Below are 57039 nucleotides of genomic sequence, written 5' to 3' on the forward strand. Positions count from 1 at the left end.
AAACTTTCGTTTTATGATCTTATTGTTTACCATATGTACGTACTAACATTGATATAAAATGTTGTTGAAAAAATTATCCAATGAAACTTTAAATTTATAATAAAAAAATGTGACGTCACTTATGATGGACGAAAGGTGTAAATATTGGCTAGTGTACCAAATCGTAATAAGCAATAAAGTAGTAAGTTTATTGTCTCCACAGACATTGTCGTTCAACTCGTAATTATCAAAACTTATTAGAAAGAGAATAGAAAAGAGATATACAATAGGCTTGCATGGCTTAATTACCTTGCCGAATGCGAGATTAGGTTTTGTGTTATTTAGATGTGTAACATCGATTAGAAAATCCTTGAATCCCCCTTCCATCTTTCTTGGTAAAACAACAATTATGTCCTGTCTATTTTGATTTAAGAAAATAGTGTTTAAAACTTCATGATATATCTCTGAAAATATGTTACCGACAATTCAATCAGTTAAAAAATGTAGGGGTCCCTTAAGATGAGTTAAAAACCCCTAGATTCATGCTTAAACCTTAATTAAGAAAATAAGCAATTTTACTACTGCAAGGGTCGGAAAGAACCTTTGGTTGTCAGGCCTTCTATTCCCCTAGAGATGATTTTACAAGATTACCGATATAGATTCTCACTTGAAAAGGCATTATAGAACAGGCATGTAGAAAATAAAATCTGCCAATCGAAACATAAACTGAACGAGAAACTTTATTCATTGAATTCAACAAATAAGAAAGGGTTCATATTGGAACCCTAATCAAAGACGTTATTTACACATGGTAACGTACATCATTACAAAACAATAGAAAAACATACATTAGAGAAAATAAGAAGAGGATGGCGATCCTCTACCTTGAAGCTATGATGCTTGACCCTTGCCTTGAACCGCTAGCTTTCTCAATGAATAAAAGTGTGTGCAAGAGTCTCTATTTATGGTGCATCATTACTTAGGGTTTAAAAAAAGAAAACTAGGCCTTTTCCACCAATCCAACTTGGAAAACAAGCAAACTGCCTTTTCTACCCGCAGCCAGGCGCATGGCAAATGAGAGCATGTGTAGTGGCACATGAGGCAGTAGAAAATGATGCCTCATGTGGAGGGGAGCTTTCGCTAGGCACATGGGCGTTTCTGGTAGCCCCTCCTGTGCGAGTTCTTGCTTCTTTTTATCCCGTTTATGAAGAACTACCTCAAAAATACCTTAGAACTTTTGAAATGAATTTTCTTTATCTTGCACTGCCTTCAAAAACCTTTTAAAAATCATTGGTGTTCAAACTTCATATCCTTATCCCTCACATGATGTTTTGATTTGCCAATTTACATGAGTCCTCACTACAAAACACCTTTAGAGTTGCATAATTTAGGTCAAAAGTGAATCACATCGACTCGGATGAAAATAATACAATATTTTTCTCAAACCATTGACAACTCCTCTAAATTACTTCTTATTTGTCTTCGAATACAAAAAAACTACTAAGAAGAAAGCCTAAACTATCATATGATGCTCCGTCATCAACTTCCTCGACGCATTAATTTTAAATCTTATTTTTTTCATCATCCATAACTAGTGTTTTTGTTTAAAGAGGTTTCCAATATATATTATTAAAAATATATAATTAAGTTAAATAAAAACATAATGACCTTAGATGATCACCAAAAATTTTAATTGAGACATTAACAAAGGATACACTAGACACATTGATTAGACACATTTTAAATGAAATATAATTTTATAAATGACTTCTTGCAACTCTTAAGTGATAAACACTATTGAAGTTAAAAAAATATGAACTATTTTCTTATAAAGTGCTTGAAAAATTATATTTGTTACATGTAAAAGATGAAAAATATGGTCCACATTCTAGTATTTATTTATTCTTGGGTCATATTTATGTATCTATTTCTCGTCGTAACAAGCAAAAGTATGCCATTTTTCGCAAAATTTTAAATTTCTATTTTTTCTTGTACATAATATTTTATCACCGAGTAACATTACTTTTTTCTTATTTGACAAAGCAGCTCCCTTTATATGCGTTTCTGACAAAGAATGTCCAACAGCATCATATCCTTTAGTTTGCAAGTGCATTGATAATTTCTGTCATGTTTTGATAGCGGAATAATGAATTCTTAAATACATAATTATTTTTGGAATAGTGTTAGCTACACTCTCTTTTAAACACTCTTTAATACTCACTTTGTAATTGGTCTAAATCGATATGGATCCTACGTTTTGAAAATGAAACCTACATAAAACAGTGTGACATACATTGATTTCACCCAATAAGAGAAGAGTGTTTAAGACATTGTTGAAAAAAGAGTGTTGTTAGTATTCATCTTATTTTTATAATTAATACTGTTTGTACTTTAAGAATTTACTTCAAGTTTTTATTTATGTTTCTTTTCTCTTTCAATTTATATAACAAGTTCATAATTGTACATTTTAATATGCAAATATTCTTATCTTGATTGGACATTGAATATATCACAAGCAATAATGTCAGTATATACTTATAATAAGATACAATAATAATAAATAATGTATTAAGTGGTTATGTAAATCAATTATTAGTTATTTATCTACATTTAATATGTTATTAACAAATCATTTAAATGAGCTAAAATTTGAAATTCATGTTTAAAGTTCATACAAATAATTTATTATACTCACAATACACGTATGGTGCATGTAATTTACATCCTTAAAATATTTATTTGTTAAGCAATATATAGTGAATGAAACAAGATAGTTATGACCTCATAACTAACTACCAATACAAAAAGCAAAACAATCATAGAAAATTTGGCATGATGCTCTCTGAACACCCCCCACAAGAATCATGACATGGAAAACCATGAGAAGAACAATATGCGTTGCATTTTATCCAAGGGAAAAAGGCATAAGCCACGTCACTTGTTTGATTATAGGAGCATTAAGAGGATAAGTCTTCACAGAAAAAGCTTTTAAGAATTGCAAAATCAGCCATGCTAAGTGAGGCAACAATATTGGAGAGATTACCACTCAAAATAACATCAGAAATCATATCGTTGTGTTTATGGAAGCCCTCCAAGGGATAATCCTACCTTAAAACCTATCCAAATATTGGAGGCATAAGGACAATCTCCGAAAAGATGGAAGAGGTTTCAAAATGAGACTCACAAAGGTTACATTGAGAAACAATGTGCAACCTCTTTACATCATGATCTCATATGTGGAAAGCTTGTTATGAATAGGTCTCGAGATAATTAAAGACTTGTGACATGTTTTCTTAGCACAAGAGACCGCTTGACTAATATGACAATATTAACAAATTGTTTTAATGTTAAGATACTATTTTAACTAGCAAAGTGCACAATCAATGACTATTTTAAAATTTTGATACATTGAGGACCATTACGGTTACTCCTTACACATTTAGGGATCAAAATATTCATTACCCCTTATAAATAAAACACAATATGTTAAGAATAAGACCAACAAGTCACCAACCTTGTGGAAACAAATAAGTACAACACATTTGCTATGTTTATAAGCTTTTGAATTTGGCTTTACTTTTATCGGTAGTAAGTGCAAGTGTTAGCAACTTAGCCAGATTTTAACCCACATGCACTAAATGTCTGGATCTGCCCCTGTGTTAAGCTCTGTTTATATCGAGTATAATGAGGTTTTGGTCACATGGGAGTGTTGGTTTGTACGACTATATGTGTGGATCTAGAAGAAGAGTTGAATATTGGAGTAAGCCCTAATAGTCGATCTAAATTGATTAGATTTTGCTTTGTATTATGATATTTATATTTGGCATTAATTTGTTGATTTTGTTATGTTGCAAAATAATAAACTCCCTAAAATAACTAGTCCATTTAATATAACATTAAATGTATCTGCATTCATAGTTGCAGGGATTTCTTTCGAAACTGTCATAGCCATGGTTGTCCCATGGCAGTTGCACATTGGCATCCATTGTAGAGGAATATACCTATGTAGATTGTGCTTGTCAGTATTGTGCGTTACTTTGTGTAGATGATGAAGAAGTACCACTATTGTTGGGACGAGCCATTTCTCTCAAGGTTTTACTACTTCTTACATGCATGCACAAACAAATATTTTTTCACAAAAAGGTTACCAAAGACAGTTAAAAATTTCCAGAAATATTTTTCACAAGAACACATCGAAAAAATTTGAAAGTTATGGAAATTTCTTCCAAAAATTGCACAAACGGGTCCCACTGTGCGTGCCAATTTGTTTACCGCTGTTTTTTGTAAACAATAAGACTAGTTTTAAATAATTGCTTGCAGGATGAAACTAGAAATCCTATAACATGTTGTGCAATGTTTTTTCAGAAAATGTTTGAATGTTCGAGATGAATAAAATTGTGTATTTTATGAAGATAATTGTCTTTCGACAGAAATCAGTGTGGAAATGCAAGTAACACATAAAAAATACAGAAAGTGAAAAAACTTAAAGAAAAGTGAATTGCATTGCAATGAAGTAAAAGATGGTTCACCAAATCAAGTTACATACATTCTATTACTTTTTTCTCTGGACGCTGGTACTTTGAGTGTTTGAATTCTGTAACTGAGATTTGTGATCCATTTTTCATATGAAAAACTACAATATATACACAAAGAAAAGTAACTGCAAATACCAACTGCTAGAAACCACATCCTCTTCGACAACTTCAGTATGTTTTCCACGTATTTGAACCTCCAAAACCTCTCCTTTTAGAAATAATATAAACTTGATTGAAAACCAAACATTATGTCGAACCAAGTGATCTAATCGAAAATCAAAGCTCTCGTCGAAACAATCAGCTTTAAAGAGTAGGAAAAATCTTGCATCCTTTAACCTTTAAAACATCTGTCGAAATGCATAAAACAAAATACAAGGTAACACATACGCAGACTGAACAGATGTTGCTTCAAGAGAAATTTGTTTTTTAATCTCTTCGTCATGTATAGAGTCTCTAGCTTAGAACACATACCGACATTGCTATCCTCTTCAGCAACCTTAGTGATGATATGATCTTCCAAAGCAAGGAGCAGCGCAGAATGTGTCTTCTCCACCAGAGTGGCGATATCAGCAAGTAGAGGGTTTGGGGTTTGGTGCAGACTTTAACAAAGGTCTCCATAGATCCTGATTCCTCCCGGTAAACTTGTCGATTCCCGCCTGAACAAACCCGAACCAGATTGTTATTCTAGGACGCGAGAATAATGACAATAATAGTAAAAGACATAATGAAAACGACACAACATTAAACGTGGTATCCAGCAATGTGTTGACTAATCCACGAGCAGAGCCACTTAAAAGAATTCCACTATAATTACATATGCTAAATAGGTAATGCCAACTATAGCTAAATTCAGGGGCGTTTTCACCCCCAGCCACCCCGGGCACCCGCCCGGGCTCAATCGGTACTTGCTTTATAGTTGATCCAACCCAATAGCCCATTAAGCCACCTAAAAAAAACAAAAAATTGGGCAAACTCATATTATTCACACACGCGCAAAGCAGAAAACAGAAACAACGCTCTCTGCCTCTCTCGTTTCAGTTTCAGCGCTCTCAAGTCTCATCTGTCTCTACGTTTCAGCTCTCTTGTTTCAGCTCTCTCACTCACTTTAAAGGTAAATTGATTCTCCAATTTCTCCTTCCTTGTTTGTTTTAGCCTTTTAGGGTTTTAGAATTAAATTTAAATTGGGTTTTAGTCTTTTAGAATTAAGGTTGTTGATTGTTCTTATGTTCTACAAAATAAAAATAGAAACATAATTGAATTAAGGGTTTTGCAGATTGGATGTAAATTGTAATTCTGATTTGTATATGAAACGGTTGCTAGGTTTAGGTTATTTCTTTCTTCACGTTTCCAAAGAATTATGAAAGAATGAAATAATTCTTAATTTCTTATCACTGTTTCTATATAGCACATAATTCTTTCATTCCTGTGTTTTTAGAGCTTATTTATTTGATTAGTTAAGATGAATAGATGATTATTTATTTGATTAGTTAAGATGAATAGATGAATTGAATATTAACTTTGGACCATTAAATTTCAGAGATGAGGAGGTTTTTGGTTGATAGAACAAGTATTGAGAATGCGAATGTTGTGCAACCGGAAGCCGAAGTAGAAGAACCACCGCCTAATGTGGCCAATGAGTTTAATCCAAATGAGATTGTGCATGATCCAGGTCTTAGGAAACAAATTCATTTGTATGCTCCGGATATTCAAGACGATGTGAGGAGGGCATATATATTGAAGGGTCCAATGCAACCAAGTTTTCCTCGTACTCAATTTGGGAGTGCTACAAGAGCTTTTTCTAAATCATGGTATAACAAGTATACATGGATTGAATACAGTGAGTTTAAGGATGCAGCTTATTGTTTCTATTGCTTTCTCTTTAAGCAACCCGGGAGGGCCGAGCACTTTGGTTTTGAAGTCTTCACCAAAGACGGATTTAAAGATTAGAAGCATGCATCTCAAAGCTTTAAAGATCATATTGGTAGTCATGATAGTATGCACAACAGATATATCAAGAATTATGATGATTATAATAATCAAATACAAAGTGTGACAAATAAGTTGGCTAGAGCAACTAGGGAATCAGAAGAATTGTATAAGATCCGTTTGACTTGTTCCCTAGATTGTACTAGATATCTCATAGCACAAGGCATTTCTTTTCGTGGCCATGACGAAACCTCTAATTCTCAAAACAAGGGAAATTTTAGAGAGATGATAGATTGGATAAAATCAAATAATGAACAAGGGAGAGATGCTTTTGACCGTGGTGGAAAAATTTGCAAAATGACTTCCAGTGACATTCAAAAGGAGCTTGCAACGTGTTGTGCACATGAAGTTATGAAGGTGAATATGGAAGAGCTTGGTGATAAACAATTCTCTGTGCTTATTGATGAGTCACGTGATATATCCATCAAAGAGCAAATGGCAGTGATGTTGAGGTTAGTAGTTGTATTTTCCAATTTCTGTTTTCCTTGTAAATCTTGATAGAGATTTTCAATTTGGTGTCAATTTGGTTCATCAAATATTTTCTAGGTTCTTGAACGACAAAGGGGAAGTTGTGGAATGATTTCTTGCTCTACATCATGTCAAAGATACTACTTTCGAGGCACTAAAGAATGCTATTTATGATATTCTTGATCGTTACAAGTTATCTATTTTGAGGATACGAGGGCAAGGGTGTAACAGCCCGATTTTTAGCTAGATTTATTTTAATTACTTTTATTATGTGTTTGTGTGTGATTATTTGTGCTTGTGTGTATTTAATTGTCATCGGGTGCAATTACGTGGATTACCGTATTAGAAGGGTATTTTAGTCATTTGGCGGGTAAGGGTAAAATGGTAATTTTGGTGAGAATTATTTTAATAATTAGTGAGAACCCTTATTTTACTAAGTTACTAGTGTAGTGATTAGTTTTTACCGTTAGTGACCGTTGGTTACATTTTACCGTTATTAATTAAAATATCGTTTGGAGTGTAGTAATATTTTTGGTTTGAATAGAAATGGGTTAAGCCCACTAGAAACTAAGTTAAGCCCATTAGTGGAGATAACACTAGGGTTGTCATAGAATTATCATTCATTCACTTCACAAAACATTTTCCTAGAGAGAGGGGGAGGTAGAGAGAGAAAGAGGTGAAGAGAAGAACAAGAGTGTTGAAGGCAAAGCTTGAGGAATCAAGTGGGGTGACCTAGGAGCTGAATTGAAGCAAGGATTAGGGTTAATCTTCTTCAAAGGTAAGGGGGTTAGTTTTTATCATAATCATTTAGTTAATTCTTTTTCTCTTGTTCTATGCATAATTGATTATGAGAATAAGTGATTATCATGAACCCAATCTTTGAAATTCGTGCTTATGTTGTAGATATATGTTTGAATATGTTAATTTGATGTTAAATGAATTGTTGATGATGAAATTGCAAGTTCATGATGTATGAAAATGGGTAGTTTGTAAATTATGCTCAATTGGTGAATTATGCATGGTTGTTGATGAATTGTGATATGTTTCATGATCAATGGTTGTTGTTGTTTGTTTAGTCATATTGTTGATGATGATATATGGCTTGGGTTTGCATGATTCATGATTTGTTGTTGAGAAATGGATTGTTGTTGGTGTCTTGGTGAAAATGGGTTGATTATGATTTTGGATGTGAACTTGATGATTTGAAGTGGTATAAGTGTTATTTACGAGTGCTATGATTATGGGTAATGTTTGATTTAATTTGGGAGTCTTGTATTTGAATCTAGTGATTTAAGAGTGATTTTTGAGTGAAAAACGCATTGTTAAGCTGATTTTTGAACTATTGTGAAGCCCAAAATCGGCCTCCGATTTCTGAGCTTATTTTCCAGTTTTGGTTCGACGAAAATCGGCCCCCGATTTGTCAAAATCGGCCTCCGATTTTCTGTCAAGCAAATCCGAAGAACATTCACATTTTTCACCTGTTTCCGTGTTGAATTGGTTTTTCGTGTAAACATGAAAGTTTTAGGTAATTAAGTTAGCTTTCTAATGGCTTTGGTTTGACGTCAAAATGATTTTTAAAATTTGAGTTATGATCAAATTACTACACATGGGTCATGTGGATTTTTGTGAAAACTTATCATAACTTTTTCTATAAGTCGTGAAACTTTTCCAAACTTAGTAATGGGTTAATGAGGTACTTAGAGTGAATAATTGAATATGCATGTATATGATTGAACTATGATGATTATCGTGAGAAACGTATGCTAATTGCTTGGAATATGAGAATTCTTGAATTGGTAAAATCATACGTGATAAGTGATGTTTGTTGATTAATGAAAATCATGTAATTGATGTTGGATGACATTGTTGATTATTGATAAATATGTTGATGTGTGATGATGAATACTATGATTTATTTGTGTGGGCATGTTTTCTTGATAATGCAATGTTGTGGAGATAATCAATATAATTGGGTGTTGTCCTATATATTGAGTTGAGATTGTGAATTGTTGTCGCATTATCGAGTCCTTACACATGTCCATGCATCATAGTCGTTGTTGCTGTAAAAGGGATGACTCTTTTACTTCGAGATTATTGTAAGGCAGGTGTGAGCCCTTACATTCGATGTGCAAGTGGCATCGAAAGGTGACGACCTTGTTGAGATTTGGTACCACATGCATTTATGTGTCAATAAGTGCATATCATATCATGAGTCCTATGTGAAATAAGTGATTGGTGATGAAATGAGATGAATGAATGTTGATAATGATGGTGATTGATGTTTGTGAATGAATACCTATGAGTGGATAATTGTTCAATGATTGATGTTTGTGAATGAATATTTATGATTGGATAATTACTCATGTGATTGATGTATGTTGACACGAGCTATCAAGTTGTGATATAAGTATTTTTGCATGATTATTATTATTCAAGTACATGATATTATTTGATTTAATTGTTATCTGAATTATGATAATGTAATGCTTACCCCCAATGGTTTTAACCGCCTACTTGCCTGTATGGGTGAGTAGACGTTGTGCAGGAGTAGTCTCGGTGAGTCTTTGCTTGGGATATCGGGAGCTTCCTCCGATATCGGTGTCGTGTTGGCTCTGATCTAGGCTTGTCGTGTCGGTCTAGATTAGGTTGTTTATATTTTTCTTTTGGATTATTATTTTGTTGATGACTACCCGTATGTTTGGGTTTTGAGATTTATCTTTGAGACATGATTTATTTGCCCATGGCATGTATATTTGATCACTCTGATTTATATTCCGCTGTAACCGTTGAGGTTTACATACATGCCTATCGGTTTTTGAATTTTGAATAAGACGTAATCTCTATTTCTTGAATAAATGTATTATTCGCATGTTTAATTGCTTTAATAGAAATAGGAGCGTTACAAGTTGGTATCAGAGCCATGGTCAGTCGTGTTTGGATTAATGTTGTTATTTTTCCCTGTTGTGTGCGAATGGTAGCTTAGTACCTTCGACATTTGTTTTGTGGTGTTGTTTATTATCGGTTAGATGGTTGTGTAGTGCTGAGATGGCAGGAGGTCGTGATGATGCGGCGATTGCACAAGCTTTGGCAGCTATGGCTCAGGTGTTGGCTCAATCGAATGAGCAAGCGGCGATTGGTCGACGGAATGAGGGAGAAGCTGAGGAGCGGAGGCTTGATCGTTTCTTGCGAAACAATCCACCTACGTTCAAGGGAAGGTTCGACCCGGATGGAGCTCAGACATGGTTGCAAGGCATGGAGAGGATCTTTCGTGCTATGGTGACTAGTGATGATCAGAAGGTGAGGTTGGCTACTCACATGCTTGCTGAGGAGGCTGAGTATTGGTGGACCAATGCTAAGGGAAGACTTGAGATTGGTGGGGAGGTTGTGACTTGGACAAGGTTCAAGGCTGAGTTTTTGAGGAAGTACTTTCCAGAGGATTTGAGGACTAGGAAGGAAGTGGAGTTCCTGAATTTGAAGCAAGGGAGTATGTCCGTGGCCGAGTATGCGGCGAAGTTTGAGGAGCTTGCAAGGTTTTGCCTGTACATCAATGCGGAGGATGCTATGGTTTCCAAGTGTGTGAAGTTTGAAAGTGGGCTTAGGCCGGATATCTATCAGTACATGTGTGTTCAGGAGATCCGAGACTTTGATACTTTGGTGCATAAGTGTCGTATGTTTGATGATGCTGGGAAGGTTAAGTCTAATTACTACAAGGCTCAGAATGAGAAGAAAGGGAAGGGCTATGGAGTTGGGAAACCTTACAGCAAGGATAAAGGAAAGAAGAGAGAATCTGGTGGGGGCTCTAAGCCAAGTTTGGCGGATGTCAAGTGCTTTAAGTGTGGAGCTATGGGTCATTATGCTAGTGATTGCAAGAACGATTTTACTTGTCACAAGTGTGGGAAAGCGGGTCACAAGGCGGCCGATTGCAGAGGTGTTGCAAGAGAGATTACTTGTTACAATTGTGGAGAGAAGGGTCATATTAGTACCAAGTGTACCAAGCCGAAGAAGGCGGCGGGAAAGGTATTTGCTTTGAACGCGGAGGAGGTGGAGCAGCCGGATAATCTTATCCGAGGTATGTGTTTTATCAATAGTACTCCTTTGATTGCAATTATTGATACTGGTGCTACTCATTCTTTTATCTCGGCTAGTTGTGTTGAACGTTTGGATTTGGTTGTAACTCCTTTGTTGCGTGGAATGGTTATTAACACCCCGGCTAGCGGTTCGGTGACTACTTCTTTTATGTGTGCTAAGTGTCCTGTTAATTTTGGTGATGTTGATTTTGAGTTGGATCTTGTTTGTCTTCCGTTGAAGCATATGGATGTGATTTTTGGTATGGATTGGTTGTTAGCTTTTGGGGTTAGCATTAATTGTTTGACTAGGAGTGTGACTTTTTCTAAACCGGTAGAAGAGTTAGATCGGAAGTTTTTGACCACGGGGCAAGTGAAGAAGTCTTTAGAAGGTGAGGCTTGTGTGTTTATGATGTTTGCATCCTTGAAGGTTAGTGTTGAGAAAGGAGTTAGTGATTTGCCGGTAGTGCAAGAGTTTCCTGAGGTTTTTCCAGAGGATATTACCGAGTTACCGCCGGAGAGGGAAGTTGAGTTTGCAATTGATTTGGTACTAGGCACGAGTCCTATTTCGATTGCGCCGTATCGGATGTCTGCATCAGAGTTGGGTGAATTGAAGAATCAGTTGGAAGAGTTGCTTGAGAAGCAGTTTATTAGACCGAGTGTATCACCCTGGGGTGCTCCAGTGTTGTTGGTTAAGAAGAAAGATGGAAACATGAGGTTGTGTGTGGATTATTGGCAGTTGAACAAGGTGACGATTAAGAATCGGTATCCACTTCTAAGGATTGATGATTTGATGGATCAGCTAGTGGGTGCAGAGGTGTTTAGCAAGATTGATTTGAGATCAGGATATCATCAGATTAGAGTAAAGGCGGAAGATATATCCAAAACTGCGTTCCGAACGAGGTATGGACACTATGAGTATTCTGTGATGCCATTTGGAGTATCTAATGCGCCAGATGTCTTTATGGAATACATGAATAGAATATTTCATCCTTATCTGGACCGTTTTGTGGTGGTGTTCATAGATGATATTTTGGTGTATTCAAAGTCCGAGGAAGAGCATGTTGAGCATTTGAGGATTGTGTTGCAAGTCTTGAAAGAGAACCAGTTGTGCGCCAAGTTGTCTAAGTGTGAGTTTTGGTTGAAGGAAGTGAGTTTTCTTGGTCATGTGATTTCTAAGGGTGGTATTTCTGTAGATCCTTCCAAGGTTGATGCAGTGTTGCAGTGGGAGTCTCCTAAGTCTGTTTTTGAGATTAGAAGCTTTCTTGGTTTGGCCGGTTACTATCGGAGGTTCATTGAGGGATTCTCTAAGTTGGCGTTGCCATTGACGCAGTTGACTCGAAAAGGACAAGCTTATGTTTGGGATGCCAAGTGTGAGAAGAGTTTCCAAGAGTTGAAGAAGAGGTTGACTTCAGCTCCAGTGTTGATTTTGCCAAATCCGAAGGAATCGTTTGTTGTGTATTGTGATGCTTCTAAGATGGGTCTTGGTGGTGTGCTTATGCAGAATCGTCAGGTTGTAGCTTATGCTTCGAGGCAGTTGAAAGTGCATGAGAAGAATTATCCGACTCATGATTTGGAATTGGCGGCCGTTGTGTATGCATTGAAGATTTGGAGACATTATCTGTATGGTTCTAAGTTTGAGGTGTTCAGTGACCACAAGAGTTTGAAGTATTTGTTTGATCAGAAAGAGTTGAATATGAGGCAGAGGAAATGGTTGGAATATCTTAAGGATTTTGATTTTCAGTTGAGTTATCATCCCGGAAAGGCTAATGTTGTTGCGGATGCTTTGAGTAGAAAGACTTTGCATATCTCTGCTTTGATGGTTAAAGAGTTGGAATTGATTGAGCAGTTTCGAGACTTGAGTTTGGTTAGTGAGTTGACACCTGATGGGGTGAGGTTGGGTATGTTGAAGTTGACAAGCAATATTCTAGAAGAGATTAAGAAAGGTCAGAAGGAAGATTTGGAACTCGTGGACCGAGTGACGTTGGTTAATCAAGGTAAAGGTGGAGACTTTAGATTGGATGAGAATGATGTTTTGATGTTTCGAGATCGAGTTTGTGTGCCGGATGTGTTTGAGCTTAAGAGGCAAATTTTGGACGAAGGTCATAGAAGTAGTTTGAGTATTCATCCAAGAGCAACTAAGATGTATCAAGATTTGAAAAGGTTGTTTTGGTGGTCTGGAATGAAGAAGGAGATCGCTGAGTTTGTTTATGCTTGTTTGGTCTGTCAGAAATCGAAGATTGAACATCAGAGACCGTCGGGTTTGATGCAACCGTTGTTTGTGCCAGAGTGGAAGTGGGATAGCATTTCTATGGATTTTGTTGGAGCGTTTCCTAAGACTAGTAATGGTTTTGATTCGATTTGGGTGATTGTGGATCGGTTGATGAAGTCAGCGCATTTTGTTCCTATCAAGACTGGTATGTCTGCAGCAAAGTTGGCTGAGATCTACATTGAGCAAATTGTTAGATTGCATGGTATTCCTTCTAGTATTGTGTCGGATCGGGATCTGAGGTTTACCTCTAAGTTTTGGGAGAGTTTGCAAGCTGCTTTGGGAACTAAGTTGAGATTGAGTTCTGCTTACCATCCTCAGACCGATGGGCAGACGGAGAGGACTATTCAGAGTTTGGAGGATTTGTTGAGAGCTTGTGTGTTAGAGCAAGGTGTCAGTTGGGACGAATGTTTACCGTTGATTGAGTTTACTTAGAACAACAGTTTTCATGCTAGTATCGGAATGGCACCGTTTGAGGCTTTGTATGGTTGGAGGTGTAGGACACCGTTGTGTTGGTTTGAGTCCGGAGAGAGTGCTTTGTTAGGACCGGAAGTTGTGCAAGAAACTACGGAAAAGGTTAAGATGATTCAGGAGAAGATGAAGGCGTCTCAGAGTAGACAGAAGAGTTATCATGATAAGAGGAGGAAGGATATTGAGTTTCAAGTTGGTGATCATGTATTTTTGAGGGTGAATCCTGTGACCGGAGTTGGTCGTGCTTTGAAGTGTAGGAAGTTGACTCCTCGTTTTGTTGGGCCATTTGATGTCATTGAGAAGGTTGGGGTTGTAGCGTATCGGATTGCGTTACCACCGTCTTTGTCGAATCTTCATAATGTGTTTCATGTGTCTTAGTTGAGGAATTATGTGCATGATGCGTCTCATGTGATCCAAGTGGATGAATTGGAAGTAAGAGATAATTTGACGGTTGAGACTTGGCCGGTTAGGATTGAGGATCGAGAGTTGAAGCGTTTGCGTGGCAAGGAGATTATTCTGGTCAAAGTGATTTGGGTTGGACCAACTGGTGAGAGTGCCACTTGGGAGCCGGAGAGTAGGATGAGGGTTTCGTATCCGGAGTTGTTTCCTTCAGGTAAATTTTCAAGGGCGAAAATTCTTTTAGGGGGGGAGAGTTGTAACAGCCCGATTTTTAGCTAGATTTATTTTAATTACTTTTATTATGTGTTTGTGTGTGATTATTTGTGCTTGTGTGTATTTAATTGTCATCGGGTGCAATTACGTGGATTACCGTATTAGAAGGGTATTTTAGTCATTTGGCGGGTAAGGGTAAAATGGTAATTTTGGTGAGAATTATTTTAATAATTAGTGAGAACCCTTATTTTACTAAGTTACTAGTGTAGTGATTAGTTTTTACCGTTAGTGACCGTTGGTTACATTTTACTGTTATTAATTAAAATATCGTTTGGAGTGTAGTAATATTTTTGGTTTGAATAGAAATGGGTTAAGCCCACTAGAAACTAAGTTAAGCCCATTAGTGGAGATAACACTAGGGTTGTCATAGAATTTTCATTCATTCACTTCACAAAACATTTTCCTAGAGAGAGGGGGAGGTAGAGAGAGAAAGAGGTGAAGAGAAGAACAAGAGTATTGAAGGCAAAGCTTGAGGAATCAAGTGGGGTGACCTAGGAGCTGAATTGAAGCAAGGATTAGGGTTAATCTTCTTCAAAGGTAAGGGGGTTAGTTTTTATCATAATCATTTAGTTAATTCTTTTTCTCTTGTTCTATGCATAATTGATTATGAGAATAAGTGATTATCATGAACCCAATCTTTGAAATTCGTGCTTATGTTGTAGATATATGTTTGAATATGTTAATTTGATGTTAAATGAATTGTTGATGATGAAATTGCAAGTTCATGATGTATAAAAATGGGTAGTTTGTAAATTATGCTCAATTGGTGAATTATGCATGGTTGTTGATGAATTGTGATATGTTTCATGATCAATGGTTGTTGTTGTTTGTTTAGTCATATTGTTGATGATGATATATGGCTTGGGTTTGCATGATTCATGATTTGTTGTTGAGAAATGGATTGTTGTTGGTGTCTTGGTGAAAATGGGTTGATTATGATTTTGGATGTGAACTTGATGATTTGAAGTGGTATAAGTGTTATTTACGAGTGCTATGATTATGGGTAATGTTTGATTTAATTTGGGAGTCTTGTATTTGAATCTAGTGATTTAAGAGTGATTTTTGAGTGAAAAACGCATTGTTAAGCTGATTTTTGAACTATTGTGAAGCCCAAAATCGGCCATCGATTTGCCAAAATCGGCCTCCGATTTCGATTTTCTGTCAAGCAAATCTGGAAAACATTCACATTTTTCACCTGTTTCCGTGTTGAATTGGTTTTTCGTGTAAACATGAAAGTTTTAGGTAATTAAGTTAGCTTTCTAATGGCTTTGGTTTGACGTCCAAATGATTTTTAGAATTTGAGTTATGATCAAATTACTACACATGGGTCATGTGGATTTTTGTGAAAACTTATCATAACTTTTTCTATAAGTCGTGAAACTTTTCCAAACTTAGTAATGGGTTAATGAGGTACTTAGAGTGAATAATTGAATATGCATGTATGTGGTTGAACTATGATGATTATCGTGAGAAACGTATGCTAATTGCTTGGAATATGAGAATTCTTGAATTGGTAAAATCATACGTGATAAGTGATGTTTGTTGATTAATGAAAATCATGTAATTGATGTTGGATGACATTGTTGATTATTGATAAATATGTTGATGTGTGATGATGAATACTATGATTTATTTGTGTGGGCATGTTTTCTTGATAATGCAATGTTGTGGAGATAATCAATATAATTGGGTGTTGTCCTATATATTGAGTTGAGATTGTGAATTGTTGTCGCATTATCGAGTCCTTACACATGTCCATGCATCATAGTCGTTGTTGCTGTAAAAGGGATGACTCTTTTACTTCGAGATTATTGTAAGGCAGGTGTGAGCCCTTACATTCGATGTGCAAGTGGCATCGAAAGGTGACGACCTTGTTGAGATTTGGTACCACATGCATTTATGTGTCAATAAGTGCATATCATATCATGAGTCCTATGTGAAATAAGTGATTGGTGATGAAATGAGATGAATGAATGTTGATAATGATGGTGATTGATGTTTGTGAATGAACACCTATGAGTGGATAATTGTTCAATGATTGATGTTTGTGAATGAATATTTATGATTGGATAATTACTCATGTGATTGATGTATGTTGACACGAGCTATCAAGTTGTGATATAAGTATTTATGCATGATTATTATTATTCAAGTACATGATATTATTTGATTTAATTGTTATCTGAATTATGATAATTTAATGCTTACCCCCGGTGGTTTTAACCGCCTACTTGCCTGTATGGGTGAGTAGACGTTGTGCAGGAGTAGTCTCGGTGAGTCTTTGCTTGGGATATCGGGAGCTTCCTCCGATATCGGTGTCGTGTTGGCTCTGATCTAGGCTTGTCGTGTTGGTCTAGATTAGGTTGTTTATATTTTTCTTTTGGATTATTATTTTGTTGATGACTACCCGTATGTTTGGGTTTTGAGATTTATCTTTGAGACATGATTTATTTGCCCATGGTGTAACACCCCGTTTTCCCAACATAAAAATTTCATAAATTAATCAGAGTAAAACACCTTAAACGGAATGTTACACTTCTTTTCTTAAAAATCACAAATGGAATAATTAGATAATTATCCTTCAAATTTCAACAACGTAATAATTAAAACTTTGCAGCGGAATAAATTTAACGACAATAAAAGCTTCAACAACATGTTCCAAAATTGATACATAAAGGAATGATAAACTTAGCAACAATTTCCCATCCCGTTACGTATCAGAGCCCTAAGACACTTGAGCCACCACTCCTACTAAACTTTAATACCTGCAAGTTACCCATACGAAGGACAACATTTTCAAGCAGAAGGGGTGAGATTCACAATCAATAATAATAATATATAATTCATCAAATGCACCTAACAACTTAAACTCCATCGGTTAGTAATAACAATTCCTTTAACGACTCCTAAACCATATCATGTACTCATCATATCAACAGTCATAACTCGATATCATAAACAACATCATAACAGCATCATTTAACATCATAATCAACATCTTAATTATAATCATATAACATCATACTCATAATTCGTATACAACATGACAACTTTATAATCAATGACATAAACAACGTAAAAACATCATATTCATAGTTCATATACACATAACAACATCATTAATTCGTATTAACATTCTCCACTAAGCACCTTATTAACAACTCATGAATAGAGGACAACTTAGCAACTATACGTAACATCATCATTTCATAATAATAATTATTCATCAAACATTCCATTAGCAATTCATGAATAAAAGACAACTTATCAACTTAACATAACCATCATCAAGTACATTTAACAACTCATAGATAACATCACATAATCGTCATCACAACATTCATAATCATCATCATGTAACATCCTAACAACCTCATATTCAACACCATAAACAGTCATCATAATATTATAATCAATATCATAATAATATAAACAACAACATATATTCAACAATAATGTTCTTACTTCTTTAACTTTAGTAACACTTGCTAATTCAACCAACAACGACGACAACAACAAGATTCAACAACGACGACAACAACTTAATCAACAACAACAACAACAACTCTCTCAAGAACAACGACAACTACAATTATCCAATATATGTATATATTTCATAATCAACAATATCATCAATAATAGATATCTAATTCATCAATTAAATCTAACACCCTGTCTTAATAATAACTCATCAATATATAAGTATATCATCATTAACAACATCAACAACAAATGGTAATTAAAACCAACACCAACGACTCATGCAACAACTCGACACCACCGCTAAGACTCATGCAAGACATGACAACTCCACTAAGACTCCTCAACAAATGCAACTATGCATGTGGTACCATATCAGAGCCGAAGCCCTCATCGTTATAGAATGGTTAAAGCATTCTTTTATCAGGACATGAGTCCTCATCGTTAACATCGTTTTGAACAACATAGTGCTCCATCGTTTTGAACGACAAGGCATTCCAGGACCGAAGTCCTCATCATAACATCATTTTTATGCTTATGCAACTGACTCCACTTGTGTATATCTGCATACAACTCAACGAAAAATGCATATGTACTTATATGACTTATGACTCCACTTATGTATATCTACATACAACTCAACAACAGCAACGACAACAACAAATGTACATAATTAATTATGACATACTCCACCTCTTAGTCAACTGTGACACAACGACTCTTAATAGCAAGATCCATCAACACATTCACAACAACATATATATTCACCCATCATATCATAATACATCAATTCAGTAAGCAATCATGTTCTTGGTAAACAATGCAGTCACATATAATCAATAATAAACGGCAACATGGCAGCACTCAAACATTCTTAAGATATAACAATATCAAATGGTAATCAACATCAACTTAAACATCTTATATAATCCACATAACGAATATATTTCACATTAACCAACATTACCCAACATTAACCAACATTACCCAACATTAGGTTAAATACTCTTAAACACCTTAATTGAACTCATATTACTTCTAGTTTCGAGGTTTTGGAATTATTCCCTAAGTTTTGGATTAACTTAGAAACGGTTATACTGAATTTTCATAAGATTTCACTAAGACCTACTTGGAGTATTTCCATCATAACTCAAAAACTAAAAGTCATTTTCAAGTCAAACCAAAGCCATTAGAAAGCTAACAAAATTATCTAAAACTTTCATGTTTACACCAAAGTCCAATTCAAAACAGAAACGTGTGAAAAAGACACAAGAACGCGAAATAAGAAATGCTGTCAAAAGGCACTTCGCTTAAGCGAACGAGGCTTCGCTTAAGCGAACTACTTACAGTAGCTGTTCGCTTACGGCTCGCTTCTGGCTCGCTTAAGCGAACAGTCATCGTTTCTGCATAATTTTTCACGGGTTTAAACCATTTTTCACCCCAAAACTCCCAATTTTGATCTCCCAATGCCCAAACATGTTTCCAAAGATTGTTTATAGGTTCAATATACAATTAGGCATCTAAAGGAACACAAAACATGCATCAACAACAACAAATACAGATCGCTCCACCATCATACAAATCTTCATCAATTCATCCAATCAATCATAATTTCAATCAATTTATGATCACAACAACAGTATAGATTAAGTTTTCATTCTGAACATTATATTACAAGAGAATTAACATGATCATTACCCATTTCCCTTCAGAATCATCATCAAACCCTAACCCTCAATTTATCTTCCAAAACTATGCAATTAGGTCAATTTTCAGAAATTATAGATTATGATTATTGAGAGATAGTCTCACCCTTACCTTAATTTAGAAGAAAACGCACGAACAATCTACAGCAAAAACGATCCTCTCTTGCTCTAGCTCTCCCTTGTTCTTGGTTTCTCTGGTTTTTCTCCCAAACTTGTTTCACGTAAAACTGCTTCTGACCTTTTCTTTTCCTAACTCCCAAAACTATAACTTTCCCTTTTTCATTAAACTCCCTTAATTTTTATTAAATCCTAATTAACTCCCACACTCCAAAATAATTCTATTTCTCCACTTATTCTATTAAATAATGAAAATAACCATTTAATAAAATACACCACACCACAAAATCAACATAAATCATTTAAAATCATATAAAAGACTTTAAATCAACTAAAAATAATTAAATAACAATTAGGGCGTTACACATGGCATGTATATTTGATCACTCTGATTTATATTCCGCTGTAACCGTTGAGGTTTACATACATGTCTATCGGTTTTTGAATTTTGAATAAGACGTAATCTCTATTTCTTGAATAAATGTATTATTCGCATGTTTAATTGCTTTAATAGAAATAGGAGCGTTACAAAGGGTATGATGGGGCTTCAAATATGAGAGGTGAATTTAATGGTTTGCAAAGAAAGATCCTAGATGAAAACCCTTATGCTTTCTATGTCCATTGTTATGCTCATCGCTTGCAATTGGTGATTGTGTCCGTTGCTAGTAGTTGCTCATCTATTAATGATTTCTTTGAGTACATCTCCTTGATTGTAACAACATCAAGTGCATCTTGCAAGAGAAGGGATGCTTTGACGGAGGCACAACACCAAGATATTTTGAGTAGACTTGCGACTGGTGAGATATCTATAGGAAGAGCCTTGCACCAATCATCTAGTCTCGCTAAACCCGGGGATACTAGATGGGGTTCACATCATACTACCTTGCTTCGTTTGGATCAGATGTGGTCCTCCGTGTTAGTGGTGCTTAGTAGGGTTGATCAAGATGGACGTGCTTTAAAATTTTTTTCATTTTGAAGATAATGTTAAAGTTGTTTGGTATCACAAACGAGCTTTCAAAAATCTTACAAAGAAAAGATCTTAATATTGTGCTTGCCATGGATTTAATTAATGTTGTCAAAGTTCGGTTGGCCACATTGAGAGATAGTGGTTGGGATAATTTATTTTTGGATGTACAAGAATTTTGTGTTGCTAAAGGTATTCCGGTGCCAAATATGGATGATGAAATACTGGTTCGGGGTCGCTCAAGACTAGAAGTGAGGACTGTCACTAATCTTCACCATTACCGTGCGGAGATTTTTTATGTTGCTATCGACAAAATATGTGTGGAGATGGATCATCGCTTTAGTGAAGGAGCAACATTGTCCTTGATTGTTTCTCATGTCTTGAACCCAAGAACTCTTTCTCCAAGTTTGATGTTGATAAGCTTGCTCGTCTTGCTGATATTTATCATTCTGACTTTTCTGATGATGACCGTGGAACAATAAGGGAGCAACTTAACACTTATGTACTTCAAGTGAAAAGACATGCTTCTTTTTCTTCTTGTGAAGATGTTCAAAGTTTGGCTATGAAGATGGTTCAAACTGAGAAACATCTGGCATTTTTATTGGTCTACAAATTAATTGAGTTGGCTTTGATATTGCCGGTGTCGACTGCATCCGTTGAAAGAGTTTTTTCAGCAATGAAGATTATCAAGACTAAATTGCGCAACAAGATCAACAATGAGTGGTTCAATGACTTGATGATATGTTACATCGAGCGGGATATATTCAAGTCACTTGATGACATTGATATTATTCGAACATTCACCGCAAAGAGGTCTCGGAAATGGCATTTACCACCTAATTTTATTTAGCACGCTATTGACAGATTATATTTCATCTCTCTTAATTCAAATTGTAATTTTGTTGAAAAAAAGACAAACCTCTTTTTTAAAAAAAATTGCGATAAATTTTATGCCAGGCTCTATGAAATTCCTGGCTTCGCCACTGGCTAAATTCAGTAACTATTGGTGCAAGAAATACTAACACACAAGGATTTTATTTATTTGACTAAGTCTTTGCATATTTCTTCATAGGGTCATGTTAACTTGTGCCCTTAGGGTCCATGTTAAGCATTAATGTCATTCCATTAATGGTAAGAATTTATTGAAAAAAATTAACATTAAACATTTTGAACAATAAATTAACACAAATTTCAATACATAATTTCTATTAGTGGTATTCTTAATATGTGCCCTTAGGGCACAAGTTATCATTTCCCTTCTTCGTATTACCCTATGTAGGACATTTTCCCAACACTAATTCAAAACATATTTCAACAAATATGTGTGTTTCTCTTCTTCCTTCTCCGGTTATCTTTTGCATCCTCTAACTGATTTTTAACTCAGAAAAAATTTCAACAGAAAGGTGGATAATTGATTTGGAGTGATTGATCGAATCAAGCATTTATCATAGTGGTAGTTTAATTGTTGGGAGGAGTTGAATAATTTTTTTTTCATCCAAATTAGTGGTTGAGTACACTTGCTTGTATTCAAAATGTTTAAACTTTACCATTGTAATGGGTCTTCATTACCCTTGCGCCCTTTCAGTACTTTTTTTCATAAAAAAAGTAACTAAAAATGTTTCATCATAAATGAAGTCAAAATAAAAAAAGAGAACTAAGCAATTGTATATAATGAATGATTAACTAGATATTATGAATGATTAACTAGAACACCGACCCGTGCGTCACACGAGTCTTTTAGAATTAAAAATCGTAGTATATTTTAAAAAATTGATATTTAGTTTTTTTTTTAAGGAGAATGGATTTTTTTTAATGATGAAGGAATATAGTTTGTAATTAACATACGAAACTATATTAATTTTTTGTATCAACCCTCTCGTTCAGAGAGAAAAGAGGATCCAGTAATCTAGAATGCAGTCGGAAAGGAAATAAAGTTTGATCAAGAATTGTCCTCCTAGAATTGAACTAAAGTTCTCTTAAACAACTCATTATTTCTGGAACTCATTAACCATTTGAACTCAATTGTTTGATTTATGAAACACTATCACATAGAGGTGGAAGACAATAAATACATTAGAACATCATCTTTAAAAAAAAATTGATGGAAAATATCAAAACTCATTCACTATGCTCGTTTACAACACAATCTTAGACATCTTTGTGTTCCACCATCATCAATTCGTGTGATTTATGTACCCTTTTCTCTTATCTTTCCACTTGACTTGGTTGATGGAGTATTCACATCTTTCAAACAATCCTATAAGACCTTTATAAAAAAAAAACAATGGTTCTAGTTCATATAATGGTTAATAAATAATTGGTTTACCTTTCAATACTACAAAAACTGAATTAAAATGCATTTGCTTACTCATATGAAAGGTACTAATAATTCTGATATCATCTCTAATACACTGATACTGATAGCATTCAAGAACCACATAGAACTAAAAGGATAATAATCAAGCCAGTATGGACCAAGAATTATGTTCTCAAGTAGTATTGGGCCTTATGTCAGTTTATTTGTCTTTGTAGGGGACATCTCTTTGAGACCCAGGCCCATAACTTGTAATAGGTCTAAACACTTTGACCTAGCTATTTAAGAGCTAGTGTGCCTCCTGGAAGGCTATGAATAATTCCAAGTTTTATTTTTTATCTTCTTTACGTTTTGTTTTCTTTCTTTGTTCTTTGGCATAGTTTAGAATTTTGTTGCTACCTTAACCAAATCCATCATTGGTGCTTTCATTGAGAGTTGGACCACGGAAAGGGCTACCTATAGGCTGGATTAAGGTGTTCCACCGAATACTGATAGGTGAGTGAAGCCGCCAAAAAGGAAAGGGCTACCATCAGGTCAGTGTCGATAGAGTGAAAGCTGCCGTGAACGCCGGCTCTTAAAGAGCGTGGCAATGTTAGGAGTCCCACATCGAGTATATCAAAGTGCTTGATGTGGTACTTAAGCCTTGAGGTTCTCCCACCTATTGGACTAGTTTTTTGGGTTGGGCTCTCCTCATGGGCTTAAGTCCTAACAATTGGTGCTTTCATTGCCTACACTCAATGCCTCCTAAACCTACAAACCCTTCCACAAAAGACCTTGATGAGGCTATCCAAGCCACCCAACAACGTTTGGAAGAAACTCACCAATCCACCCACCTCCACTTCACTGAGCAAATCGGCATCCTCAACACCAAACTGGACAACCAACAACAGCTGCTCGATTCACGGGACGAGAATTTGTTCAACATCCTCAATGCCAGACATGACTCCCTCACCACTCTCATCACCACCGCACTACAGCAATGACCTCCGCCGTCTGACCCTCCTCCGTTAACCTCAGGTAATGAATCTTCTACCTCCCACACAAACGCCATGATACCCTCTCCGGCCTCCCCTTCACAACCACAAAACAACCATATTGCTACTGTTTTCAATACACCCACAACCGGCACCACTAACACACTCTATGGTTCCACCGCCCACGCCACCATAAACCCCTTGTTTACTTCCCCTATCGCCTCTTTACCAGCACCTCTACCTATCAACTACCAACACACCCCTTCCCCACAACCGACCGTATATACACCCCTATACCCACAAACGCCTCAGTTTAACCACAATCCTTCTTTTGGCCCTTTGCCCTTCCATCAATCACCCTACCAAACCCCTGCACCCCCCAATTTTCTCTCACCAACACCTCAACACCAAGGCCACATTCCTGTCCGTACACCCAAGATTGAACTCATTCCCTTCGACGGAACCAATCCATTAGAATGGCTATTCCAAGCCGAACAATTTTTCGCCTTTTACAATATCCCCAACGAAAGTCGCTTATCTCTAGCTTCTTTTTATATGAAGGGTGATGCCCTTAGTTGGTACAAATGGATGTATCAAAATCACCAATTGTTTGATTGGGTCTCTTTCTCTAAAACACTAGAACTCCGTTTTGGTCCCTCCACCTATGAAAACCACCAAGCCCAATTGTTCAAGTTGCGTCAATATGGCTCGGTTTCCGAATACCAAACACAATTTGAGAAATTAGGAAACCGCGTTCTTGGGTTACCCCCCGACGCTTTACTAAATTGTTTCATATCGGGCCTCATCCCGGAAATCCGCCATGAGCTTGCTGTCCAACGACCCTACACCATCACACAAGCTATAGGTCTTGCCAAGCTTATTGAGGCAAAGATCAAAGACTCCAAGTCCCGACCCACAAAGCCCTATTTCTAACCCACCAATACCCCTTCTAACCACCCACCAGTTTTTTCATCGGGCCCAAAACAAACAGCAGCTACTAACCCTTTACCTACAAAACCACAAGTTCCTAACCCCACCACCCCTCCTTCCAAATTACCCATCCGCCGCCTATCCCCAACCCAAATGCAAGAACGGCGTGCCCAAGGCTTATGCTATAACTGTGATGAGAAGTATATCATGGGCCACCGATGTGCCACCGGCCGTTACCTCTTACTCATTTTGGAACCAGAATCCGAAGAGGAAACCGAAAACATTGTTGCCGAAACTGAACCCATTGAAGAACCAGAATCCTCATATTTCCATCTATCACCGCAAGCTCTAACTGGCCAAAACTCTCCCAACACCCTTAAATTCCGAGGTATTCTTTACGGTCTGCCCGTATCTGTGTTGGTTGACACCGGTAGTACCCATAATATATTACAACCACGTATCGCCAACCATCTTGACATACCCCATTCTCCAATTCATCCATTTTCAGTCATGGTGGGCAACGGTTCCCGTATTCAATGTGATAGTTTCTGCTCTAACGTCCCTATAACTCTTCAAACTCACCTCTTTCACATCCCCTTTTACCTACTACCCATCGAAGGAGCCGATGTTGTCCTCGGTATGGAATGGTTAAAATCACTTGGCCCAATTGGAGCAGATTTTTCCGTCCCTTCTATCTCCTTCTCACATCACAACACAACCATCACCCTTACCGGAGAACAACTTTCTCATCCCACCCAATCCACTTATCATCACATCCGCCACCTTATACATACCGACTCTATCGCTTCACTCCATCTGCTGACTTGTTCATCCATCACCGAGCCACCACAACCACATTCCCCAAATTACAGAAACAATACCAACAGATCTACCCCAAGACATACAATCACTCCTCCAAAAATATCAACCTATCTTTCAAACTCCCCATGGCCTTCCCCCCACTCGCCCACATGATCATCTTATTCCACTCCTCCCCAACACCGCCCCCATAAACGTTAAACCTTACCGTTACCCACACTCCCAAAAAGAAGCCATGACCACCATAATCCAGGATATGTTGAAAAATGGAATCATCATACCAAGCAATAGCCCATACTCCTCACCGGTCCTCTTGGTTCGCAAAAAAGATGGAACTTGGAGGTTTTGTGTTGACTATCGAGCCCTCAATGCCGTTACGGTCAAGGACCGATTCCCAATACCAACCGTAGACGAACTTCTGGATGAATTGGGCACAGCAACTGTTTTCACTAAGTTGGATTTGCGTTCGGGTTACCATCAAATTCGTGTTATGCCAAAGGACACACACAAAACAGCTTTTCGCACTTTTGACGGACACTATGAATTCCTAGTTATGCCATTCGGTTTGAGCAATGCTCCTTCTACTTTTCAATCTGCTATGAATGATTTATTCCGTCCCTTTTTGCGTAAATTTGTTTTAGTTTTCTTTGATGATATCCTGATTTTTAGCACTTCTTTGACTGACCATTTACATCATTTACAACTAGTTATGGAATTGCTTTATCAAAATCAGTTTTTTGTCAAATTATTTAAGTGTGTATTTGCAGTGCCAAAAGTTGATTACCTAGGACATGTCATTTCTGCTGAAGGCGTCTCGCCTGACCCAGAAAAGATTGCGGGTATTCTAGATTGGCCGACTCCGCTCTCCCTCACTGCACTACGGGGATTTCTGGGTCTTACCGGATTCTATTGCCGTTTTGTTCGTAATTATGCCACTATTGAAGCACCACTTACAGACTTGTTGAAAGCTACAAAATTTACATGGAATACATCAGCAGAGGAAGCTTTTACAAATTTAAAAGTCACTATGACCACTACACCGGTCCTTATGCTCCCAGATTTCACCAAAACTTTCACACTGGACACAGATGCTTCTGCAGTAGCCATTGGTGCAGTTCTTTCACAAGATGGTCACCCACTTGCCTTCTTTAGCCGCAAAATGTGTCCTCGAATGCAACGGTCTTCAGTTTACGTCCGGGAACTCTTCGCGATTACCGAAGCCATCAAAAAGTGGCGGCAGTACCTAATTGGCAGACATTTCCACATATTCACAGATCAAAAGAGCCTCAAAGAGTTATTAACACAAACTATCCAAACCCCGGAACAACAAAAATGGGCTGCAAAACTCCAGGGGTTCAGTTTTGAGATTCACTACAAACCGGGCAAAACTAACCTTGTGGCTGATGCATCTAAACTTATGGGGAATCAAGTTCCTTTTTCCCACCTACCTTCTGAAACCGATGGGGTTTCCCACACCACTTTAACCCCACAGCCCCATCCTACACCACAAGATCATTGTCCCATTAACCAAGGCTCATCTCCTCCATCGGATTCTCTGCCACTAGTTGAAAATAACTCCTTGGAACTATCACCCACTTGTCCCAATGTTACCATTTCCCACAACTTTTCTCCACCCTTCATTCCACCTAACCCCACACACAACCGTTCAGATCAGTTCTCAACTACCTCCAATGAACCGCTCAACCCAAACCTTGAGGTCAAGGTTTCCCCTGGACCGGATAGTATTGATAGCATTCAAGAACCACATAGAACTAAAAGGATAATAATCAAGCCAGCATGGACCACGAATTATGTTCTCAAGTAGTATTGGGCCTTATGTTAGTTTATTTGTCTTTGTAGGGGACATCTCTTTGAGACCCAGGCCCATAACTTGTAATAGGTCTAAACACTTTGACCTAGCTATTTAAGAGCTAGTGTGCCTCCTGGAAGGCTATGAATAATTCCAAGTTTTATTTTTTATCTTCTTTACGTTTTGTTTTCTTTCTTTGTTCTTTGGCATAGTTTAGAATTTTGTTGCTACCTTAACCAAATCCATCAGATACCAACTGATAAACTGTCAATCAATTGTAGGATAACGACGAATTTCTATTGCAATTGCAAACCTTAATAGCTTTTGAATAGAAAATTGAAATAAAAAACTTATCAAATAAAAAATAACCAAATGGTGTCTTCGGTTAGATGGTAAACTTACAATGATAGGAACAAAAAAGTAGATGATAGATACTTGGTGCCAAACCTCAATCTGGTGCGGCCGAAAAATATTAATAGTTTTAGATGAACCAACTGATTTTGCAGAATTACAATTTGATATGATACAATTGTTTTCTTCTTTTCGCTAAGATAATTTGTGAAACTTGGTTTTGACTTTTGTAATAAAGCTGAATCGGTCCTTCAATAAGTTTTGCAAAACTTTAATATGATGACATGCATTCAATCACAACCATAAGAGAACCCTAGAAATTTGTTTTAACCAAATCTTACTAAAAACCCAAAAATAAAAAATGAGAAGCATCTGAAATCTTACTGTAAACAACACATATCGTGATGGGTTGAAAGGTCCCTCCTTGTGTAAACAGCAGAACACCAGTCACCGTAAAAAGTCTCCTTTGACGCTCCATCGAAACAAAACAGAGTCGGCAGAACTTGGATTCGGAATGATCCAAACAGAAGAAAGCTTCGTATATAAACCCAGCCAAGATGGTGATAGTAGGGTTTGGCTCCATTCACAAAATTGAAATCAGAATCAAAAGGTTGAAAGGATTTAGTGAGGGATTGTGATGATAATACCCATGAAATCAGTTCTAAATATTGTTATATTGGTTGAGGAAAACAAATGAGAAATGGGTGCAAGAATTTTGTGATATGTCAAATTGTTACCTTATGGGATCTAGTGCGGGAGGGAACATCGCGTATCAAGCAGGTTTACGTTGTGCTGCAACCGTTGATGAGTTTGATTTTGACGAACTAAAGATCAAAGGGTTGATATTGCACCAACCATTTTTTGGTGGGTCCCAAAGGACAAATTTGGAATTGAGACTCGAAAATGATCGTGCATTGCCTCTTAAGGCGAATGATCTAATGTGGGAGTTTGCATTGCCTGAGGGTGTAGGTAGGGACCATAAGTTTTGTAATCCGATGGTTATGGATGAAGGAGATGATGAGTGTTTTAATGAAATCAAACGGTTGAGATGGAAAATTCTTTTGACAGGTTGTTATGGAGATCCCTTGATTGATCGTCGGGCTGAGTTTGTGATGATGTTGAGAAGCAAAGGGGTTGATGTTGTGGAATACTTTGGGGAAGGTTTTCATGGGATGGAACTATTGGAGCCAAGCAAAGATGGACCACTATTTGAACAAATAGGATATTTCATCAATCAATGTTGAAACAACATTCAAAGCTAAAGTTCGTAATATATGTTACTTTGTTGGTGAGGCCTAGCCTACCTTTACAAACACATGGGCAATTTACCCCATGTAACTTAACAATAATAAAAAGCAGCCACGTATACTCATTGTATTTGAAATACGGTTTTTTTTTAGATTACCTTTGAAGAATGGTGGGTAATTTACCCACCAACCAATGAAAATGAGCAATTTGTTGGTGGGGTCAAGATAGTTCATGGATACCACTTAAAAATGTGTTTATGTGGCTAATGTGTATTGGTTGGGGTAAATTACCCACCATTCTTCCATGGGTACCCTAGTTGTCACCTTGAAATACTTATTATTTAGTTTTATAAATTGTAACCATATACTTTTGTTATTTTTCAGATTTATCCAAGCATTAATTAAGCTTTATCTTCTCAAAAAAATTGTCCAGACTACATTCTGCTTCTGCGTTTTCATCTTTCAATTTTTCAACCTAACCATTACTTCCTTCAATCCATTCGTAATTTGGGAAAAAATTGATTCATCAACATCAAATTCATCCATTGTATTTACTCTCCACTCATACCATTTCTTCTCTATCATCTTTGGGGAAAATGTTGTAAGAAACTCATCTCTGTCACGAAACCCTCGCGGATTTGCAAGTAAGTAAGCCTTTCATCCCTCTCATTCAACTTATTCCTCGCGGATTTGCAAGTAAGTAAGTTTTCTTGTTTTAATTGCTATTTAAATGGTTCAAATTATTTTGTTTGATTTGGGGGTTTAGGGTTCTCCATGTTTTAATGAATATTGAATTATTCACTGGCTGTGATTATTTGATTTGGGGTTTATGAATCATGCTAGGTCTGATACAAATATGTTCTAAGCCTTCTGCATTTTTTTTATTCACTCCTCATGCTTTGTGCTACTTTGTTTTGTGTTATAAATAGAGAAGTTGCTTGAAATCTGCCCCATTAGTTGTTTTATTAAGTAATTTTTTTAGTTGGAGTTCTAGCAGAACATGTAACACCCCGTTTTCCCAATATACAAATTTCTTAAACATTTATCAGAGTAAAAACCATAAACGGGATATCACATAGAAACGTAATCCAAAAACAGTTAAATAATAATTTAACTTCCACATAATATCTTAACATAGCAGCGGAATATTAGTTCATAAACCAGAAGTCAGTTTGGCACGCAGGCCCCAATAAAGTGTCTCAAAAGAGTTAATCAAAATAGAAATTATCATAGCAGTTCACGTAAAAAAATGAAGCATGTTATAGCATATAACCCCATCCCGTTACGTATCAGAGCGACCTAGATGACACAGAGAAGGCAGGGCCACTCACGACGACAACTGCACACTAAGCACGATCACCTGCAAGTTACCCATACGAAGGGCAACATTTTCAAGCAGAAGGGGTGATATTTCATAATCAAATAACATTAATCAATGTAATTGCGAATCATAAATTAACATCATAATCATTCCTTAAATAACATTGCATAATTGCTAAACAGTTATAACATAATCATATATCCAATTATCATGAACAACATAACATATTCGATAAACACTTATCACATAATCACGTAATCAATCATTATCAACAAGGCATCTTAATCATGACAATGCGACAATGCTCTTAGACTCTTATATGCATGTGGTACCAATCGTCATCATAAGTATTAATATACTTTAATCGTGCGGAGGACAAAGCTCCTATAAAACGTGCGGAGGACAAAGCTCCTAATAAACGTGGTGAGGACTAAGCTCAATGATATGCTATGCATGGACTCTTAACAACAAAACACGTAATCATCGTAATCAACATGCATCCAATAATTTGGAGCTAAATGTCATCTTATTCATTACATACAATCATGCACTTAGTTAAATAACAGCAGCAGCAGCATAATCAAGTTACATAACAGAATGATATCATTATATCAATAGCAAATCATTTGCATCATAATTAAACTTCATATCTTACACAATTGCACAATACAATAATCATGTTCAATTAATGACAACATGTCTTAAAGGCTTTACAAATTGCATTAGACTTCATCATTAGGTTTCGTTACCAATTAGGGGTTCACTCTTGATCAAAACGTGCGACACAGATCGCACTACACTCAACAAACTACATTCTGGGCTAGCTCGCGAGGCGAGAGTTCTCACTCGCCATGGCGAGTACCACTCAACTCCCAAAATAAACTTGTTCTGGGTTCCCTCTGATCCTACATTCATTCCTAATCAATACTAGGCATGTTCAGGCACTCAAAGGCACTCAAGGTCCAACTAAAAAGGTCGAAACACAAAATATGACATGCTCTCTGCCTAAGCTCGCGAGGCGAGGAAGGGTTGCTCGCCATGGTGAGTTGCACCAAACAACTCGCGAACCGAAGGGAAAGGGCTCGCGTGGCGAGCGATGAAGGTCATCCCTCGCGAGGCGAGGATCATCACTCGCCGTGGCGAGCGATGAACATAAGCACGGGCAGACTACGAGTTTTCTCGAAAATCCATCAAACAACATGGTTCAAAGCCTAATCTTGATTCCATAATCCATCCTAAACATGTTCTAAGGTTAAAGGACGGTTTCTACATCAATCTAAACAAGTTTTACCGTTTGATCATCAATTTTTAGGGTTTTGACCTAATTCCAAAACTTTTCTAAATCAATCCTAACTTTGTCAATTAATCATCAGAATTACAGCAATCAACGTTATTGAATTATTAGTCTCACCCTTACCTTGTTTGAAGAGAATCGCAGCACTTTTCCTTGGTTTCTCTAGACTTGGCTTTTTCTCCCTTTTTCTCCAAAACAGTCGTACGTACAATGTTTTTCTAAAACTAGGTCTAACCTTTATATACCTCTTCTTAATTACTTATCTTATCTCACTTTCTCCCCCAAAACTATCTAAAATATCAAAACAGCCCTCAACTAAATATTTTATATTATTTTCAAATCTTTATTTTATTTAACAATAAAATAATTCCCATATCCTTATCAAATCTTCCAAAACTCATAACTTATCACGTCAACGATCAAATCATCATAAATCATCAAAACATACCAAAATCATGCATATATTATATAATTATAATATAATCACCTAAACTCGATTAAATAAACGATTAAACGAAAGTGGGCGTTACAACTCTCCCCCACTTAAAAGATTTTCGTCCTCGAAAATTTACCTCAAGCAAACAACTCTGGATAAGACTCCAGCATCTTACTCTCAAGCTCCCACGTCAAGCTTTCACCAGTCGCTCCCGTCCAAACGACTCTCACGAGAGGTATCTCCTTGCCTCTCAACGTCTTCACTTTACGATCATCAATCCTCACCGGTAAAGTCTCTACCGTAAGGTTGTCTCTAACTTGCACATCGTCACTTTGGATTACATCAGATGGATCCGGAACATACTTTCGAAGTTGCGACACATGGAAAACGTTGTGCAAATTCGAAAGATGCGGCGGTAAACCCACTCGGTAAGCAACCGTTCCAACTCTTTCCAATATCTGATACGGACCAATGAACTTCGGGGTCAACTTCTTTGACTTCAAAGCACGTCCTACACCAGTCATAGGAGTGACTCTCAAAAACACGTGGTCTCCTTCTTGAAACTCAAGATCTTTTCTACGCTTATCATGATAACTCTTTTGTCGATTCTGCGACGCCTTCATTTTCGCTTGGATCATCCGAACTTTCTCAGTAGTTTGCTGAACAATCTCTGGTCCTAAGACCACTCTTTCACCTGACTCAAACCAGCACAACAGAGTTCTGCATCTCCGACCATATAAAGCCTCGAAAGGTGCCATTCCAATACTTGAATGATAACTATTATTGTATGTGAACTCGATCAACGGAAGATGACTATCCCAAGTTCCTCCTTGCTCAAGAACACAAATTCTCAACAAATCCTCTAGCGACTGAATTGTCCTCTCCGACTGACCATCTGTCTGCGGATGATATGCCGAACTCAACCTCAACTTCGAACCCAATGCCTCTTGTAAACTTTTCCAAAATCTAGAAGTAAATCTTGGATCTCTATCTGACACAATGCTCGAAGGAACACCATGCAACCTCACGATCTCCTTGATATAAATCTCCGCCAACTAGGCAACAGGGAAACTAATATTAATTGGTAGAAAATGAGTCGACTTCGTCAATCTATCAACAATAACCCAAATTGCGTCGTTCCCTCTAGGAGTATTTGGCAAACTCGTCACAAAATCCATGGATATACTATCCCATTTCCATTCTGGCACATCTAAAGGTACCATCATTCCAGCAGGTTTCTGATGCTCAACTTTCGATTTCTGACAAGCTAAACAGGAATACACAAACTGTGCCACATCTCGTTTTAAACCAGACCACCAGAAAATCTTCTTTAAATCATGATACATCTTCGTAGCTCCCGGGTGAATACTCAAGCTACTTCTATGACTCTCTTCAAGAATCATCTTCTTAATCTCTTCATTGTCTGGGATACAAATTCTTCCTCAGAATCTCAACACACCTTGATCATCGATTTTAAAATCACTGTCTTCAGTCTGATCTCTACCAACCAACAAGTCTACAAACTTGACATCAACCCTCTGCGCTTCCTTGATACTTTTCAGGAATTCACTATCAATCTTCAGCATACCCAGTTTCACACTCTGAGGTGACCATTCGCAAACCAAACTCATATCTCTAAACTGTTCAAGCAATTCGAACTCTCTGATCATCATAGCGGACATATGCAATGTCTTCCTACTCAAGGCATCTGCAACAACATTAGCTTTACCTGGATGATAATTCAAACCAAAGTCATAATCTTTCAACAATTCAAGCCATCTTCGCTGTCTCATATTCAATTCCTTCTGAACGAACAAATAATTCAAACTCTTGTGATCACTAAACACCTCAAATCTCGAACCATACAAGTAATGTCTCCATATCTTCAATACAAAGACTACAACCGCCAACTCGAGATCATGCGTAGGATAATTCTTCTCATGAATTCTCAATTGTCTTGAAGCATAAGCTACCACTTTACCTTCTTGCATAAGTACACCTCCTAAACCCAACTTGGACGCATCACAATACACCACAAAAGGTTCATCTGACTTCGGCAAAATCAAAACTGGAGCAGTCGTCAAACGCTTCTTCAATTCACTGAAACTGTTCTCATAATGGACGTCCCACACAAAAGTTTTACCTTTACAAGTCAACTGCGTTAGCGGAAGAGCTAAATTAGAAAACCCTTCAATAAACCTTCTATAGTAACCAGCTAACCCAAGAAACTTCTAATCTCAGTAACTGACTTAGGAGTCTCCCACTGTGATACCGCTTCAACTTTAGACGGATCCACTGCAATACCATCACCAGAAATAACATGGCCTAGAAAACTCACTTCTTTCAACCAGAATTCACACTTAGACAATTTAGCATAAAGCTTCTTCTCTTTCAACACTTGCAAAACAATCTTCAGATGCTCAGCATGTTCTTCTTCAGTCTTGGAGTAGATCAAAATATCGTCGATAAACACAACCACAAACCGATCGAAAAATGCATGGAAGATGCGATTCATATACTCCATAAACACTCCAGGTGCATTGGTAACACCAAAAGGCATAACTTTATATTTATAGTGACCATAACGCGTTCTGAAAGCTGTCTTCTGCATATCTTCATCCTTTACTTTAATCTGGTGATAACCTGACCTCAAATCAATCTTGCTAAAAACACGTGCACCCACTAACTGGTCCATCAAATCATCAATTCTCGGAAGTGGATACCTATTCTTGATAGTTACCTTGTTCAACTGCCGATAATCAATACATAATCGCATACTACCATCTTTCTTCTTTACTAATAAAACCGGCGCTCCCCAAGGTGAAACACTTGGTCTAACAAACTTCTTCTCAAGCAAGTCCTCCAACTATTTCTTCAACTCAGATAACTCGGAAGCAGACATACGATAAGGTGCCATCGAGACCGGCTTCGTTCCAGGAACAAGATCAATAGAAAACTCAACTTCTCTCTCTGGAGGCACATCAGGAATCTCATCTGGAAAAACTTCAGGAAAATCACACACCACCGGTAACCTATCAATCACTGCTTGAATCTCAAAAGATAAAGTAGCCATTAACGAAAACATCAAGATACCGTCGCGTTCCAGTTGCTTCAGCTGCTTAGTAGATAAAAACTCCGCACCACTTTCCTCTTCGACGGAAGAGAAATGCACTGACTTGCTAAAACAATTAATAAGAACGTGGTTGTATTCTAACCAGTTCATACCCAGAATCACATCCATACCGCTCAAAGGTAGACAAACTAAATCCATTTCGAAATCACGACCAAACATAGACAAAGGACATTTCAAACATACGAGAGAAGTAGTCACCGAACCCTTAGCTGGAGTTTCGACAACCATCTCTCCATTCATATCAGACAAATCAAGACCCAAAGCAGAAACACAATCGAAAGCAATAAAACAATGCGTAGCACCAGTATCAATAATAGCAACTAAAGGAGTATTATTAATATAGTAAGTACCTCTCATCAAACGATCCTCGTTCTCTGTCTACGTACCAGTCAAAGCAAAGACCCTACCAGTAGTCGGCGCCCTCTTAGGCTGAGTACACTGTGAACTAATGTGACCCTCTCCGTTGCAATTAAAGCACACAATGTCCGTACGATTGCAATCAGCTACAACATGACCTTTCTTGCCACACCGGACACACTTCTTGATTTCCTCAGGGCAGACGTTGCTTTTGTGGCCTTTTTCACCACAATTGAAACACACAATCTCTGCAGCATCCTTCTTCTTAGGCCGCCTAACATCGACCATCTTCTGTTTCCCTTTATCAGCAGGGGCACTGTACGGCTTAGGACGACTCTGCTGTCCCTTGCCCTTCCTCTCATTCACTACCTTGTAGTGAGCCTTCGTATCTTCTTCATAGATCCTGCAACTATTGACCAAATCCTGAAAAACTCTAAGCTGTTGGTATCCAATCGCCCTCTTGATGTCGGGCCTCAAACCGTTCTCGAACTTGATGCATCTCGAGAACTCAGCATTCTCAGCAGTATAGTGCGGGTAGAACTTTGACAGTTCCACGAACTTGGCAGCATACTCTGTCACAGACATGTTTCCTTGCTTCAACTCAAGGAACTCGATCTCCTTCTTCCCGCGAACATCTTCCGGAAAGTATCTCCTCAGGAACTCTCTCCTGAAAACAGCCCAAGTCACAACAGCTCCCTCCTGCCCAAGGGTAGGCAGAAGAGCAACCCACGAGTCATCAGCTTCCTCGGCTAGCTGATGAGTACCAAACCGCACTTTCTGATCCTCAGTGCACTGCATAACCCGGAAAATCCTCTCAATCTCCTTAAGCCACGCCTGGGCTCCATCAGGGTCATATCGTCCTTTGAAAGTTGGAGGGTTCTTCTTCATGAAAGTCTCCAACATCCTAGCTTCAGCATTCGCACCAGCATTTGCGTTAGGTTGTTGTCCCACAGCTTGGGCAACAGCTTGTAGAGCAGCAGCTAACGCAGCATCGTTTCTTCCAGCCATTCCTGATATTCTACAAAAGTAGCAACAACAACATAAGATAGTAATATAAATATTACTAAGACTCGACACGACACTCTAATTGACCGGACAGACCGACCTGCTCTGATACCAATTGTAACACCCCGTTTTCCCAATATACAAATTTCTTAAACATTTATCAGAGTAAAAACCATAAACGGGATATCACATAGAAACGTAATCCAAAAACAGTTAAATAATAATTTAACTTCCACATAATATCTTAACATAGCAGCGGAATATTAGTTCATAAACCAAAAGTCAGTTTGGCACGCAGGCCCCAATAAAGTGTCTCAAAAGAGTTAATCAAAATAGAAATTATCATAGCAGTTCACGTAAAAGAATGAAGCATGTTATAGCATATAACCCCATCCCGTTACGTATCAGAGCGACCTAGACGACGCAGAGAAGGCAGGGCCACTCACGACGACAACTGCACACTAAGCACGATCACCTGCAAGTTACCCATACGAAGGGCAACATTTTCAAGCAGAAGGGGTGAGATTTCATAATCAAATAACATTAATCAATGTAATTGCGAATCATAAATTAACATCATAATCATTCCTTAAATAACATTGCATAATTGCTAAACAGCTATAACATAATCATATATCCAATTATCATGAACAACATAACATATTCGATAAACACTTATCACATAATCACGTAATCAATCATTATCAACAAGGCATCTTAATCATGACAATGCGACAATGCTCTAAGACTCTTATATGCATGTGGTACCAATCGTCATCATAAGTATTAATATACTTTAATCGTGCGGAGGACAAAGCTCCTATAAAACGTGCGGAGGACAAAGCTCCTAATAAACGTGGTGAAGACTAAGCTCAATGATATGCTATGCATGGACTCTTAACAACAAAACACGTAATCATCGTAATCAACATGCATCCAATAATTTGGAGCTAAATGTCATCTTATTCATTACATACAATCATGCACTTAGTTAAATAACAGCAGCAGCAGCATAATCAAGTTACATAATAGAATGATATCATTATATCAATAGCAAATCATTTGCATCATAATTAAACTTCATATCTTACACAATTGCACAATACAATAATCATGTTCAATTAATGACAACATGTCTTAAAGGCTTTACATATTGCATTAGACTTCATCATTAGGTTTCGTTACCAATTAGGGGTTCACTCTTGATCAAAACGTGCGACACAGATCGCACTACACTCAACAAACTACATTCTGAGCTAGCTCGTGAGGCGAGAGTTCTCACTCGCCATGGCGAGTACCACTCAACTCCCAAAATAAACTTGTTCTGGGTTCCCTCTGATCCTACATTCATTCCTAATCAATACTAGGCATGTTCAGGCACTCAAAGGCACTCAAGGTCCAACTAAAAAGGTCGAAACACAAAATATGACATGCTCTCTCCCTAAGCTCGCGAGGCGAGGAAGGGTTGCTCGCCATGGCGAGTTTCACCAAACAACTCGCGAGGCGAAGGGAAAGGGCTCGCGTGGCGAGCGATGAAGGTCATCCCTCGCGAGGCGAGGATCATCACTCGCCGTGGCGAGCGATGAACAGAAGCAAGGGTAGACTACGGGTTTTCTCGAAAATCCATCAAACAACATGGTTCAAAGCCTAATCTTGATTCCATAATCCATCCTAAACATGTTCTAAGGTTAAAGGACGGTTTCTACATCAATCTAAACAAGTTTTACCGTTTGATCATCAATTTTTAGGGTTTTGACCTAATTCCAAAACTTTTCTAAATCAATCCTAACTTTGTCAATTAATCCTCAGAATTACAGCAATCAACGTTATTGAATTATTAGTCTCACCCTTACCTTGTTTGAAGAGAATCGCAGCACTTTTCCTTGGATTCTCTAGACTTGGCTTTTTCTCCCTTTTTCTCCAAAACAGTCGTACGTACAATGTTTTTCTAAAACTAGGTCTAACCTTTATATACCTCTTCTTAATTACTTATCTTATCTCACTTTCTCCCCCAAAACTATCTAAAATATCAAAACAGCCCTCAACTAAATATTTTATATTATTTTCAAATCTTTATTTTATTTAACAATAAAATAATTCTCATATCCTTATCAAATCTTCCAAAACTCATAACTTATCACGTCAACGATCAAATCATCATAAATCATCAAAACATACCAAAATCATGCATATATTATATAATTATAATATAATCACCTAAACTCGATTAAATAAACGATTAAACAAAAGTGGGCGTTACAGAACATGATTGACTTTTTAATTCCTTTTAGAGGCTATACAATAGGGATATTAATAGCAATAGCAATAGCAAGATCTTATTCTTGTTTAGATCAAAACCTTTTTCTGGATAAACCATAAATCTTTTCTCAATGTCCATCATCTGGATCAAAACCTTTTACTACAAGTTGTAACTGTGTTGGAGCTTATTGAAAATGTTTTAGTGTTTCACATACAAGCTATATATCCTTCAGTCATATAATTGACATCTAGTGCCTATTTTATAGAGGTATTTGGACGGAAATCCGACATCATTACGATGATTAAATTTTTTTGAGAAAATCTAACAACGTATGGTACCAATTTGAAATGGAAACTAATTTTAGAGGCAGACCCATCTCGTTTGAAATGTTTCGTTTGAATGCATTTGATTTTTATGTTTTTCGTGAGATACTTGTATTTGAGCACAGCTTTCTTCTATTACAATGCCATATTTGAATACATCTTATTGTCATTTTGAATACGAAAAGAGTGTGTTCTCATGTTTGTCATGAGATTAATATCTCTAGGTATAAAGATTCTTAATCATTAAATTGTTAGAAACTTAGGAAATTTGATGTGTCGTGGAAACCAATGCCCTGAAAGCGAAGTTCGGTTGGACCTCGGTGCAATCCAACTCACCGATCGCTCCCAAGGTTAACACAACGAGCCTATGGACACGTGCACTCGTGGACAGACTATGGAAATCACAGAACAATTGCCCAGATAGTTTTATGAGGAATAGATAAAGAGGGATGAAAAGAATAGCTAACAATAAGAGGAATTTTTCAGTACTGTCCTATGAAACACGAAACACAGATACAGACATGAACACCGTATACGACACAGATGCTGACACACCGACACCGCTAATAATTTAAAAAAATTATATAATTCAGTGTAACTATATGTGTCAGTGTGGTGTCGGTGTTGGACACAACACATATCTAACACCAGGACACGGATAGTCCAAGGAGTGTCCATGCTTCATAGGTATTGTCACTTGTCAGCCACAACCATTCTTTTATATAGAATGTGAGGGTAGAAAGGAGTAATTCATTTCTGTAACAGTCCCACAATTAATCAAAATATACCCGTTGGAATTTGGCTAATAAAATGGGGTTGAAGTTACAAATTGATTTGACAATAGTAAATCAATAGCAATGAATCATGGATGTTGACAAAATCTGACCAATTAAAAGGCAATTAAGGCATATAGTAAATAACGAAAGAAATAATGTTATTTTTCTACCAATGCGGGACCAAATAGTGATTAGCTGCCTAGTGGTAGATAGATTAATCTCTTTGCCCAAAATAAGCTTTACTCCACCACTTTGACAAGTGCTTGAACAAGTGTTTTCAGAAATCAATCATGTTTGATGAGAGTCACTTTGGCTGGATTAAATTCCCACCACTTCGAACTAACATTAGTGTCATGTATATGTATATATTTGTTGAGGACGCTTCATTTTGAGATAATGTGAGAGTCCAGTTATAACATGTAAACGACTATTTGATGAATAAATTAAACAATAAGCTTGTTGAACATATTATACTAGTATATGTGTATGATCATTTTAATTTTTTTCTTCCAGTAGTTCAATGAAGTTTTAAATTATTGAACATATTACTATCTCTTATTTTAGGTAAATTTAATTTAAAATGTCAACCTATAGTGAAGCAACTCAGCGTCTCGATAATGATAATGTAGAGGTAGAATTCAGTAGTGATAATGGTTTTGGTAATGATGGAGATAGAAAGATAGAGAATTGCAATGGTCAGAAAAGTTTAAGTGAAATTACAAATGATGATATAAAAGCTATGGAGTTTAGCACAGAGGAAGAAGCTATACAATTTTACAAAGCCTATGCCCGTTTCCATGGGTTTGTCGTAAGGAAGGATGATGTGGTAAAGGATCACGAGGGAAAAATTGTTGCGCGGCGATTACTTTGCAATAAAGAGTGAAACTAAAAATAAGAAGAATGAAGATAGTAATAGGCAAACCATGCGAACTGGATTTCATGCTAGACTTCGAGTAGCCTATGATTTCATTGAGAAGATTTGGAAAGTTACTAATTTTGAGCCCAATCACAACCATGAACCAAGTCCTCCAAATCTTGTTCATTTGATTCCGAATTATAGGAAATTGAGTGAATCAGATAAACAGATTGTCAGTGGTTTGCATTCTCAAGGTGTAAGAACCTGTCATATATTAGGTTTCTTAATGGGCCAAAAAGGAGGGCATGAAAATCTTGGATTTATCAAAAAGGATCTATATAACTACACTGATCATCAAGGAAGGGTTAAAATTGAAGGTGGAGATACTTTTGCTACTTTGAGTTATTTTCAGGGTAAAGCTGATAATGATTCGACCTTTTCTTTTAGAGTTTACCTTTACAGATGATGGACGGTTAGAAAATATATTTTAGGCAGATTCTGCAAGCAGGCTTGATTATGAATGTTTTGGCGATATGGTTCTCTTTGACGCCACTTATAAAAAGAACAGGTATAACAAACCGCTTGTAATTTTTACGAGATACAACCACCATGATGAAACGACCATTTTTGCATGTGCTTTAAATATGTTTTCAAAGGACATATAAGTGGGTGTTAGACGATTATATTATATTTATATAATATATATGTGTGAGTTTTGTTGATTTAGATGATTTGGATGATTTTGATGTGTTTTGATGATTTGATGAGATTATGAGACTTATTTTATTGTTAAATAAAATAAGATTTGAAAATAAAATAAAATATTTAGTTCAGGGCTGTTTTGAGATTTTAGAGAGTTTTGGGGGAGAAAGTGAGATAAGATAAGATATTAAGAAGAGATATAAAAAGGAAAGACCTAGGTTTAGAAAATGTTTTGTACGTACGACTATTTTTGGAGAAAAGGAGGAAAAACCAAGAGAAGAGCAAGAACACCTAGGAGAGCTGCGATTTTCATCAATTAAGGTAAGGGTGAGACTAATAATTCAGTAATGTTAATTTCTATGATTCTGATGATTAATTGACAAAGTTAGGATTGAATTAGAAAGTTTTGAAATTAGGTCAAATCCCTAAAATTGATGATCAAACGGTAAAAATTGATTAGATTGATGTAGAAACTGTCCCTTGACATTAGAATATGTTTATGATGAATTCTGGAACCGAAACTAGGCTTAAAACCATGAGTTTAGGTGAATTTTTGAAGAAAACTGCTTTCTGCCCGAGCCAACATTCATCGCTCGCCCTGGCGAGCGATGATCCTCGCCTCGCGAGGGATGAAGTTCATCGCTCGCCACGCGAGCCAAAACCCCTCGCCTCGCAAGTTACATGTCGTAGGTCGCCACAGCGAGCAACCCTACTCGCCATAGCGAGCATGACCAGAGAGCATGTCGAATTCTGAGTTTTTGACTTTTGAGTTGAACCTTAGATGCCTTTGAGTACCTTTAGGTGTCTACTAAAGATTAGATGATGATTTAGAACAAGACTGAACTTGGAACAACCTTAGTTGGGAATCTAGCTTGTACTCGCCATGGCGAGCAGATGCTCTCGCCTCGCGAGCACTTCCTGAATTGAGTGCATTTGAGAATTTTGAGACCTGAGTTGCTTGGATTGATTAGGAAAGGAACTTTAGGTACTAATGAGACCTATTTAGGATATTAACTGAGAACTGTGAAGCTATTATGAAATGCTAAGTGATTATAATGTGATTTATTGATTGATTGCATTACTTGAATTATTATTGAATGATCAAGAAGTTGTTGAAGATGAATTGATATTAAGCTGTTGATGTGATCTGATTATGCTGCTATTGTTAATTAACTAAGTTGCATGAGTCTGAATAAGATAATTAAAATGATGATGAACTCCAAATTATTGGATGTATAAGAGATTTGATGATTGTTATACCCTGTTTTTGGACCTAAAAATACTGGGCCCAATTTCATTTCAAACTTTGTTAATTATCAAATTTCAACTGCACAGTTCAATTTGTCTCTGCCTCGCAGTATTTTCAATCACAATTTTACCTATGTTTTTTTTGCATAAAACCTTTTAAAATGTATTTACTGGTCTTGTAAGTCACGCAAAAGTGTCTCTGAATCATTACGTTGCTTTTTTCCACAGTTTATTTCAAAATTTGCAAAAAGTCATACAGAAGGGTATTTTGGTCATTTCCTGCAGTGGGACCCATTTTCATCCTTGTGACTGTCTCTGAGTCTTTTCAAATTCATTTTTTTACTTTCCATCAGTAAACCTTGCTAATTTCGTTTCGAACTTGCATCTGAGTCAGTGTCGAGTCAATTTGGCTCTGTTTAGGTCATTTTTAGCCCTAGGGGCATTTTGGTCATTTCACATGAAATTTTGGCATGGGGAGGTTACTTTGAAGTACCTCATTTAGGCCATTGGTTCGTTTTAGTCCGTTTTGTCAATTTTATTTTTTGTTTCACTTTACGTTTTGTCAGATTGCCAATTTTATTCCAATTTTATTTTATTTTACATTTTGGTCCCCAAGAGGTCCAAAATTGCGTGTCAGTCCAGAATTTTCTTTTTTTTATTTTTACATTTCAGTCCTTTTTGTCAATTGCAGTTTAGTCCCTTAATTTTTCAATTTTGCAGAAAGGTCCCAAATTAATTCTAAGTCCAAAGCCGTGCCATTTTCTTCTCCAAATCCAGGTGTCCTGTTTTCATTGGTTCAGATGTACACTTGTCAGCTATAAAAGCAACACAGTGGCATTTTTTTTCACACGTTTTTCCATTCATCAAGCGCCACTTCACCAAAACAGAATCAATTTTTCTCTCTCTTGTCAGTTAGATCAAAACCAAAAATCACAGAGAAATCAGGAAGAACAAAAAAGAAGAAATCACAAACCCTAGTTCGAAATTTGCCAGAACTCATCCAAATTCAACCGTTTTTTCTTGGATTTTCTCACGGTTCTCAGAGATTCGCGCGTAATCATCATCATTGAACCTTTGCTTCTGCAATTCTAGGCGCGAATCCGCCATTGTTGACGGCGGACTCAAGCACCGATCACAGAGATCAAAGCGAAGAAGAAGAGGGAAAGAATCAGAGATTCAAACCGGTGAAGGAGATAAAGAAAGCAAACCAGTAGGAAAACAACGGTTCATTTTCGGATTCAAGAACAAAAATCAACAAACAGCACCAGAATTCAAGTTTCTCAAAGATTCCGATTCGAAATCTCCGTTTGAAACCGCAGGTAAAATCCGTAAAACTCGCCTTTCTTTCTCAAAAAAAATATCCATAAGCACGAATCAGTCACAGATCTGTAAAGTTCCAAAGCTCTTATTCAACAAAACACTAAAAAGAATCAAGAAAATTTTCTCAAAACCGTAACACAAAAACGTAGATCTACGTTGATTCACGCCTTGCATGTAAAATCCAGTGCCGTATTCATGTTTAGAATGAAAAAGGATATCTGAAAATGTAAGTTTTTTTGAAAAACGGTGAAGTTCGTTCAACTCCGGCGGCGGCGCCGCCACCCTTGGGCGGCCGGCCACCACGCCGGAGGAGCAAACCTTACCGGGGAAGATGAAGATCTTCCGTTTTTCCAGAATCCGGTGGGAGGCGAGAGAGAGAGGAGAGTTTAGAGAGAGAAGGTTTTAGAGAGAGGAAGAAGAGTGTAAAATAAAAAAACCGGTGCCATTTGTGTTTATATAGCCAGTGAACCGGACCGGTTTATTTCCGGTCCAGTCCCCTTCGTTCCTGGCCGTTTGATCTAGGGTTTCAGAACCCTGGATCAATCCTGTGGCTCCTGTGCATCCGGATCTTTTAGGTTTGGGCTTGGGCTTGTTTTCTTTGATTTTCTGCGTTTTTGTCTTTCCTGTGCTATTCACACCCCTTTTTTTGCTACCTGCACCTATGTCTTGATTAAAATTGTGATAAAATTCCTAGAAAAATTATCACATGTTTCTTGATATTTTCTTAGTGTTTTTATGACATTTTTGAACATTAAGGATCTATGAAATTTTTGTATAATTAATTCATAGCATTTTAATTCTCTTTGAATTATTTGTTATGGATTCTTCTTCACACATTTGTCCTTGATGTGAGAATATGTGATAAAAGCTACTTGATATGATAATATGAGAGATTTGTGCTTATAATTTCATGTTGATTTGCTGTTTTGATTTGGTTCATAAGTTCTTGATTTTATGAACAATATATGCATATTTTGAAAGATATGAAACGCCAAGTTTATTCTAGAAAATATGGCATGAAACCATGCTTGCACATTTCCAATAATTCCTTGCTATAACTTGAGATAAAGAAAACTCTTTCAAAATTTGTTAGAGCATGAGAATTAGAGGCCAAGATTGCTTTAGGTTTCATGCCTAAGTTTTTAGGGTTTAATGTCATTTTGTTAACTCTTTGTGCCATCTTGCATGCTTTCATTTCTTAGTGCTTATTATGTTCTTTCTTTTGACTAACAAGTTTATTTCCATGTTTCATGCATCTCATTTAGTATTCCCTCCACCTTCTTTAGCCTAGCATTTATTTTTGCAAGTTTTAATTCGTTTTAGAGATGTAATTTGTCATCATTATTTTGTAGCTTGGCAAAGGGGCCATAGAATGTATTTAGGCAATTTTTGTAATATGGACTATGGACACTATGACGCACCGACACGCACACACTCACCTTAGATGTATGCATAGGATTGTATGGTTAAATAAGCGTTTAGGTTTTAAACACTTAGAGAAAATCCATCCTTTTTCCAAAAAAAAAACAATTGAACTTCACTTCAAAAATTTTCATAATAAATATGAAGTCAACACTTCATTTTTTTTTCTTTCTTTTTTCTTAAGAAAAATTCAATTCATCTTAACCATTTAGACTTTCTTTCTAATCACTAATCAAACCTCACTTTTTTTGCTAAATCTAACGCTCATGAAGCCTCCCAATCTCCTTCTTCAAAACTTTTTTTCAAAACTTAAAATCAAACAATTAAAATAAAAAACAAGTTTTTTTAGCAAGAACTACGAACGGTTTTGATCCCTTAAAAGGGTACGTAGGCAATGAGTCAAAACCCATCCAAGCCGAAATGAAATCAAATTCTACTTCTTCTCACCCCCATTCTTAACTAAATAAACCTCCCATTTTCAAAAGTAAGTAAAAATAAGCGTAGAAATCAACTTAGGAAAACGGCTCCTATAGAGGACTATAGTTACTCCGGGTGCCTAACACCTTCCCGTAGTAAAACCGACCCCCGAATTCGGAAACTCAAGGGTTTTTCTCCTTTTACCCTTCCCAAGAAAAAAGAGAGATATCAACGGTCGAAAGGTACAAGTCCAATTAATGGCTTGGCACCCAAAAACCATGATAACAGAAATGGCGACTTCACTGGGGAAACTTTTTAGCGGGTCGCGCCTAGTTTTCCTTAGTTTATATTTACGCTTTATTTTATCGCTTACATATGTGAATATTTGTTTACTTTCATTCAACGTGTGGGGTGAGAATATCAAAAGTCCTAACCCGGGCTGAGTGAACTTATGTTTAGGTAGAGATATAATCGACAATTCGATCCGGGGGTTGCCTCGTGTATTGGATTATGCGATCAATCTCACATAGCTGAGGCATTTTGAAGGTGATATTGTCGGCGTGTGTTGTCATGCTTAGGCACTTCACTTTCAATTGTTCGACGAAGCTATGAACCGTAGTTACCAAACCCATCCTAGCCTTTTTAGGACGTAGTGCGGTGGCTAAATTGAGTGTTGTCTCAAACTTTAGTCGTCACGCGATACTACACTCAAACTAGACCTTCTCACAAATAATCATGGAACGGGTGTCGTCCTGTACTACCATGATATATGTGAGAGAGGTTGCAGTTTGGGAACTGTGTTAGAACCTTGGTTACTACTATCCAAAGCCTTAGTTCACCGGACGCCGTGTCCATCCGTGGCCCTGTTACTTTGAATCTCAATCCACCTTGTTCTTTGTAACTAAACAAAAACAACCATGCATACATGCATTCATGCATAAGTTTTTTTTTTCACGCATACATCGAAGATTTTTTTAGACAGATCGAAACATTGTAAGACATCGCAGGTGTGAACTTGTATTCATAAGTTTACCGTTGTAAAACCTTATTTTGCTTGTTTAACAGTGTTTACAATGTTTCGAATTTGTTTAAAAAGTCCTTCGATGACATTAAAAAGAGTCGTTTTTGCATTTGCATCTGCATATCATGCATCATATGCATCATACATCGGTCACAAAGGCTTCCAAATGCTCACTACCTCCTGGTTCCTCCGCCACAGTTTGAAAAGTGGCTCGTGCTCAGAAGGTCTACGAACCTGACAGAATTGATCGAACCAGAGAATACAGAAGAAGGAAAAAGGCTATGGAAGAAGAGAACGCTCAGCTCCGTACCGAGTTAGCCACTCTAAGGGAGGAATTGGCTAAAGCTAATGATGTCATGACTGCTCTGCTAGCCGCTCAAGAACAATCAGCTACGACTATCCCTATAGTCACAGCTGTACCGGTGACTACAAGCGTGCTCCCAACCGCATCTGCAGACGCTCGCTTTGCTATGCCAGCTGGGTTTCCGTATGGGCTTCCACCGTTTTTCACTCCTAGTACTGCAGCTGGCGTTTCTGGTACTGTCAATAATGGCCAGATTCCTGGGACGAACCCTGTCTCTGTCAATACCAGCTTGCCTCAGACAACGGCCACTCCGGATCAATTGAGCTATCGGGGAACTCCCTTGGGAAGGAGCACCTTTCTGGTTAAAGCCTTCGACGGATCCCGTAAGAACATTCTTGGGGAGATAGATCTGCCAATAACTGTCTGTCCCGAAACCTTCCTGATCACGTTCCAGGTCTTGGACATCAATGCTGCTCAGCTACCTCCGTCGTACCCGTATGCGCAATACTCTCAGCATCCTTTCTTTCCACCATTCTATCATCAGTATCCTTTGCCATCGGGACAACCTCAGGTACCCGTTAATGCCGTCGTTCAGCGAATGCAACAACAGCCTCCAGCTCAACAACGACAGCAGCAACCAGCTAGACCTACCTTTCCTCTGATACCAATGTTATATGCTGAATTACTCCCGACTCTACTTCTCAAAGGGCACTGCACAACCAGACAGGGCAAGCCTCCACCTGATCCGTCGCCTCCCAAGTTCCGTTCGGACCTCAAGTGTGATTTTCATCAAGGTGCTCTGGGTCATGATGTCGAAGGATGCTACGCGTTGAGGTACATTGTAAAAAAACTCATAGACCAAGGAAAATTGACCTTTGAGAATAACGTCCCTCATGTCGTCGACAATCCTCTTCCGAATCATGCTGCTGTAAACATGATTGAGGTATATGAGGAAGCTCCCAGATCGGACGTTTGTAACGTTGCAACTCCTCTGGTGCCACTACACATCGAGTTATGCCAAGCCTCTCTGTTTGACCATGATTATGCCAGTTGCCCAGAATGCTTCCATAATCCTTGGGGTTGCTACGTCGTTCAGAATAACATCCAGAGACTGATGAACGACAATTATCTGACTGTCAATGACATCCAAGAAGGACAAGCTGCCGGCTGGGGCAAGTTAATACAACTCCTTGAGAATAAGCATAAAGAGGGTCTCGGATATTCCCCAACTTCAGGAGTCTCCACAGGAACCTTCTACAGTGCTGAGTTTGTCAATGCAATTACTGAAAAGGCGACTGGATTTGATCCTAGGCCTATGTTTGTTATACCAGGAGGCATTGCGAGAAATTGGGATGCCATCATCATTCCTTCAATCATGCATGTTTCCGAGTAATGTGTCTTGTTGCTTAAGTGTTTTGTTTTTCAAAAAATAACAATCCTCTCGCTCTGCCCGAAGCGACAGTGATATTTTCTGTAAGGGCATGTTTGTTTCGGCATCGCCGTTATTAATAAAAATTGTCGTTTCTTTCACGACTTTTATTTTTTTTTAGTGCTTTTTTCCTTGGAAATAATGGTAATACCAGAAAAAACCAAAACATCTTTATTTTTCTTATCAATTTCAAAGAACTGCATAAAAGAAAAAAAAAAACCATTTTCTAAAATCATTCAATCATTCTATGCAGTTTGAACCATAATAAACCCGTTGAACACAGTAATCCTACGGTTCCTCCAAATTTTGAATTCCCTGTGTATGAAGCCGAAGATGAAGAGGATGATGATATACCATATGAGATCACTCGACTGCTTGAGCAAGAATCAGCCTATTGTATGGAACGATGAATGCCAGGAAGCTTTTGATAGCATCAAGAATTACCTGCTGGAACCACCTATCCTTGTCCCTCCCGTGGAAGGAAGGCCTTTGATTTTGTATTTGTCAGTGTTTGATGAATATGTGGGATGCGTGCTTGGTCAACAAGATGAGACTGGAAAGAAAGAACATGCTATCTACTATCTGAGCAAGAAGTTCACCGACTGTGAAACTCGGTATACAATGCTTGAGAAGACTTGTTGTGGTCTAGCTTGGGCTGCCAAACGCCTGCGTCATTATTTGGTGAATCATACAACTTGGTTGATATCCAGAATGGATCCGATAAAGTATATCTTTGAGAAAGCTGTTGTTACTGGGAAGATTGCACGCTGGCAGATGTTTTTGTCTGAATATGATATTGTGTTCAAAACTCAAAAGGCAATCAAAGGTAGCATTCTTGCCGATCACCTTGCTTACCAACCTCTTGATGATTACCAACCAATTGAATTCGATTTCCCCGATGAAGAGATCATGTATTTGAAATCCAAAGACTGCGAAGAACCGTTGATTGATGAAGGTCCAGATCCCAATAGCAAGTGGGGTTTAATCTTTGATGGTGCTGTCAATGCTTATGGTAAAGGAATTGGGGCAGTCATTGTATCCCCGCAGGGGCATCACATTCCTTTTACCGCCCGAATTTTGTTCGAATGTACCAACAATATGGCTGAATATGAAGCATGTATCTTCGGGATCGAGGAAGCCATTGACATGAGAATCAAACACCTCGACATCTATGGAGATTCTGCGCTCGTCATCAATCAGATAAAGGGTGAATGGGAGACCCACCATGCTAAGTTGATTCCTTATCGTGATTATGCGAGACGTTTGCTGACGTATTTTACAAAGGTTGAGCTGCACCATATTCCTCGTGATGAGAACCAAATGGCTGATGCTCTTGCTACTCTATCCTCCATGTTTCGAGTAAACCATTGGAATGATGTGCCATTAATCAAAGTGCAACGCCTTGAAAGACCTTCACATGTGTTTGCTATTGGGGATGTGATCGATCAGGCTGGCGAAAATGTGGTTGACTATAAACCCTGGTACTATGACATCAAACAGTTCTTGCTGAGCCGTGCGTATCCGCCTGGTGCTTCCAAACAAGATAAGAAGACCCTGAGAAGATTGGCCAGTAGATTCCTGTTAGATGGAGATATTCTGTACAAAAGAAACCATGACATGGTATTGTTAAGATGTGTTGATGAACATGAAGCGGAGCAGTTAATGCATGATGTACATGACGGTACCTTCGGGACCCATGCTACAGGGCATACTATGTCAAGGAAGTTGTTGCGAGCAGGTTACTACTGGATGGCCATGGAGCATGATTGCTACCAGCACGCCAGAAAGTGCCACAAATGTCAAATCTATGCTGATAAGATTCATGTGCCTCCGCACGCTCTCAATGTTATTTCATCCCCATGGCCGTTCTCAATGTGGGGCATCGACATGATTGGAAGAATTGAACCGAAGGCTTCAAATGGTCATCGTTTCATCTTAGTGGCAATTGACTACTTCACCAAGTGGGTTGAAGCAGCATCTTATACCAATGTGACCAAGCAAGTGGTAGCTAAGTTCATCAAGAACAACATCATCTGTCGATATGGTGTTCCCAGCAAGATTATTACCGACAATGGTACCAACCTGAACAACAATGTGGTGCAAGCTCTTTGTGAAGAATTCAAAATTGAGCATCATAACTCTTCTCCCTATAGACCTCAGATGAATGGTGCAGTTGAGGCCGCCAACAAGAATATCAAAAGAATTGTCCAGAAGATGGTAACCACTTACAAGGACTGGCATGAGATGTTACCCTATGCTCTGCATGGCTACCGCACTACAGTGCGCAGTTCAACCGGGGCAACCCCTTTCTCTCTTGTATATGGTATGGAAGCAGTTCTTCCTTTGGAAGTGGAGATCCCATCTCTCCGTGTGATCATGGAAGCAAAGTTATCTGAAGCTGAATGGTGCCAAAGCCGATATGATCAGTTGAATTTGATTGAGGAAAAACGTATGGATGCCATGGCTCATGGACAGTCATATCAAGCAAGAATGAAGACTGCTTTTGACAAGAAAGTCCATCCTCGAGAATTCAAGGTGGGGGAACTTGTATTGAAAAGGAGGGTAAGCCAGCAACCCGACCCAAGGGGCAAGTGGACGCCTAACTATGAAGGTCCTTATGTTGTCAAGAAGGCCTTCTCCGGTGGTGCTTTAATCCTTACACACATGGATGGTGTAGTACTTCCAAATCCAGTGAACGCTGATACAGTCAAGAAATACTTTGCCTAGAAATATGAAAAGAACAGCGTGGTAGGTCGAAAACCCGAAAGGGCGGCCTAGGCAAAAATGCGCTTCCTGGTGGATCGAAAACCCGAAAGGGCGGTCCAGGCAAAAATAAGGGACAAAAAAAAAACAACAAAATATGAAAAGCTCGCTGAGATTGAACACAACTCAGGCAAGAATGAGCGTCTCGATGAGCCGAAAACCCGGAAGGGCGGTTCATGCAAAAATGAGATTGAAACAAAAGGCAAGTAACTATATCTGGCCAACCACCGTCTCCCTTGGGGCATCTGCAGCTGTTAATGACTATCTTCATCAAAAGCTCCTATGCTTGCGAATTCAAAGTTTTCAGGAAATGTAATGATTGCTGTGTTCAATGTACCACCAACCAATAAAAATTACCATTTTCCAAGCTTTGTGAATCCGTGGAGTCACGCCTTCGGCTGACCACCACTCTTATACATCAATTTGAGCCTATGCTTTTGTTTGAAACTCTATTTTCTTTTTACTTTCAAAGCTATATACAAAACATTTTCTTTCTATTTTGATAATGACAATGCTTGAAACAAACATTTTGAAAATTGAAAACTTGTTGTCTATTTTGAAAAGCAAACCTGAGCAACAGGGTACATTCAAATGAAACATGCATGAGCGAGAGTATGTTGATGTCTATTTCAATATATGTTACAAGCAGGTTCTCCTCCAGGATAGTCTGTGGTCAATGGCAAGAATGAAAAAACAGAATGAAAATGCATGAAAATGAAAAGGCTCGCTAAGTTGAAAACCCGGAAGGGCGGCTTAGGCAAAAATGAGCACCCCGCTGGATTGACAACCCGAAAGGGCAGTTCAGGCAAAAATGGGGCATTGAAAAGAATTTATTTCCCCGGTGGATCGAAAACCCGAAAGGGCGATCCAGGCAAAAATGGGATGCAAAAATGAATGAAAAATGAGAAAATAACATGCAAAAAGCATTGACCACAGATGCAATGTCTACAACGTACCCAGCCCTGAAATGCCCAGCACAACGGCGTTTTCCCCGGTGGAGTCTCTCAAGACTCTATCCCCAGCAAGTTACATACCTACCGGCCCTCGGCCATGGTTTCGATACGTCTCCCAACGACGTCATCTCCAAAGAGGATTTCCAAGAATGTGTAATATAGCATGAGCCACTATGTGCCCAATACTCTGATGTCTTGTCTTCCCCGTGAAGTCGTGCCTACAAAATGCCAACAGTCATGCATTACAAGCATTCATACATGCATAATCATGCATATTACGTGCCCATGCACTTAATGAAACTGTTATATCGTCCGTGCATATTGCATTTCCAATGTCAACATCAGTCTCAATTCGAAACTCATGTCAGGTTCTCTGTCAAAACCTTGTGAGCCAATAATACCGGTCAATTTCTGCCTTTCAATTCAAATCGATGTCAAGTCAATCTCAATCTATATTTTGTCAAAACAAACCAATCTCCAGTGAATATGTTTCTGTTCGGTCAAGTTACCAGTTCGCATCCAAGAACGACTTGCACCCGTTTACTTTTCAATGTTATCGGTCGAGTAACCAGTTCAGATCCAAGAACTACTCGCACCTGTCTGTCTGCCTTTATTCCCGGTCGAGTGCCCAGCTCAATCCAAGAGCAGCTTGTACCTGTCAATATGTTACTGTTTGGTCAAGTGGCTAGTTCAAGCCCAAGAACAGCTTGTACCTATCAATTTGCTTATGTTATCGGTCGAGTGCCCAGCTCAATCCAAGAGCAGCTTGTACCTGTCAATATGTTTCCGTTTGGTCAAGTGGCTAGCTCAATCCAAGAGCAGCTTGTACCTGTCTATCTGTTTCTGTCCGGTGGAGTAACCAGTTCGCATCCAAGAACAAGCTCACACCTGTTTATTTGCCTTTGCTTTCGGTCGAGTGACCAGTTCGAATCCAAGAACAACTCGTACCTATCTACTTTTCCATGACCCCGGTCGAGTTACCAGTTCGAATCCAAGAACAGCTCGTACCTGTCTATGTGTCTATGATTTTGGGTCAAGTGGCTAGTTCAAGTCCAAGAACAGCTTGTACCCGTCTATCTGTTTCTGTTCGCTCAAGTGGCTAGCTCGATCCAAGAGCAGCTTGCGCCTGTCTATTTTGTATTTGTCTCCGGTGGAGTAACCAGTTCGCATCCAAGAACAAGCTCACACCTGTCTATTTGCCTTGCTTTCAGTCGAGTAACCAGTTCGAATCCTTAAGAACAACTTGTACCTGCCAATTTTACATGTTTTCAGTCGAGTCACCAGTTCGAATCCATAAGAACAACTCGTACTTGTCAATTTTCTCTTTTTCCAGTCGAGTCACCAGTTCGAATCCGTAAGAACAACTCGTACTTGCCAATTTTCTCTTTTTCCCAGTCGGGTCACCAGTTCGAATCCATAAGAACAACTCGCACTTTCCAATATCCCCAAGTGAGTTACCAGTTCGAATCCATAAGAACAACTCATGTTTGTCCAGTAACCTCTATCCCCTGTGAAGTGACCAGTTCGAATCCATAAGAACAACTCGCAGTTGTCTGTTTGTTTCATCCCCGGTCAAGTGGCTAGTTTGAATCCAAGAACAGCTTGTACCTGTCCAACTTGTTTCTAGTTTCCCGTTACTCTGCTATTCACTATCTTTGTCAATGTCTACCAATCCCGCAATGGATACGACATATTTTGTTAATTCCAATCCCCATGAGGTCTTGCATTCATAATCCAAATGATGCATGGCATGCATATTATTTGAAAATGGGTAGGCGTATTTTTACGTCCAAACACAGTGCAAATGCTAATATTTAAGTATCTTCGTCCTGTCAAGCCAAAGACTCCGTCTCTTGACTCTCCAGACAAAGAAACTTAAATAGGGGCAGCTGTTATACCCTGTTTTTGGACCTAAAAATACTGGGCCCAATTTCATTTCAAACTTTGTTAATTATCAAATTTCAACTGCACAGTTCAATTTGTCTCTGCCTCGCAGTATTTTCAATCACAATTTTACCTATGTTTTTTTTGCATAAAACCTTTTAAAATGTATTTACTGGTCTTGTAAGTCACGCAAAAGTGTCTCTGAATCATTACGTTGCTTTTTTCCACAGTTTATTTCAAAATTTGCAAAAAGTCATACAGAAGGGTATTTTGGTCATTTCCTGCAGTGGGACCCATTTTCATCCTTGTGACTGTCTCTGAGTCTTTTCAAATTCATTTTTTTACTTTCCATCAGTAAACCTTGCTAATTTCGTTTCGAACTTGCATCTGAGTCAGTGTCGAGTCAATTTGGCTCTGTTTAGGTCATTTTTAGCCCTAGGGGCATTTTGGTCATTTCACATGAAATTTTGGCATGGGGAGGTTACTTTGAAGTACCTCATTTAGGCCATTGGTTCGTTTTAGTCCGTTTTGTCAATTTTATTTTTTGTTTCACTTTACGTTTTGTCAGATTGCCAATTTTATTCCAATTTTATTTTATTTTACATTTTGGTCCCCAAGAGGTCCAAAATTGCGTGTCAGTCCAGAATTTTCTTTTTTTTATTTTTACATTTCAGTCCTTTTTGTCAATTGCAGTTTAGTCCCTTAATTTTTCAATTTTGCAGAAAGGTCCCAAATTAATTCTAAGTCCAAAGCCGTGCCATTTTCTTCTCCAAATCCAGGTGTCCTGTTTTCATTGGTTCAGATGTACACTTGTCAGCTATAAAAGCAACACAGTGGCATTTTTTTTCACACGTTTTTCCATTCATCAAGCGCCACTTCACCAAAACAGAATCAATTTTTCTCTCTCTTGTCAGTTAGATCAAAACCAAAAATCACAGAGAAATCAGGAAGAACAAAAAAGAAGAAATCACAAACCCTAGTTCGAAATTTGCCAGAACTCATCCAAATTCAACCGTTTTTTCTTGGATTTTCTCACGGTTCTCAGAGATTCGCGCGTAATCATCATCATTGAACCTTTGCTTCTGCAATTCTAGGCGCGAATCCGCCATTGTTGACGGCGGGCTCAAGCACCGATCACAGAGATCAAAGCGAAGAAGAAGAGGGAAAGAATCAGAGATTCAAACCGGTGAAGGAGATAAAGAAAGCAAACCAGTAGGAAAACAACGGTTCATTTTCGGATTCAAGAACAAAAATCAACAAACAGCACCAGAATTCAAGTTTCTCAAAGATTCCGATTCGAAATCTCCGTTTGAAACCGCAGGTAAAATCCGTAAAACTCGCCTTTCTTTCTCAAAAAAAATATCCATAAGCACGAATCAGTCACAGATCTGTAAAGTTCCAAAGCTCTTATTCAACAAAACACTAAAAAGAATCAAGAAAATTTTCTCAAAACCGTAACACAAAAACGTAGATCTACGTTGATTCACGCCTTGCATGTAAAATCCAGTGCCGTATTCATGTTTAGAATGAAAAAGGATATCTGAAAATGTAAGTTTTTTTGAAAAACGGTGAAGTTCGTTCAACTCCGGCGGCGGCGCCGCCACCCTTGGGCGGCCGGCCACCACGCCGGAGGAGCAAACCTTACCGGGGAAGATGAAGATCTTCCGTTTTTCCAGAATCCGGTGGGAGGCGAGAGAGAGAGGAGAGTTTAGAGAGAGAAGGTTTTAGAGAGAGGAAGAAGAGTGTAAAATAAAAAAACCGGTGCCATTTGTGTTTATATAGCCAGTGAACCGGACCGGTTTATTTCCGGTCCAGTCCCCTTCGTTCCTGGCCGTTTGATCTAGGGTTTCAGAACCCTGGATCAATCCTGTGGCTCCTGTGCATCCGGATCTTTTAGGTTTGGGCTTGGGCTTGTTTTCTTTGATTTTCTGCGTTTTTGTCTTTCCTGTGCTATTCACACCCCTTTTTTTGCTACCTGCACCTATGTCTTGATTAAAATTGTGATAAAATTCCTAGAAAAATTATCACATGTTTCTTGATATTTTCTTAGTGTTTTTATGACATTTTTGAACATTAAGGATCTATGAAATTTTTGTATAATTAATTCATAGCATTTTAATTCTCTTTGAATTATTTGTTATGGATTCTTCTTCACACATTTGTCCTTGATGTGAGAATATGTGATAAAAGCTACTTGATATGATAATATGAGAGATTTGTGCTTATAATTTCATGTTGATTTGCTGTTTTGATTTGGTTCATAAGTTCTTGATTTTATGAACAATATATGCATATTTTGAAAGATATGAAACGCCAAGTTTATTCTAGAAAATATGGCATGAAACCATGCTTGCACATTTCCAATAATTCCTTGCTATAACTTGAGATAAAGAAAACTCTTTCAAAATTTGTTAGAGCATGAGAATTAGAGGCCAAGATTGCTTTAGGTTTCATGCCTAAGTTTTTAGGGTTTAATGTCATTTTGTTAACTCTTTGTGCCATCTTGCATGCTTTCATTTCTTAGTGCTTATTATGTTCTTTCTTTTGACTAACAAGTTTATTTCCATGTTTCATGCATCTCATTTAGTATTCCCTCCACCTTCTTTAGCCTAGCATTTATTTTTGCAAGTTTTAATTCGTTTTAGAGATGTAATTTGTC

The 57039-nt window shown here is 37.8% G+C and overlaps 2 protein-coding genes and 1 long non-coding RNA gene across 3 annotated transcripts; all 3 read left to right on the top strand.

Annotated features, from left to right (window-relative positions):
- Positions 1 to 1794: 1794 nt before the first annotated feature.
- LOC25497182 (uncharacterized) lies at positions 1795 to 2477 on the top strand. Its single transcript, XR_003013105.1, has 2 exons — positions 1795 to 1928; positions 2026 to 2477. It is a non-coding gene; the product is annotated as an uncharacterized lncRNA (long non-coding RNA).
- Positions 2478 to 6509: 4032 nt separating this feature from the next.
- LOC120576079 (zinc finger MYM-type protein 1-like) lies at positions 6510 to 21561 on the top strand. Its single transcript, XM_039827051.1, has 5 exons — positions 6510 to 6952; positions 9995 to 10238; positions 20268 to 20669; positions 20726 to 20938; positions 21103 to 21561. The coding sequence occupies exons 1-5, from the start codon at positions 6510 to 6512 to the stop codon at positions 21559 to 21561; spliced, it is 1761 nt and encodes a 586-aa protein (XP_039682985.1).
- A 7088-nt stretch (positions 21562 to 28649) lies between these two features.
- Positions 28650 to 29153, top strand: LOC25479504 (carboxylesterase 1). Its single transcript, XM_039827052.1, has one exon. The coding sequence runs from the start codon at positions 28650 to 28652 to the stop codon at positions 29151 to 29153; it is 504 nt and encodes a 167-aa protein (XP_039682986.1).
- The last annotated feature ends 27886 nt before the right edge of the window (positions 29154 to 57039 follow it).

The sequence above is a fragment of the Medicago truncatula genome, chromosome 6 (assembly GCF_003473485.1).
Source record: "Medicago truncatula cultivar Jemalong A17 chromosome 6, MtrunA17r5.0-ANR, whole genome shotgun sequence".
NCBI lineage: Eukaryota > Viridiplantae > Streptophyta > Magnoliopsida > Fabales > Fabaceae > Medicago > Medicago truncatula.

What these genes read in the sequence shown, in the direction of transcription:
- LOC120576079 (XM_039827051.1), top strand. Translation starts at nt 6,510, where the DNA reads ATGCACAACAGATATATCAAGAATTATGATGATTATAATAATCAAATA. An exon ending in GCATGGAGAGGATCTTTCGT is followed by an intron (nt 10,239 to 20,267) that starts GCTATGGTGACT and finishes TAATAGAAATAG; the next exon opens with GAGCGTTACAAAGGGTATGA. An exon ending in ATATGGATGATGAAATACTG is followed by an intron (nt 20,939 to 21,102) that starts GTTCGGGGTCGC and finishes CTTGAACCCAAG; the next exon opens with AACTCTTTCTCCAAGTTTGA.
- LOC25479504 (XM_039827052.1), top strand. Translation starts at nt 28,650, where the DNA reads ATGGGATCTAGTGCGGGAGGGAACATCGCGTATCAAGCAGGTTTACGT.